Raw genomic sequence first — 72,089 nt, 5'->3', positions numbered from 1 at the left:
TTATCAGCACCATAGACTCTATCTACAAAAATTAAAATTTCAGATTTATTATTTTATCGATTCCACAACTATACCTAATCGATAAAGATCAATAGATAAGCGATAAAGAAAATCATACGTTGAGCCTATAGCCAATTACCTACAGAGGTCAGATTCTCCCTACCTAAAAGTCAAATTCTAAGTATTGCTTTCGTTTTTGTTATATGTATATTATTAGCTCTTTGTATTGTGTGGTATTAATGTCATCGCTTGCCTCATCATACATATGGTTTTATCCATTAACTACCATGTTTGATTTGTTTTTGCTCTATGACTTGCAATATTTAGGGTTTGTTTTTAGGTTATGCTTTTGTTACATGTTTTACTGCTAGTATAAATGCGTAAAACTCAGTTTCAGTTTTTATTGATGAGTCAAGCGTGAACGCCTCAAACCGCTATTGAACGATGTCATTAGAAAATTTAGATTCATTGATATTGACATGATATAAGGTTCTGTTTCTTTAATTTTGGTATGAAGAATACCATATCTATAACCTTAATTTGGATTTTAATTATCAAAATCCAGTTGTATAACACCATATTGGTCTTATAATTGTTCGTCTCAGGAAGTTTAGTTTTTCCGTTAATTGATTACTATGTTTATTTATGCTATTTATCATGTTATTATTGATGACGCTAAGCTAATCATTTGGAGATTATGGTTTCCGCAAGACGTGGGTTAGATTTTCCTTATTTTTTATGCTTGACATCTCAAAGACGGGGTATGATTTATTTACAATAGCATATTGTGTTATTTTAGAATTATTGCAACTTGATGCCATAAATATTGCACATCAATCACATCCTATGTTCTTTGTCCATTCCCTCAAGTGAATGAAACATAATTATAATAAAGATATGTGTCTTAAATTTTAAATAATAGTCTTGTATGACCTTGATATAACTGGAAAAAAAAAAAGTTGTCTTGGATGTTATATAATTAAATTCACCTAGATGTAAAAGACACGAGGGTCTTAAAATTGACTATTTGACTGTAAAATATCCGCAAGTCCTTTATAATAATCTAAAGGAGAGGTATGACCACCAGAAAATGTAACATTACCTATTGTTCGATATGACTGATTAAATTTAAGACTAGAAGACTTTAAGTCTGTAACTGAATATAACTCAGTTATGTTCAGAATCACTTCACAGTTGAATTTATGTGGAGAGAAAATCATTGATGCCAAAATGATGGAGAAAACCTACTCTACCTTTCACGCAAATAATGTTGTCCTGCAGACACAATACCGTGAAAAGGGATTTAAGAAATATTTTGAACTTATATCTTGTCTCCTTGTGGCTGAAAATAATTACGAGCTACTGATGAAAAATTAAGAATCACGTCCAACTGGTCCTGCTCCATTCCTTGAAGCGATGTGACATCCCATATACCACACAATAAAAGTGGTCGAAGGCGTGGTCATGGACGTGGGCGTGGATACGAATATGGTCGAGTTCGAGGCCGAGGTGGTTCTTTCAATAACTCAAATCCCCACCAGAAGTGGGACAAAGATGGTAACAAACAAGAGAAAGATAAAAATGATATCTGACCAATGTATATTATCGCAACGGAGAAAAATGCCATTGGTCTACTAAAACAAGTAGAATTTATAATAGAATTTACTAGATAGTATTGAAGAACTTAAATATGTGGTCTTGCTCTTCCCTGAAGAAAATTATTTATCAAGGGTGTTATAGGTTGAAATGTTAAACCCTTGATTATTGTTTACAAGTTGAAATAGGTTCACGACTTAAGTCTTGACATTTGACCATTAAAGGCCCGCAGACCTTTTGGAGAAATACAAGAAAACATGACCTAGAAAACTATAATAGTTATTAAATCTTGTTGTAAAGATACCCTATATATCTCTCATGAAACTAATTTGGTCTTGCAAACACGATAAGTTTGAGAAAGATTTAAGAATTTTTTTTTAAGTCCATGTATTGTCTTTTTGGTGGATGGACAAAATAATGAAATCCTGAAGAAAAATATTATGATCACATTCAACTAGGTAAATCATTCCCATAAGTGAATGAGAAATTGTAAGACCAGAGATAGTGAAGATAATGTCATGAGTGAAATTTTTTTTCGAAATACATAAATACACACCAGAAGTGAGATTGTAAATGATGAAAATCAGGTAAAAGTTAATGATGAGAAAACTCAATCTTTATATTTTTGGTTGGTTGCGGAGAAAATGTTAAATAAAAGTTGGGCCCATTACACCAAAACATCTTGTTGAGCTTTATTAGTACTCATCACAAGGGAATAATTTATAATAAGCATGGTGTATAAAGATATGAAAACATATGTCTAATAGACAATGTAGCACGCCCTCCGAACCAAATTTACATACATGCAAGGATAAGGGGGAGATAGCTCTCAACATAACAAAATTAGTAGTATGAGATTAAGAATATAATTCAATAATGTTGAATTTGGTACAAATATTTGTTCATATGTTATTGACTCGCTCTATGAGCATGAGTAATATACGACATTCTGAAGATGTATACTTTTGTGATATGTACCAAAGTTGTAATGGATACTTAAAGAGTACAAGCTATTTTCCATAAGTTTTGTTTAGACTGTCTTGCCGTTATGATTGAGACACCAGTTTGTGTCGTTATATCACATCACAATATGTTCAAATTATAGTATTTTATAATTACAGTGATCCCACTTTGAGTAGATAACCAGCAGTTATCGAATGAAATATTTTATATGATATTATATACGCATGATGTGATAATCCAGGCCATCCGGGTTTAAGAACACCCGTTATGAGAATTTGAAAATTCTTATCAAATAAAATTTTATGTGCTGACACCCCCTCATATGTTGTATATTCAAAGGCAAGACAAAATGATGAGGTTGAGTTGTATTTCAATCGAATAGTTATAATGAATCGATTGAGAAAATAAATACAAGAGATATTAATGATTTTGAAAAATTGTATAATGATAGGTGATTTGAAGTTCACCATGATAGTAAGTGACCTGGAGTTCACCAGAATGATAGTAGGTGACTTAAAGATCACCAATAAGTTTACAAGTATTTTGTGATTGATTTAAGTATCATAAATAAGCATCATAAATCTCTTGATCGGGGCAATTATACGTCAGCACGAAAAGAGAAAATATGAAGAAAACAACTGCATATTATATCTACTCCCCATAATCAATGTTGATCTCCAGAAGAGAACAAAATTATGTAATATTTATCAAAATACACGTTGAAAAGTGTATTATTTAGTTGGTGAATTTTTTTATGCCCCATAACATATTGAAAATATTTTCCCAACTTAGGGGGAGACGAGCAAGAATAAGTTGGCAAAATTGAAAGATAATACATTGATCCTCATATGAGTAAGTGTACATGCCAGCTTTATGTCCTCGAAGTATGTTTGGACATAAATATTTATGACTTGATTGTGTTAAATTGTTACATGTTCAAAGGCATAAAGGTGTATGATAGTCATAATGCTCGATGTTACATATAGTAAGTGTTGAGAAATATATATCTTGCCAATATTTATTTAAATCTCTACACCTGAAGTGTAGATTATATATACGGTTCCAACATAATGATTATATGATAAGGATGGCAAGATAATGCAGTTGATGATATTTTTGAAAATAAAGATAACACTATTAATTATATAGTGTATGAAATACCCTTGAAGTGGTATAGATATCTGAACAATAATAGATGGCCCGTGAGAAAAAATGAATGGTACCTATTGAATAAATATTCAGATATCATTGATGAATAGCATGCAAAATATATGTTGAAGAATTTTGATGATACCGGTAGATGATGGAACCGAAATATAATGCATATGCGAGAAATAATGGATTTTGAATAGGGGATCGTAAATCTATGTCTGTTTCAATATAGACATAACTATAATGATCAAATGAGCTCATGGGCCTGAAGTCCAACAAGTTATGGATTTGAAATATCCACACTGTACAGTGTTTTGCATTTGAGTCATACATTCATATACATATGTAGTTAATAGGTAAATGCATCATTCATCATACATTTAGTTTGTTTTATGTTTTATCATGGTATGATATAGAATTATCTAGTTATAATTTCATATAACATGTTTCAAAACTATTATGATGTCGTATATGAAATATGAATCCAAATAATGGTAAGACGGATGTGCAACTTTATGAAAATTTATAAGATGAGAGTCCTGCTTCATTGGGCTAGTAGTTGCAAAAGAAATATAATATTGATTTAATAGTATGTTTTGAATCATGCAAATAAGAAAAGTTCCTGAAGAACTTATTCATGATGTTCATAAATATCAAATCCTTTAAGTTTTGCATATGAATGTCACAATATTGATGAGATATTATCAAAACTCTAAAAGAGTGTTTTTGGAATGTCGTCTCAACCTGTAGTTTGAGTACTTGAGAGTTTTAAAATATACATATTAATTTATTCATGAAAGAATTCTTGTACAAATATGAATCATCTTAAAATATAAGATAAAGTATGTAATATTCTCCCAATGGATATTATGTTATGGTCCCGAAGAACCATAAATAACATTATTAGCTATATTATACCTCCAAGTTGGACGATGGTATTGTTATTTATCAGGTATTGCCATGAAAGTGTGACCAAAGAAAGTTTGATCAATATTGACCGAAAACTACCATTTATGACCTCCGGAAGAAGGTATATATGTCCAATATGTATGGATAAGTTTTGTAATATCATGTACAAGAAAATGTATTTATCTCAGGTGAAGCTAAAGAATTATTATATTATTCATCGGGAAAATCGAAAACAAATGTATCGAATGATATAGAGAAAAGCACATAATCTTACATGTATTATTTTCAAAACATTGGAGATAGAAATATTCACCTCATCTGTTCAAGTGGAGAATTGAAGATTCAAGTTAAGTTTTGGAGAATCAATTTTCTAGGAACTTCATGCTGCTACATTTGAGAAGCTACTCAACAATATTGGATAGATCGCACAAGAAAATCTCAATTGATGTATTCATCAGGGAGAGAAATACGCGTTGCACTCTTTTTCCCTTAACCAAGGTTTTGTCCCACTGGGTTTTTCTGGTAAGGTTTTTAATGAGGCAACATCTCAAGCGTATTATGAAGAACGATGTACTCTTTTTCCTTCACTAAGTTTTTATCCCACAGGGTTTTCCTAGTAAGGTTTTAACGAGGCATAATCTTCAACAATGGACATCCAAGGGGGAGTGTTATGAAATATTATGTGGATGTCCATTATACCCCTAGTATCTTTCTGGAACATTCTAGATCTAGGGCTTATTGTTCTCCAAGCAAACTCTATTCTATTGTATGTATATATACCTTATTGTTCATGGAATAAAACACACAGTTGTTCTCTCCCAATTTCACCTCACGTTTCAATGTATTTCACAACACTATTTTAATTTTAATTTTAAAAAATTCAGTGAAACGATAACTCCTTAATAAAAATACATCCCCCAAATATTTTGATGTATAATTTTTCTATAGAGATACTATGCGGATAATTTTTTTTTACATAACATAATTTTATTTTTTAAATATATTTTCGCACGCATCGCTTGCATATAAGACTAGTCTTCTAGATTTTAGCTATAGAGAATAACCATGGTTGATTAATTCTTAGTAATTGATAACAATTAATTACAATCCTTCATTATAGTAATACTCGTAAATACTAGAACATATTAAGTTCACCTTCTCACATTTTCCCTTTACATGTGAGAGGAAAATATAAGGGGGACCATTAATGGACAATAAAATACCCTTATGTACATAGTAAACTCGGATGCACCTAATAATTTTCATGTAAATGCACCTTATAAGCTTAGAAATTGAAACAAATATGTTAATCAAAGTTGTTTAGAACATGATCCACTGAGTCTTATTGATTGTCTCTTCTGAGTATTACAAATTGAAACAAAAAGTTAAATATTTTAATTGCAAATAAGTAGTCCAATAGTAGGCTTGTTAGATGGGGAAAAAAAAGGTTATCATATTATTGTTGATCTCCCATATATATACTTGAATTTCAAATATTAGATGTACTTCAGTCATGTAGAAAAATTCACCATATGTCCAATTAATTAATTGTCTTTAACAAATGAAGTGACTCTCTGTTTTCAATTGGGGTGTCTTGGCCAATAGTTACCTCCATGAAAATTAAGTTACTCAAGAGCCTTAATATTGGCCAAACAATAATTTTTATTGGAGAGTTACTTGAAAAGCTACTTTGAAAGTCAGTTCAAGAGCCCCATTGTACATGCTAATAAAGCTGCATCATCAATTGTTTCATTTCATACGATAAGGAAACCGTTAAAAAACAACTTTTTTAAGGGAAAACTTCAGGTAGGGATTTTATTGTAAATCAAGATCCACCATACTTTGTTCGGAAGTATTGGGCATTTGGGTGTCCCATCTCGCTACAAGATGTACACTTGTATTCCCTCTCTGCCCTCTTAACGTGAGAAATAACAAAAGTTTTAAACAATTTACATAGAACACCTATATCATCGTAAATCAGAAAAATCGGAGAGAATCCAACATACTTTTGTCAATAGTATTTGTACCCTAAATTATTCTCTATAAAGTAGTCCGTAACTCAATAGGCATTATGGGCAATAGTAGGCAAGTCATGAAAATAGAAAACAAAAAATGTGCCAAAGAATAGAGGATGTCCCGCCTTTTTGAGCATTACCAGTTCACTTTCCTCTCGGAACGAGAAAGTCTTAGATTATGATAAGTAGTGTCCACAAAGACAATAACAAGGTTAAAATAATAACTTCGTCTCATTTAATCAGTTTGTCCCACCAAAAAAATAATTATCTTTGACTTGTGAATATCAAACTACTCTGTATGTTATTTGGTACCAAATGATAAAAGGATTATTTGCTTTTAATAATCCAACCTTTGAGCGATTTTCCAACATTAGTCCAACCTTTTGAAATTTTGATTATTATCTATTAATATTACCTTTATACCCCCTTTAACTTATATTACACCCTACTTGTTATGAAGCAGGTAAAGCCGGTCATATTGATGACGTGGCTTATGGCTATTATAAAAAGTATGAGAGAGCCTCCCAATCCCCTATTATTTTCCCCCTTTTCTATTTATCCCTCCTCTTCTTCTTCCCCAAAGCACCAGAAATCGCCATTGAAGGCTAAGCTTCAATTCTTTTTTTTAATTCAACGAATTGAATAATAGCGCGTGTACTCGAAGTGCTTACTGCTCCATATTTTACTGGGTCTTTCTCGCTATCTCGCATGCGCGAAACATTTCAACCATTTATGTTCTCGATTCTCTCTCCGCGATTTCTCTTTCCTAAATGTCAAAAACTATGGCCATGAACAATGGGTTGCGATCTTGTGCATCAAATCTCATGAATTTTTCTGGGTCAATCTTATCTAAGTCAGGTTTGTGGGTCTTACAAATCTAGAGTCCATCCCTTCGTTTAATTATCCCTTCCGAAGCGAATTTTACTATGAATTTTATGAATTTCTTTAGATCTGTTTAATGGGTATCTCTTATCTTTCATATATTTCACTCCCCTCATTGAATTTCTGGAAATTTAGTACAGATTTAGGTTGGGGATGTTGATTGAAGTAATGGTGTGGAGAGAGAATGAGAGTGAATGAAGAAGCGTGCTGAAAAAGGTAGTTGGAAGAAATTAATGCCTTCGGTTTTTTTTTTGGGGTTTTGGAGGGGAAAAAAAACAAAGGTAAACAGAAACCATACGCTTTGGTTGACTTGTGCAGCCGGTTTCCAGTTTTTTGGAGCAATATAAGTAAAAAGGGTATAAAGGTTAGATTAATAGATAATAATCAAAAGGTTGGATTAATGTTGGAAAATCGCTCAAATGTTGAATTATTAAAAGTAAATAATCCATGATAAAATGCAACTACCCTATTTTTACTAAACTATGTTATTTTGCACCAAATAAAAACATATATTGTAGAAAATATTATTTTATTGTATTATAGTCATAAAAAAACCTCTCTCTCATAGCACTATATCCCCTGCATGGGGGCTTTATTGACTGTCCTTTATTCCCGACTAGATTTGATGCCCGTGCGATGCACGATTTATTTTAATATTTAATTTTTTTTCTATTGTGTTTGATATTATTATATATATTTTTGTCGATGATTGTTTTTTTTCATAATAAGGATATGTATGATTGGTGATTTATAATTTAGATGATTGTTTATGTTCAATTTATAACATGCATTATTATTCATTATCTAGACTATATTTTAATATATTTATCTTTGAACATATACTATCTTTTTACCCATAACTACAGTTTATGAGATTCCAGTAAATCATGATGCTTAAATAAAATTGTTATTTAATTACCTAATAATACATTTAGGAAATAACAAAATTAATGAGTACCAATAAAAGTCATTTGCGTCTAATTTGGACTTACCGAGACTTGTTTCAAACAAAATAAATTGGTCATAAATAGACGCAAATAACGAAATATTGCTATTTAATAAGCACAAACAGGAAGGATTTATCCATGCTTGAGAAAGAAGACCCGGTCTTTGATGGTATCAAGAGCTTTGCCATTTTCATGTTCAATTCACTAATATCACTTGAGTATGATATAGATGCCAATGCATATCAATAAAGCATAATAATTGTACGAATTAGGTGCGAGAGGAAAATTTGAATTTGCATATTGGTTAGCATTATATAGAGTATGGTATTTGACTCCTAGTAATAATAATAAGGGAAATTCTCTATGGTAGCATTATACTTTTGCAAATTCTCATTGGTAAGAAAATTTCTGCTACTTTATCTAAAATAGCAATAGGAATCTAATTTGTCTCTAATATAACATTATTTCACTAATTTCAACCTAATTAACCAAATTAAAGTTAATCATGGTTAACTCATTTCCTCCGAAAGTTCTAGACTATAAACCAACATAACCTCTTTTTTTATACGGCAAACTAACAGACCCCATTTCCCCTTTATGTTCTTCGTGTTAACTGGTGTCCGGTGGTAACTGGTTACTAATAAGTTACGAACTACGGTGTCCTACCAATTCATAAAGTCCAAGTCTGAACTCTGAAAATTGAAATATATATATATATATATATATATATATATATATATATATATATATATATATATATATATATATATATATTATACTGTAGTACTTAAATGTCATAGATGGAATCAGATTTTAACAATACCTAAGTCTCCATTAATAAACTCCCTGGTTCAAGTATCTTGGCAAGACCAAAATCTCCGATTTTAATTATGCATTTCACAATATTCTCATGATTTAAATATTCCCTCCTTTCCTGTAACTTATTATACAAACTTTTAGGAAAGACGGTCTAACCGTTAGACCAATATCCATCAAAGGTATCTCGCGGGTCAAATGTTTTTCGCGGGTCGAAATTAGTCCGTGGGTTGTATCCGCAGGTCGCGTATGTATGTTTCTTTTCAGGTCATTTTCCTCATTTTAAAATTCAGTGTTCACTTGAAGAGAGAGAAAACGGTTTCCATTTGAGGAGAGAGAAACCACTTCGTTGCCCAATCTTCTTCAATTTTCGCCAAATTTCTGTAAGCTCTTTCTTATTTCTTTTTGTTTTTGTTGATATTAATGTTGTGCTTTAATCTCGATTCCAATTTGATATGGAAAATAATGCGATTTTGTTTTTGTTTCGGATTAGGTTTTTGTGCGGCGCTGGTTGTGTTGAACTTGCGGTACTTTGTTGTAGCTCCTTCTTCTGTACTTGACAGCGTGCGAGGAATAGATCTTGAGGTGGTTGTTCCTTGAAGTGGTTGACTGCTGGATTTCTATCGTCTCCGGCGTGATCGTTGAGGAGATACGAAGGAATAGAGGCGGCGATCGAAGTGATGATCGGCTATTACTTGCTTTTCATATCGAAGTGATTCACCTCCATGCGTTGGTGTTGGAATTGTTGGACCTTTGGTGGTGGCGGATGGTTGTGAGGTGCTCCTGTTGCTGTGGCGAGATGTCGGGTAGAGTAGTTTGGTGCTTACAAGGCTCTAATGTGATTTTGGGTTTTGATTGTAAATGTAAATCAATTTTGTTTTGTTTAGTTTAGTTATGAATTATTCTATTTTAGTTATATTTAGTTATGAAATAAAATGGTTTAGTTACATTTTTTTTAGTTATACCTCTATTGTGTATAGTTAAAAATATTCTCATTTTAGTTAAGAATAGTACCGTTTTAGTTATGCAAAAACTTTGTTAGTTTGGAATAATTTTATATTAGTTAAGATTAAATTTAATTAGTTAAGCAATGAAACTAATTAGTTAAGTTTGAAATTCAATTAGTTAAGAAATGAAATCAATTAGTAAGCTTAAATCATTCGATACAGATGGAAAGAATAGTTAGGAGAATTATAGGTCATAACTAATTAGTTAAGAAATTGAACCAATTAGTTAAGCAATTGAACCAATTAGTTAAACACTCAAACTAATTAGTTAACCAATGAAACTAATAAGTTTACAGATATAAAGGAAGTATTCGCTAAGCCTTAATTTCAATTAGTTAAGCTTAAAATTCAATTAGTTAAACAATGAAAACAATAAGTTAAGTACAAAGTTTTAATTTAAGATTTCCGAGTTTTAGTTATTATTTTAGAAGTTTTAGTTGAAAATAATTATGTTTTAGTAAAGATTATATTTGTTTTAGTTGAAAATCATTTTGTTTTAGTTAAGAATAATTTCGTTCTCATTTTATTTAATAATAAATTAAAAAATGACTTAAATGCATAAAAAAGTATAACTAAACCATTTTATATTATAACTAAATATAACAAAAGTTTAACTAAAAAGAATTTATTAAAAAATTTACACTTAATCATAAGTTTAATATAACAAAATTGAGATTTGTCGATGTACGTCTCAATAACGATGGCGCTGCATTTATATGCAGTTCAGAAGAACGGGATGCAACGATACAAGATAAGCAATCATTAACAACGTCAAATTACATAAATTTAATAATTAACCTTAATTAAAACGAAATAATTTTTTACTAACGAATTAGTTAAGCAATGCAACTAATTAGTTAAGCAATGAAACCAATTAGTTATGCACTGGAACCAATTATTTAAGCAACGAATCCAATTTGTTAAGCACTGAATCCAATTAGTTAAGCAATGGAACTAATTTGTTTAGCAATGAAACTAATGAATTTACAATTATAAATATATTAGTTGTTAAGCCTGAAATGCAATTAATTAAGCAAATGAACCAATTAGTTAAACAATTGATCAACTAGTTAAGCATTTAGACCAATTAGTTAAACGATGAAACCAATTAGTTAATAAACCGAACAAATTAGTTAAGCACTGAAACCAATTAGTTAATCATTAGAACTAATTAGTTAAGATTTTCTGAGTTTTAGTTATGATTTTAGAAGTTTTAGTTAAGCTTTTCGGAGTTTTAGTTATGATTTTAGAAGTTTTAGTTATATGTTTCTAAGTTTAGTTAAGATTTTATAAGTTTTAGTTAAGATTTTCTTAGATTTAGTTAATAATAATCGTGTTTTAGTTAAGATTAAATCGTTAATGAAAATTCTTTACTAGTGACCCTAAAGTGATACTATAATGGGCTAGGTGTAATATTTTTGGGCTTTGACCCATCCTTTCCTTGGCCTTGACTCATGTTGTTCCTATTTTCGTTATAGTGATTTTTATAAGTATTTGTTAAGCGTGAAATTCAATTAGTTAAGCATTGAAACTAATTAGTTAAACAATGAAACTAATTAGTAAGCACTGGAACTAATTTGTTAATACTGAAATTCAATTAGTTAAGAAATAAAACCAATTAGTTAAGCAACGAAACCAATTAGTTAAGCAACGGAACCAATAAGTTTACAGATATAAAAAAGTATTTGTTAAGCCTTAAATTCGAATAGTTAAATATGAAATTCAATTAGTTAAACATTAGAACCAATTAGTTAAGCAATGAAACCAATTAGTTAAGCAACGAAAGCAATAAGTTTACAGATATAAAAAAAAGTATTTGTTAAGCCTTAAAAACGATTTAACTAAACCATTTTATTTCATAACTATATACAATTAAAGGGTAACTAAAATAAAATTATTTTTAACTAAAACCAATAATCATTACACATAAATCAATTACGAAGTATACACTATTGCTCCTTCAAAATGGCCGGAAAAGGAATGTCTGCTTCGGGCTTCATCTGCCGGACTTCGGATTTCAGTCAAGGAAGAAACTGGGATGAGAATTAAACTCCTTAAACTCCCTTTAATCTGTGATTTGTCGAGCCTAATTGTTAAACAAGATTTTGCTAGCCATCGCAGTAACAAATTCAAGAAGAACAAGATCGAGTTACCGCAAAGCCTAACCCTAATTCTCCGCCACCAATAGCGCAGCCACCAGCGAAGCTGCTTTTGCCGCCTCGTCCGACCAACCTCGACGAACCGAAACACACCGCCCTCCCTAGCAACACCCAACCGCACCTCCACTACCGCCAACTCCCGTTATAAAAGCGAAAATCACCAAAAAATAACCAACTCCCGATCTGTCTCTTCCCTCGCCGCCGCAAGATCTTGCCTCAACACCATCTCAGTTACATTTTGCCGGTGTAAAATGGGGTTGAGGAGAAGAGAGGAGAGCGAATCCACGGTTTGCTGGAGGAGAGAAGGGGAGAGAGTTTATGGTTTCTGGGTTTCACGGGAGTGAGAGAATGGAATTGGAGGAGAGAGATTTTTTTTTATATACTTGCGCGTGAGTTCACGCGCGCGTGGGGGAAATCGTCCATCTGACAGGCGCGTCACTGTTAGTCCGTCTGACACAAAAGCTTTTGAACTTATTATCTGTTATCTTTTCCTTAGACCATGCAATCTCCATCACAGAAGCCCCATCAAACCCCTTGTAAACTGTTTTCCAACCGCCTATTCCTATGATCTCATCGTACCTCATGTATCGCCTTCTCAAATCTGTCTCGACAATCTCTAAATTACGACTAAAAAAATATAGTATTACTAATTAGCAGAAAAACAAAATCAAAAAGGAATTTGGTCGAATAAGGATGATGCAGGTTGGTATGTGATGAACTTTACTACATTGTGATTGTGCGACTTCGTCCAATTGGTCCCACGTTCGTTTGAATTTTGGGAAAAGAACGTGGAAACGTCATTGGCTTGAATCGATATAACGTGAAAATCATCAAATTGAATCGATTTAATGAACAAACAAACAAATAATTGACCAATTGAAAATAGAAAAACTCAGGTCTTCGTGCTTTTCTCAATTACGACCTTTAGATTTCTACCCAAAAAAATTGATCCGAAAATAGAATTCAACACAGAAATTGAAGTGGAAAAAATCGATGGAGGAGGATTAGAATTGATTAATTGAAGGAACTTGAATATAAAAATAAATTAGTAAAACTCACGAAGAAATCCAAGGAGATAGAAGAGGATGACAGGAAAACATGAAAAATATAAAGGGGAAATGGGGTATGTTGGTTTACCGTGAATAAAATAAAAAGGTCTGTTAATTTATAATCTAGAACGGTTGGAGTTAATTTGGTTAATTTGGTCGAAATTAGTGAAATAATGTTATGTTAGAGAAAAAATAAATTCCTATTGCTATTTTAGAGAAAGTGGCAGAATTTTTGTTACCAACGAGAATTTGCAAAAGTAAAGTGGGTGATGATAAAGGTCACAAGTTGCGACAACATTTAGTTGTCCCAATCATACGTGTCGTAGTTTAATTGGTACATATAGGCGCCACGTAAGCTATGTGTCATCAAAATATTTTTACTATCAATTTAATATTTTTACTATGAAAATATGTAAATAAAGTAGTCCATATAAAAAAATAAACAAGTTAAAATATTAAGATTTTCCTACCTTTTGTGAAATATATATAATAGATTATATAAGTTAAATATTTTAGTTTCCATTTTAAATCATGATACATAAGCATGACATGCATCATTGTGACATAACTTAAAGGTACCATGTTACGACCTTTATCATTTTCCAAAGTACCTACCATACAAAATTTCCCTAATATATGATCTGATCTTATTTTAGGTCCTAAAACAAGGTGAACTGAACCGGACCTAACTAATTCATAATCAGACGTCGTTGCTGAAATCGCCGCAACACCACTTGGAGCACTAGCAAAGTACGAAGTGAAAAAGCATCAAATTCTCTCTCCAGACATCAATGGCTTCTTCTTCTTCATCACTTCTTCATCAATCTTCAATCTTCACTTCTATACCCGCAAACCCAAACATTTCCCAATCTCACCAAATTCAACTTCCGCATCCATTTTTTCAAATACCCAGAAAACCCCATTTCCAAAAATTGCTTCCTTTCCTTCGTTGTGCCTCTTCTGGAACTGCAATGAATTCCTCTCAAAATGACCTGAAAAACTCAGAAAAAGAGGTCAAATTGTGGGGTGGAAGATTCGAAGAGAGTGTCACTGAAATTGTTGAGAAGTTCACTGAGTCAATTTCCTTCGACAAAGCACTTTACAAGCATGATATCATGGGCAGTCGCGCGCATGCTTCAATGCTTGCTCATCAGGTCCTAAAATTGATTTCTTGTTTAGGGCTTGTTAATGCTTCATATTGTGTATTTTCTTTTAGTTATTTTGAGATTCTCGCATGTGAAGTAGCTTCTTAATTGAAGATTGAGTTTATTTGTGGTGGTCTGGTGGGTATTCTAAAGTATTAGTAGCCTTTTCATATTCGTTCCGGAATGTGATTTGGGATGATTAAGCGTGTTGTATATGATACAATAACCAGTACATCCGTTGGTTGCATACAAGACCTATTGCAACTTCATATCGTGTTTGGAACCTATGTTCTGTTTATCCATGATTAACTAAAGTGATGTTGGAATACCCATTTATGCAAATTCCAGAGGTATTATCATAATGTTGATGATTAAAAGCTATTGCAATAATTATTATTTTTTATGTTGGACTTGATATTGTGTGAAATAGGGTAAATGGGAATCTGAATGCTGGAGTATTGATTATGTTATAGGGATTAATCAATGTTGAAGATAGAGATAGTATAATCCACGGGCTCGATGAGATAGAGAAGCGTATAGAGGCGGGTGAGTTTGTATGGAGGAGTGACAGGGAAGATGTTCACATGAACATTGAAGCGGCACTTACTGATCTTATTGGTGAGCCTGCAAAGAAGCTTCACACTGCACGAAGCCGAAATGATCAAGTTTCAACAGATTTTCGCTTGTGGTGTCGAGATGCTGTAGATGAGATCCTTAAGAAGATTAAAAAGCTTCAGGTTATCAACTTTTCCTTTGATTGATTTGCACGAGGAAAAGCATGTATCTTCATGATAACAGCTGCTATTGTAATTTATTGATGCTTACAAGGTTCTGTATCTTGGATATGTTAACAGAGCTTAGCATGCATTCTTTTATTGCATGTAGATTTTTCTTGCAGAATCTAACAACTCCCTGTGACATTGACGGCCCTTTTAATAGCTGGTAATATTTGGCGGCAATGGGAGTCAATTTAAGTGTAATTTGGCTTGGAAAGTAACACCATAATTTCCGTGGTAATGTAATCTCACCCCAAGAATTGTGTTCATTCTTCATAACTTTCGTTCCCACCCAGTACCAACTCCCAAGTTACAATGGATGGTAATGAAGATTTATGAAGATAATTAGATACTTGAGGGAATTAGCATTACCATGGGCAAATGCTAATTTTTCACCACCTATAAAACGGGCTGTGAGGGTCAGACAGTAGACACAAAATTCGAGTCTAAAACGTTTTATAAATTGATATCCTTGTCGAGTCTAAAACATATGTGATTATTTTGTCATTGTGTTTTCGTTCTATTGCATTGCCTATGTGTACAAAGTCTTGCTGTTACTGTGTTGCATATAAGGCCTTGCATAAAAATCCCAATGGTTTTCACATAACTAAAATTTCTTATGATGAACCTGCAGGCTTCACTAGTTACATTGGCCCTGAAGAATGAAGGCTTGATTGTTCCCGGCTACACACATTTGCAGAGGGCACAGCCTGTTTTATTGGAACATCTTCTTTTAGCATATGTTGAACAGGTTTACATTGAATTTTGAATTTTATGCATCTATTGAGTATTCATGGAGAGGCAATTTCGTTTTTATTGTATCTCAATGTTATTTAAGTTTCTTCTTTTCCATGTATGATGACTGCAACCTCAAATTGAATTTAATCATGCTATGTCTGTGTTTTCTTTCTCTTAATAAAACAAATATTTATTTCTGAAAATTTTCCCTGGTCTTTGTCTGTAGCTCGAGCGTGATGCTGGTCGACTGACAGATTGCAGAGCTAGGTTGAATTACTGTCCACTGGGTGCGTGTGCATTGGCTGGCACTGGCCTACCAATAGATAGGTTTATGACTTCTGATGCCTTGGGATTTACTGCTCCCTTGAGAAACAGGTAATTTTTTAGAATTTTATAGCAATTAAACATGACCCTTGAGATTTTCTCTGCATTAGATCTACTAAACATAAAATCCGCTCTCCCTGTTCCTGAGTTGCTCATCAGTCATCAGTATAATTTTATCTTCTGTTCCACTATGCCGCAAAACTATTTTTTTCTAGTAAACCAGGTGATGACTTGAGTGGGGCTGTTTTATATAATGCTTCTTGCTACACAGATTGAGCGTTTCTTAGATATATCTTCTGCCAATATGAATTAGGAACTTAGGACTTCATAACTTGTGCTTCTAAAGTCTAAACCAATTTGGTATCATGTTGAGCGTTTCAGTAGTAACAACTTCCATTTTCGTATGTGAAACAGCATCGATGCAGTTTCAGATAGAGACTTTGTGTTGGAGTTCCTTTCTGCTAATTCTATCACAGCCATTCATCTCTCTCGGCTGGGTGAAGAGTGGGTGTTATGGGCCTCCGAGGAATTTGGATTTTTGACTCCTAATGATTCAGTTTCTACTGGAAGTAGTATAATGCCTCAGAAGAAAAACCCAGATCCCATGGAACTTGTGCGTGGAAAATCTGCACGAGTTGTAGGTGACCTGGTTACTCTTCTTGTACTATGCAAGGGACTTCCACATGCTTATAACCGTGATCTACAGGTACATTTCATTCTAAAAGACTAATTTTCTCATTTCTGGCTCTTCTGAGATTTCTGACCGGATGTTTCTGAAATGCCATCTAAACAGGAAGACAAGGAGCCTGTATTTGACAGTGTGAAGACTATTGTAGGAATGCTGGAAGTAAGTTCCGAGTTTGCACAAAATGTTACCTTCAACCGAAACAAAATTCAAAACTCTCTGCCTGCTGGCCATCTTGATGCCACAACAGTTGCAGATTATCTCGTGAAGAAGGTGAAAGTTGTCTATAAGTATACTTATAAGATTTTGGTTATTTTCTTCCATTTTCACTGTGCTGCTCAAGTGATTATTTCAAGTAGATTGTGTAAATATTTTTCTATATTTTTTTTGCTTTCTGACTTGTCTTCCTCTGGCTTTGCATATTCAATAGGGAGTACCCTTCAGAACTGGTCATGATATTGTGGGAAGAGCCGTTGCGTTCTGTGTCTCTAAAGGTTGCCAGCTTCAAGACCTAACCCTCGACGAGCTTAAGAGTATTAGTCCCGTATTTAGCGAGGATGTGTACGATTATCTTGGTGTGGAGAATTCTGTCAGGAAGTTCTCTTCATACGGTTCAACAGGTTCAGAGTGTGTATCAAGTCAGCTTGATTTTTGGGCCGCCCAACTTGAGATAGACAGGAGTGCATACAACCACCAGTAATCGTTCTTACTTGACTGACGAGTTAAGATTGTTTACAAATTAAAAATTTCTCCATCTTATTAAATGTCCAGAATATGCTGAATTTTGCTCTTTCTCATAATGCATCATTTTTTGGGGGGTGATTTTGCATTAGTAAGAACTTTGGGCATCCCAAGCTTGATTGTTGACAATTTACCTGTACTCACCAGCCAGTATTAGTTGAGAATGTATGAAGTGTGATGGTCTCAGACTAACTTGTCGCGGGACGTCAATGTTTTTTTTAAAAAATTAAATCAAACAAATCCCCTTGAATTGTTAAGGGTATTTGAGTCTCGCAAAAAGTTACTCCCTCCGTCCCAGATTAGTTATTACACTTTCCTTTTTCATCCGTTTCAGATTAGTTGTTACACTTCTAAATTAGGAATGACCCCATAATTATTATATTGTCTCTCCCTTCCCACCAACTTTTTTTTGTCCCCACACCTTTTGGGACGGAGAGAGTATTATAAGACTACCTCAGGGCTAGAGAAGATTGTCATTTCTTACTTTTAGGCTACAAACTCCATTTACACAAAACATGGATATAGAGTTGCGCTATGTCTAGTCGAGTTTTTTTTTTGGTTGGATTATATTTGGATCTTTATTAACTAATGATAAGAAAAGTCGATCGATCTTGGTCATTATTTTTTTTGTTGGTTATTAATTTCAACTCAAAATCGAGTTTTATATACTTTTGTCGTTCATATCTGGATTGAGAACTTGGGGACAAGTCAACGTATTTAGATTTAAGTAGGGGTTCTCAAACCAAATTGTAAAAATACGATTGCAAACTACTCCGTAAACCGTGTTACGGAGTTCATGTCAAACTGGACGAAACAAAACCACGATAAAACAGTTTGATGTGTTTTGGTTTGAGGAAATCGATATAATAGCAACATAAATCACATACAACATATATAATTCTCTAAATAAATAAAAATAATATCTTATGCATAAAACGATTTATTACGGTTTAATTTGTTCGGTTACAAATTTCCGGGAACCACACAAAATCATAAATTGCGGCTTTAAAAAGTTCTGAAACTAAACCATAATTTTGAAACCCCTAAACCAAATTAAACCGCTAAAATACAGTTTGGTTTGCGGTTCGAAACACTCCAAAAACCCCTAGCGTTTATCAAAATCATCAAACATATAGGCATACAGGTTGAAAATATCATAATGAAGTCAACAGAAGAAAACAAAATTAGATCTTTCGCTCTTTCAGTGACATAATATGTATCTCGAATATTAATTGCTTTCCAATCAATGAAAATGTTGTCAATAACAAGTATACATCTTTACAACATTGTGAGGGATGACAGAAAACAATATGGCAAATTTCTATAGTACATGCACTGTTAGATTTATTCAGCCTGAAGCTTTTCATTTTCTCTTTATTGGTTTAGTTTTATGATGGCTGAGTGCTTTATTCAGCCTCATAAATTTTAAAATAATTATAACCTTCATATTTGATCAAATAGATAACAGAAAAAAAAATGCAACGGGCCAAACTGACTGTAACCAATAGGTTTAACGGCAATGCTACCTTTTCTTCCCTCTCTCATCTTTTATACACCCTCCCCTCTCTGTCATCCCTTTCTTTTCCTGCAATGGATGTTAGCAGTTTCCGTTTCCAGCATACAGGTCAATACTACCAATTTGTAGCCTTGGGGTCGACTCATCTCGGACTGACAAAAAGGTGAACCTGCAGAACTCAGCAATTTAATAGCTACTCAAAGGTACTTCTCTGCCAAGGAGGGAGGGTGTTTGAAGAGAGTGCTTTAGAGATACCTTAAAGCATTTGATTGTGTATGGCATGATGCTATCCTGTAAAGTTTGCGCTGGAATCGGCTATCAAATTTCTGACAAGTTTGTCTATCTATAACATACCACTTCATCCCTCCGTCACTACTTCCTTCAACAATCCTAAACAAAGTTCACAAAACATTAGAACATACAAAAATTCAGCAATACACATAAATTCGAAGCTCCAATAAATGGATAGGAGCTGAGGACTTGGTGAGTTTTCCACCTCCGGAAGATGGTTACTTGTTGAACAACTATAAGTGCGCCACAAGTTGCCCTAACATATTACAAAATCTTCAGTGAGCAACACAACCAGTCAACCACCCTTATCGCTATTTATAAGTTACTCATATCTCTTTTCTATAAGGTAACTCATGAGGTTTTTGACTTTTTTGTGTCCCCCTTATGAATAGTCTATAACACCATCACTCACTTAATAATTAAATAACTGATTGAGTTAACTAAAAAATCATCCAAACAATATTTAATCAAGGGATTCCACTATATGCACACGATTATTTAATGTCATATACTACGTATTCAAGTAGGAATGTTTGAGGCAAAAATTATGCATAGGGAATCACGCACGCAACTAACCAAAATCAATTATGCGTCCATGATTCTATTTCCTTTCGCATGCATATAAAACTAGTAAGTAACTAATGTTTTGTTCTGATAAGATAAGTTCGGGAAAATAAGGTTATCCAAGTATAATTTATAATTAAAATAAGTTTTGATGATTTCCAATAAGTTCAGAAAAAATAAGTGAAAATCAGATGAATATAATGCACCATAACTACGAGCAAAATCATACTTCCTCCGTTCCACAATAATGTTCCAATTTAAAATTTTGACACTATTTACATTTGAAGAGAATCTTCTAAATTATTTCCAGTACGTAAGAAAAAACGTACTCATATAGTATCTTGTTTGGTTTGTCTCGATAGGTACTTTGATAATATCAAAATTTTACATTTTTTGTTAACGTATAATTAGAGATGTAAATGATACAAAATGTGCATTGACAAACGTGAAAAGTGAAAATTTGAACATAATTATAGAACGGAGAGAGTAGTATATTCTCCATATTTATTCTACTTCTCACTTGTTGGAAAATATTTATTTTAGAAGAAATCTCTGTCAAATGTGGCTTGACCAAATTATTCACAAGCCATCCAATACAACTTTTTCTAGCACAAAAAATACCAACCAATACACTTTTAAATTGTACCAATAAGAATTTAGCCCTATTGGTATCAAATATAAGTGTATTGGTACATTTGGTATTTTTTGTATTACAGAGTAGAAAATACTATATAGGGTGACTAGTGTCCAATTTTATCAAAAGCCACTTTATGTTTAGATTCCTCATTTTTATTGGGTGGGTAGGAGCCTGGAGGATGTCGCAAGTAAGTATACCTTCTATATCGCATTACTACGATGGGAGGGTGACATGTCTTCTATTAGTATGTCCACAACGAACAAACTAGAAGGACACAAACTAGATAGCTCATAAATGGAAATAGCAATTTCAAGGACTGCAGAATAAAATTGCTCTTGAATGTAGAAAAAACTCATTGAATGTACAAATACATTGACAGCCTAAACATGCAACTAAAGGAAGCCTCGTTTGCTCAAAAAGTTGCTCCGGAGTTTTTCAGGACTCAGGAGAGTTCTCTTGATAGGGAACTTATGGACTGTGCATGGGGCTCAAAAAGTTGAGTTTATCAGGACTCAGGAGAGTTCTCTTGATAGGGAACTTATGGACTGTGCATGGGGCCAAACTACGAATATGCTAGCTTAGCTCTGTTCTTTTCTTTCATTCTCAAGATCAAGTTATTTGTTCTTATCTGTAGTTATTACTCACTCAGGAACTGGTGTTGAATTATCATTTTGAGTTTGTGTATTATTTTGCAATAATGCATGGGGCAGGCGCCCCGAGGGAATGGGGAGGGGGAAATTGACCACTTGAATAGTATTGTTCTCTACTGATCATACCAATCCTTTGGATCTCTTTCTGGAGCATCGTTGGCAGACATTAGCTCATATGCCACGAGTTGGCACATCTGCTCCTCTTTCAGTTTATATGCAATCCAACCACCTGCAATGCCAACATTCAGAAGGTAAAATTAAAACAGATTTACAAATGGTGTGAAGTATATATTATTAAAATAAAATAAGATTACGCTCTCGCAAAAACCAGGAAGAATCTATGGCTTATCTCGGTGATATTTACAAATAACTAGATTAGGTCCCGTGCATGCACGTATATTCTAATATTTCTCTTCCTAAATTTACTGCATAATTAATAAATCTTGAACATACTCATTTAATCATCTAATACGGAGTATGCAATTTCCGTACTACTACGTATTACATATTTTACATGCTTGATATGTTAACTTGACCAACATATTTGATATATTAATATGCTAATTTGACCAAAATATTTAGTAAATATATTTTTCATTATTAATATAACGATCTGCCTAAACAATTACCAAAAAATATTTTTAGCAAAGTATTATTATGTGGCATATATTATTTCCACAATCTATAAACAATATTTTTTTTCATACATAAGCCGTAAATAAAAAAGGACAGAAAATAAAATAATAAATTGAGTATGAGATTTTTTAGGGAAAACGTTTAAGGCAGAAAAATTTTGCACCACGAAGTGACACGTGTTACTCCTAGTGTTTGTTTGAGTATAATGTAATAGATAGTAAAAGCAAACCTTTTGCTCCAGTTGGCTCTTCCCATTTTGACGACTTTATCCCATCAAAAGCTGATGTAGCCTGCACAAACAGTTTATATTTATATCAGTGTAAAAGATCTTAAAGAGACAATCAGAGCACCAGACAAATGTCAAACACGAAGAACTCATCAGTTAGACTCACAATCCCAAAAGGAAGCTCTTCTCCACTTGCAAGGACTGAACCTGAATGCATTCTATTAAACCTCAGAAGCGGCAAAGAGAGTAAGTCTTTCGAAATGCTGGGATATTTAGCAAGGCTCTGTATCATATCATCCAGAGCATCTAATGCAACAGGCAAAGCTAATAAGGCTTTTACAGAATGGCCAACCAAATGCACAAGCACTTCATTTTCATTGCCCGGCTCAAACTTTAGTTGGAGGCTTTTTAGTAGCTTGCCAAAAACAGGCAGCAGATGACGCATAGAAGGTTGTGGACCATGTGAAAATTTAGTTGTCCCTCTAGACCTTATAGGACACTTCTGAAAATCTGTCAGGATTCTTCTTAGGGTCTTTAGGGCATCAACCCCACTGGCGATTGGAAGAGAACTTTCCATAAACTGGGAAAAGACAAGTCCCAGTGCATTATAAATGTCAGACACATGCTCATCCACACAAAAACGAACAGGACAAGAGCTGCAACTCAAACCATCCTTGCCAGAGCCATATTCTGATCTTGAGATGCGCCATTGCTCGTCCCCACTTAGTCTCCCAGGTAATGAAACAGCAGCATCAACCTTTGAATGAAGATCCCTTTCAATACCTTCTTTCTCAAGTTTAGTACGTTCTTCAAGCAAAAATATCTCTTCTGGTTTTAAACCTTTTCGGCATTGTTTTGTTAGGTTCTCCAGATTTACGCATAAATTTTGCTCTGTTGTAATATTTCGGCGGGTCAGAACCTGTAAGACATAAAAGGGGGATGGAAATATAAGCTGTAATGGAATTTTATAAGATTCAGGAACCATGACTAATGTTGGCAACAAATATGATACTTCTACTATAAATTACCTCATGCCACTTTCTTGTGTAACGTTTTGTGACATCATATACCCCATCTTTTGAAATAGCAACCACATAATTCAATTTTTTATTCCACCTACACAATATAGGTAGAACAAACATTTACATAAAAAGAACATATTAGTTACTTCATTAAGCACTGTAAATCAGCTTTACATAATCCCTCGTTTTTTTATGTACCCAAACTGTAAACTCTTGTTTAAGGAGAGGTGAGTGAGTGTAAGAAAAATGTGAAAAAGGTAAGAGAGGTGTTGTAAAACAATGGGTAATAGTGGGTGGGTGTAAGAAAAAGGGGTGTAAATTAGGAGAGAGATGATGGAAAAGTGTAATTATTGTAAGGAAAAGGGGTAAGATGGTAAAATATGTTTGCCGAAATAGAATAAAGTGGAAGTGGGTAAAACAAAAAACACCTCTTTCAAAAAATATATTAAAAAAATAAAAACAACAAAACAGAGGGAGTATAAAACTAGGAAAGGTAAATAGCATAAAAAGATAAAACTGGAAGTACCCTTTCTCATACAACAACGGGTTGTCATAAATTCCTTCACAAGGATCAAGATGCATCCACCTAAATACAAGTCCACTCAAGGGATCAGACATTCAGACCTCCAAAACCTATGAAAAACACATAGGAACGGGGGGGAAATATAATAGTCAAGGGAAATTTCAAACAATTATTCATGAATATTCAACCGTATGCATTTAGATTACCTGATTATCATGTCCAGTACTATCACCTACATAAATTTAGACCAGTACTCCGACTCGAAATGATAGATAATAACGACGCAATCAAACTTAAGCATAAATATGTGATTTTTTCAATGACTAAAAAACGGAGAAATACTTCTTAAAGTGAAATAGTTGTCGTTTGAGCAATCTTGCTCCTTCTTACATGAATAGGGGTAAAGCAATAGATTTCAAAAACGACATACAAACTTAAATGGACATCAATATAGGCACTGAGGTAACTGTTTGAGATTACATAATGCTGACGTCACTAGACATGATGACTAAAAAGCCTGAGGCAGCTGTATGATTTTTTTTTACCTCACACCTCATCACACTGGTTGAAAATATTCCACAAGACAATCCGTGGACTATGGACCATGGTGCACATAGAGCATGGTGCACCATGTGCACCAAAAGAAGACATGTGCATAAACAAAAGAACATGATACTACGGAAAAAGAACATGCAATATCATGTTTTACTTTTTTTATTATAAAAAATCACAATTTATTAAAAATAAAAAAAATATATGTCCATGTTCTTTTTACGTAACCAGATGTTCTTTTAATTATATACTAATGTTCTTAAGGTGCACCATGCTCTATGTGCACCATGGTCCACCTTCTAAATTGCGTCCACAAGAACAAGGACCACAAACATCAAACATGCATACATGTATATAAAGAGGTACAAATAATTATTTTACCTCCCTAAATGATGTGAAAAGCACTCTGTCCAGACATGATCCGTGAAATCCAAAATCTGGAATAGCACACATGTAAGTTGACATTCTCTCTAAAAAAATCCCCTATAAGACACTGCCATCTCCAAGACGACATTTTCCATAAAAGTTGAAGTCTTTAGACAAATAGCTAGAAAATGTTGCAAATCAATTGGCTGGTTTAAATGATAATGGTTTATACCAATTTGAAGTTCAGACATATAGCTAAGAAATGCTGCAAAACTGTAAGGTAATGTCGATTTGAAGCAGAAGTTGTGATTGAAATGGAAGAGAAGGATTGAAGGAGCAAATAACAAAACAACAGCCATGCAACCGGAATGATAATGGTCTATACCAATTTTTAAATTTCTTTTCCTTCCCCCTCTTTCCTATTCTCTTTTCTTTTGGGCCCTGGGGATGAGCAAGGAGTAACATTGAGCAGTTATTTATATAGCTATGTAACCTACTGCTAGGATTGCAAGCCCAAAAGTCCAACATGAGAGTGAGTTCAGGACATATGACGGATCATGAGTTGGATTGTGAAGGAAACACAAAGTAATGAAACCGCGCAGAGTGCTCAGTGCGTTGATTGTAGTTTTCTTATTTTAGTAGTATAGGACTCTAGAGGGTGTTTGTTTTGCGGGAGTTTGCGGGTGGGAATGGGAGGTTTAATCCCATGTTTGTTCCTGGGGATTGGCAATATATCCCTTCTACTCCCAAGGACTTAATACCGGGGGGGGGGGGGTATTAGGGAGGTGGGAATATAATTGGAACTAAAGAAAAGAGTATATTTCTTATTTATTCAAGGGTAACTTTCTTATTTATTCTCAATATATTCCTATCACTTACCAAACAAGGCATAAGACATGTTTTGGAAAAATTCGCAACAACCAATTCCTAAGTCCCCATCCCACCCATGGTGTAAAAAATTGCCCGAGTTAACTAGGTTTTGGAAGCTAGCTATACGAGATATCCCGAGTTGTAAAGGTGTTTTTAAAAACGGCGAGTTCTTGACCGGTTCAACCGATCCGAACCAATTTTGCCCGCATTAAACGTTATTAGCCTCACATCTACTCGATTTTCAGCCGAATTCCCCATGTTTTCAACAAAAAGAAAGGGTAAAGTGAAAGAAATGGAGAAAGTCCACTGAAATAGAGTAGAGAACTCCATTTTCAGATCGGGGAGGGGGACTAGGGTAGGTAGTGAGTGGGATGACATGGGGCTCCTTTTTCAAATTTAAAATTCCTACGCGACAACCGTGACACGGTCCGCGACTAACGCATCATTTCCGTTACCGAAACTCCGCGAACGATCACCCGACCGCGACCGATACCGCATTTTTGATCTATGATCCCACCCCTTAAACCCCAAACTCTCATTCCCACATACCAAATTCCCCGTTAGTGTTTCCTTTACTTGGGAATTTCTATTGTTCAAGATAGATTATCAATTTCTTCAATAATGTACTCCATAATATTCTAGGTCTAGGAAGAGTCTAGAATATTTCCTACTTCCTACTTGGAGTAGAAGTAGAATTTCATCCTCTACTTAATATAGGAATGGCTCCCTATTCTTCCATAACCTTGTGGGAGATTACAAATACCAAGGGATTTTTTTTAACTATTCTTCAGAGTCCGTTGTCGCTTTTTGGTCAATTGGAAACAACCTCTCTACAAATTGCAGGGATAAGATTGCGTACAACCGACCCCCCCCCCCCCCTACCCCGCTTTTTGCGGGAGCCTCTTGAGGCAATGGGGTAATGATGATTCTCTTAATGATGATTCTCATTCTTCAGAAAAGGGCTTTGTAATACACAATCCAGGGAAAATGATGGACTGTTGGGTGTGTGATTATTAATATTAGTCAAACTGATTTGCGTACAAGGTGGGTGTTTTCCCTAATTTTTAAGTTGGTTTTCCAAGAATCATCAGTGTTTGCTACTATCTTGAACACATTACATTTCTTCCATCGTTTGTCTTGTTTTCATCATTCAAGGTATTACAGTAAAATCATTGATGCTATTCGCTCGATTACGCAAGCACAACATCGTCATATGATGATATACAGGAAATTGAGGTAAGCAGCTATGTATTAACAACTAACAACTAAATATGCAGCAACAATGTCATTCAAACTAAGAACTGGATGACAATTGACAGCAATAAGTAGCATTAGGTAAACATTCAGCTGAAGGTGGATTTGGTAAAGTGAGATGTAGCATACATAACCACACCATTACTATTGACAAAGCACCAAGGGTAACATACATCTGAGCAATTTCTATCTGCTGCAAATAAAAGAAACCGATATTCCTAAATTTTCCTCAAGTTAAAATCAGATAATAGTATGGTTGTGTGAAAAGTATCTTTAATTGAGACTTTCAAAGGAAAAATGGTTCAAGTGCAATATTGAGTGTTTTCGTGTCGATGTACAAAGCCTGAACTGTTTATAAGAATCATGTGACTTTCCCAGCACTTTAGTAATTCAGCTAGATTTAAGAGATTAGTTGCGGAAAATGAAAAGGCAAAGAAGAGTTTAGGGGAACGCTAGATAGAGTTTTTATTAATTGATCAGTGTAATCAAAGAAATTACAAACTTACCGCACTTCATGGGGTAGATTTTCTCCAAAAGATTATAATTATCACAACTTCCAGAATGATTTTCCTGAAAAGCCTTTTCCCTATTTATTACATCACCCAGAACTCACTCCCAATAAGCCTGGAAACTAACTTCTTGGTGAATCCCCTTTTTTCCTTCACTCTTCTGACACATCTGACACAAGCTAACTAAGCTATCATTCTTCATTTAACCCCTAGTTTCCTTCTAAAATAAGTGAGCGCAACAGGAGCCCTAGGCTGATGCTTAGCATCTGAATAAATATTGGGAAAAACAACATTGTGAATTAAACAAGCCTTTTTACCCCTATCAGCAATACAAGGTAGCTAACTGGTATATCTAATAGAACTAGTTCCCAATTATAAATAAAAATAAAAAGTTGTAAAACCACCCTCATTCTAAGGTAAGTATATATCATACGTACATAGGGAGACAGATAGAAAAAGTGGCAGACAAATTAATGAAATGGAATTGAAGCTCATAGATGACTATATAACTTTCAATATGGACGACAATACGACATCAATAACCTAGGGTGTAAGGCTAATTTATGTTTTTCTTTATTATCTTTAGGTTTCTATTTAATAAGAGCAACTTTTTCTGCTATGCCCTATTTACGGGTGAAAAATATTTATACTGTCTTGTGTTGGAATATAATCCCTCCAGTTTGTTTTAATATATAAATTGCCTTTTTCACACGATTCAGATACTCCACTTTGACAAAAGTTGGTAATTTATATACAAGGAAAAACGTGGGATCTAGTTAGATGCGTCTCAATATAGGCAACTAGATATCAACTTCTTTTAACTTTTACGTAATGATAGTTCAGATTAATGGTCAAAGTTCCACGTGAAAGTCAAACTGTGTAGAATTTGTAGATTAATAAAATGGAGGAAGAAGTAGTTTGTCGTATTCAGGTTAGATTGAGCCACACCATCTGCAAACATAGGGCACTCCATATTCTAAACACTAAAGTCATCTTCCACAGAGTAAACTTTTTCTTCTTTAGAAGGAATAACACAAATAAACTTGATTTGGAATAGTCTACTGAGCGAGCCAGTGTGACAGATGTAAGACACTTCTGGAGACTGGAAGTAGTTGTCTTTCTTTGGGTTATTCAATCATTTCAATGTGCATGCTGATAAACAATCCTGTACGGCCCACTAACGGTAAAAAGCTTCAGCTAGCAGATTCTTTGTCTCCATTGCAGCTTTAGATGTCTTCTGCCTGAAAGCTACATGCACATTTTCACGTTGTTTCCGCATCATGTCACCATCTATATTCCCAGGGAACTAAATGACAGTACTTTATGGCTTGTATGTAACATAATTATGATAATGGTTTATGTTTTCTTTTCCCAATAAGATAAGAAGGCCCTTTCCAACTCGATAAGGCCTGGGCTAGAGAAGACTGTCATAGAGTCTCTGGTTCTGGGACCGAAACATCAAAAGTTTCCTACAAAACTCAACCCTGCTAGAAAGTTAAATTCAATAATTATTGTTTCTGCGGTTGTTGGGGACTTAATTCCCACATAGGAAGACTAACTTGACGTCATAGATGTGATCTCCTATAGTGTCTATTGCTTACAATACATGGTAAACGTTGGTTCAACTTGCAATAACCTTCCATCGTATAGTAGATGTAGTCCGACGCACTAAACCAGGACCCACAACTCAACAATTATGAGAGGCTTGTAACATAACTCCGATTGTAGCGATAACAACATATTGCAACAGATACATCGTAGATGGAAACTAGAATTTTATTGAATGCGATCATTAGGTAAGTAATAATTGGTAGAACCTTGATTTCCAGTAGATCAAATGACAGAGGAAAGCTAAGCGGTAAAGACACTTACAAGACGTGATTCATAGCCAAATGCTCGGCAATACAGAGTAAAGCAATTAGCCCACTCCCCACATCGCCCTTTTCTAGTTTCCAGAAGCTGCATGGACAAAGGGTACAAATTGAACAAACAAAAGCTAAGCACAAGCTAATATGACCAGAAACAAAAAAGAAGGAAAAGCACCTTGCGTGGGTCATTGTAGCGTGGGAAACGAGTTATCCTTGAGCAGAAGCTGCAGCTGCAGGTTGAAAGCAGAAGTTCTAAGTGAAGCCAAATAGCCAATACAGCATGTATTAAGTCAGAAAAAAAAACTGCGTAGGCTTATAAGTCAGAAATTTAATTGTGTGGCTGCTCTGAAAAATTTGCCTACCAAAGGATCCCCTGCTTACGTTCTTTTGGTACTGGTTGAGACATACATGAGCTCATATTGGTCAAAGCTTATGATATTAAAGTACTAATCACTACCTTCTTCCCTACGTTTGAACAAATATCACCTTCATCTGCAAAGGTGGCTGAAGGAAAGTCTTGCTTTTGACAAATGAATGTGGACAAAAGAGGATCTTATTATTATTATTCACAATGGTAAGTAGGTAACCTACTATCTGCGCCCAAAATTTCACAATTTCATTTTGGGTGTCCCAAAAGCTCTTCACACTTTCTTTTTTCTTTCTCTATCCCGTAAATCTTTTTCACTCTTTACCAACAGTATCTCTTACTTTATCTTTCTCTCTTCCCACTTCCAACTTTTTATTTTAGAATTGACAAGTATTCTTAATCTGCATACCAATCCAAAACATGAATTTCATTTAGAGACAGAGGGAGTAAAAACATCACTTAAGAAATTAACATTTAAAATATAGACTATAAGTACATCATATCAGGGTTCCATTTTGCTTATCTAAAATTCGACCTAAATGGTGGATTTCCTGTTGAAGTTTGACAAAATTAATAGCTAGAGACTAGCAACTTAACAAGTTTGACAAAATTAATAGCTAGAGTCTAACAACTTAACAAACTTGAAAAAATTAATAGCTAGAGACTAACAACTTAACAAGTGTGAAGCCACTATATACCTCCAATAAATTAATTTTTCTCCTTTTGTATTGTCTACATGCATTCAGAAAGGTATCAATCACTTGGGGAATGATTCTCAGGAAGCCAAGTAAAATACATAACCTTCTAAAGCTCACATGCACCAAATTCTCACATAAATGGCTTTACAATTCACATAGGAAGTTTCAAACAGTTCAACATGATAGCAAGAGGATCATGTATAAGATGGAAGATTCTTTAGACATGTGCAACCAGGAGGAAGGAAGTCGACATAATTATGGTACACAATAACCCCGTAATATAAGAAGGATTGGAAAGCACTTGAAGCAGTATAAATATGGTACGCAAGAACTGAACAAAACAAAAGGATTCAGAAACACCTATATATACACATTTTATTTCATTCATACCGATATAGCTCAACTCGTGAACCTCCATATTGCAGTTCTGCGGGCAGCGGTACACCCATGCCCTGACTTATAGTCTGATTCCCACAGCTATCACAAGGAGGTGCATGAACCCAACTGCAGAAGCAATAGTCCCTTGTTTAAAAACACATATTTGAAAACACCAAATTCATTTTGGTATGCCATTAGAGTGAGGGTGCATATGTTGGGTAGTACAAGAATCAATTGTATGAGTTCTCCCTTGGTCCTAGATTCGTAACGAAATAAAGTATCACCAATTCCTAACATACAATCCATCAGAGCCTCAAGCACTAAGCAAGTAAACTACCTCGAATCAAAAAATGGATTTTCGGATCGCCTAATTCAATAGCTCAAAAATAGGTGAAGTTCGCCCTGTGAAGCATAGTAAAGTGTTGCAAAGCCGAATAAAAGCCCTCACCCTCGCTTGAAAGTCTGGCAAAGCTTCTAGAAGGCCGACCACTACATAGGAGCGATAGCGAAGCCAAGCCAGTACGGTACAATGCTTTATTTCTAATAAGAACCATACCCTGTAACTAAACCATTCAAGTGTATAAACACTAGCCCTCCATGAACCATGGCTAACGAATTCCAATTGGACAATATACTTCAATGAGAAACATCACAATAAATTGTCTTCGTATATTTTCCTTTCATTCATGTTGATTTTCTTTGCTTGCAGGAAAGAAACATACCGCACATTTCCAAGAAACATAGTTAGTATGTCAAAAAAAAAAAGTCTAGATACCTTTTTTATCAATTGTTTTCACCAACTATAGTCATTAATTTAACAAGAACTCCCTCTGTTTCAAAGAGATTATCCTCCATTCCTCCTATCCATTTTAGGATATTTGATTTGACTGTCCTGAATATTTACTTTCTCTCAATGCATATAATCCATTACTCTACAAGTCTACAAGACTTATTCTATGATGCTTTTCTCCTTTTCCTCCAAAATATGATTGATTTCAACTAGAACAAACAAATCTATGGAAAAAATTGGATCCTTTTTAGAATACAACCATACATTGGTAAGATACTGATGATGTTTTCGACTCGAGTCCAAAATAATAAAACCTGAAATATGGAAACGGAGATCAAAGAAGAGTCGTGCCCATTTTACCTATCCAAGTCTGACGCATATCCCGTGTCGGGTGGGACCCGGAGTCTATTATGTCAATACAAGACCAGATATAGTAGCAGGGAAGCTCTGACCGCCAAGTCCAAGCATCTCAGTTTGACTATAAATTGCGAATTTATTCATTGTAATCTTGAGTTAAAGTTTTCAATATAACCCGCAAGATTTTGTTTTAAAATCCAAAATAACATTAATGTTGATAGTAAATCAACAGTTTTAGACATCTCCCAATAAATCGTTTTCTCTCCTCCTCTTCCTATCTCTCCCTCTGTTCATCTTCCTTTTCCCATGTGGAAGAGTGTTAACATTATTACATCATTACCTTTAAGGTTATTTAATTACTTTATATTAAAAGAAAAGAACCTGAACAGTACCATGAATAATTTAAGCGTGAAGATTATATTGAGATAAAAGATAGACCTCAATCTTACCATCGATAAGCTCAGAACGCCAGAAAGCCAGGATTTATATCTACTTCACATTGTGATTCAAAGTGCCCCCCCCCCCCCCCCCCCACCTGATGTTTTGTTCTAGCTTTGTCCTTCAGGGAGAAGACTTCACTCATTTGGCGTCTTAAATAAGCATAAAATCTAATCTAAATAGCTCGAGTTTCCAGGAAATGGCTAAATGACAAAATATGTCTCACATGTTACAATGGTGTAATGAAGCGAAGATGGCATCACAAAAATTTTATCAGAACACCTGAATGATTGTTTGAACCAACTCAGCAACTCCAGCAAGAAAGCATGGTCTTGTTCAACTTTTGTTGGTTCAAAGTTCCCGCCCTACAAAACATAAAGATAACCCTATAATATCCGAATATGTTCATAGAAAGTATGTGGCTCATTACAGTTGGAGCATTAAAAACACTTCAGCCCACATATTTGGGTAACGGTACATTAAAGCCATGGCAAAGAAACACAAACAATAATCAAATGACTGATGATTTCAGATTCTGTTCAGTAATTCTACCGATTCGGATAGATAATAAACCAACCCCTCCAATCCCGCATAACACATTTTTCTTGCCGGTATGCAATGCGGAACAAGGAGATGTGAAGGCTAAAACCAATAGACCTGGAGATAAAATGGAAAAAAGGTGACAATCGAGGATGAATCTAGTCATGTTTTTATTTACTACTCCCTCCGTCCCATAATTATAGTCCCGTTTGACCAAAAACACGGATTTTAAGAAAAATGGAATATAGTACATGAAAATGTGGAATAAAGTACAAATGATGATTGAGTTGTATGGAAAAGTGGAATAAAGCACATGTGAAAGAGAATATAGTACATAGGAAAGTGAAATATAGTACATGGGTGGGGTTTTCAATACATTTTTAATTAATATAGCACATGAGAAAGTGGGGACCTTAGTAGACAAAATTAGAAACAGGACTATAATTTTGGGACGCCCGATTTAGAAAACAGGACAATAATTCCGGGACGGAGGGAGTAATAGATAAACAGCCCCCTCCCTGGAAAGAAAATATAACTATATGGTATAAAAGCATAAGAAAACAAAATTTCCTTGTTAGTGAGAATCAAATGAGCTTAAGAAAATATTTACAAAGGTAAAATTAATACTCTCTCCGTCCGCAATATAACTTTCTATCCTTTTTAGGTTGTCCAAACGACTCCCGAATACATTTCTTAGTGAATTTTGGATATGGGTCCACTATCACCAGTCACATTTACTCTTTTCTCTTGCCCAATAATAAATTACCTATTCTTTCCACACGCATCTCTTTTTTCTGTCATCAACATAAAGCTCTCCATTATTTCCAATTACACCTACTTTTATTTGTCCTCGCTATAAATTTACTCACCGTCTCTAATCACATGATTCACGTATTCTTTTTCCTACTCCTATCAATATAATAACCCACTATTACACCCCTCCAAAGACCATGGCCCAATTACTCTATGTTATCTCTTGCGGGAAGGAGGGAGTAGATATAAGAAGTCCATGAGAACTGTAATACGAATTATGGCTTAAAATCCACGAATGGAGTAAAATGCAGACAAACATAAATCAGGCATTTGAAGAATACAACCGTCTATTTTCTCTTGGTATAGCAGAAGATAAAGTCGCTACATCCAGCTCATAGAGGGCGCAGTAACTCAGATTAACTACTTATATCTTTCTTTTCTACATGAGGTAGCAAGATAAGAGAAGAGGAGAAGGCTATGTCCCAGCCTATTCCACAAAACAAATTTTCTTTAGGCTTTTTGCTAATCATGATAAAAACCTTGCTTATCCATTTTTAGATAACTCGATCAATGTCTTCCGTCTTTTTGCGCTATACTCCCTCCGTATTTTAAAAAGAGATACACTTTCCTTAAAAGGCCTTATTTTAAAAAGAGATACACTTTCCTTTTTTGACATGTTTTGGTCCCCACTTCCAATTATATTAATATTTCTCTCTTTTTTGTGGTCCCCACACTTACTCACATCATCTTTTTACTATAATAAATAATTCACCCACTACCCCACTTTCATCTTTATTTTAATAAATTCAACTCACCCTCCTAAAACTTCGTGTTGGTCAAAGTGTATCTCTTTTTAAAATACGGAGGGAGTAACCTTCAAGGGAGACAAGAGACAGATGATTAGATTATGCATCTTTGCGTCCTTTTATCTGGACCCATACACAGAAATAGAAGCTCGAATTATAGCTCCTGCTCCTTTTATCCTAGCGCTCTCAAGCTAAGGTAGGTGGATCCCACTCTTATAGCTCTAACTAAATGAAATACATGCATTAAGATGGAAAGACTTCTTATTCCACAACAACGAAAGCACTTTTTCAGATACTAGGTAAATCGAGTCCATAACAATGGGTCCCGATGTACGAGATTTTGTTGCACTTACCAACGAGGCCCTGTCGATTAGTATTACACAACTTAAATCAATTATAGACACTAATACAATTTGATCCGCTCTTCAAAGACAAACTTGATTCATGATCCTATTTCTATCTATATGAAGAATATGTAATCGCTAAAGCTTGCTTTTGGTTGTTTAATCCTAAGTGAAGCTCAAGGAAAGGATTCGTATTTTGATAAATGTTCGAACCTAGAACAAGCATGAAGAAATTAATGATACTTCTTTGTCTTTTGAGTTGTGATGTCGAATCAGTCGCTCAAGATATTTGGTCTTTACCAGAACCTAATGAAAAGAATGGGTGGAACTTCGTTAAGAGATCAATCGATAGCAGAACGGATTTTGAAGATTAAGAGTGTTTGATTGAGTTTAGATCAAATCCATCAACTGACCTGGGGATCTGTCACATTCCTCTCCTTCCAACTTCGTGGAGTTTCCTTGACTCTTTATCGATTCGATTGGTCCCTTGAATGAAGGAGGGGGATGGTAGCATTCCGTTATTTTATGCTTTTCCCGGAAGTTAAGAGAAAGCTCAATCAATAGGAATTTTTGAATCTTCCCATCCCGAAAGGAAGAGTGCGAAATTGATTTTCTTTTTCAAAAGCGAAGCTAAGTAAGTAAACAAAACCTTCGCTTTAGCAACTTCATACGTTTGGGTTTGCTTGTGAGAAAGAAAAGAAAAAAATATCGAGTGTCCTAATAACAAGAATCTTCAAGTCCTCCACTACGTTTAAGACATATTGTGCCTATGACTCTTTAGTGGACTTCCTATTTGGTTTTCTTGTGATTTTTGTGAGATGGACAATGTCTTGTGTGAAGTTTGTCAACTACACAGTTCTCATCAAAGGGGTAATTTCTCCTTCTTTTCTTGCTGAAAAAGGATTGAGATAAGGGTTACCGCGCCTTGCCTTTCCTTTTCTCTATAGGCATAGAATATTTATCAAGGTGTCTTAAGCAGTTGGCTAGCGTTCCGGATTTCAACTTTTACCCAAAGTGTGAACGGTCCGACATCACACACCTCATGTTTGCAGACGATTTATTGCTCTTTGCTAGGGATGACGAGGCATCTGCTTCTTTGTTATTTCAAGCCTTTATGAAATTTTCAACTGGAAAACAAAAGCTTGCATGATTGCTTGGTACCCTTTGCACTCTTTGCAAGCAATCACATCACGTCAGAACCACAGATAGGGTTGGGTTCATGTAAAATATACTCAAATAACGGGTTTATCAAGTCTTCCACAAGAGCAACCTTCTCAGTGAACCCTTTTTTCTTCCATGTCATGAATCTCTTATCAGAACCACGATATTTTGCGAGTCAAACGAGATTATCATTGATAAAAGAATTAATGTATCGGAGGGGCGGGCCTAGCTGTCTCAATAAAGTCAGGTACGTCAACGGACAAGAGTTGAAAATTTCCTTGCAAAATATCCTATAACTAGAGTGGGAAGGGGGGACTAGGTTATACTTTAGGAAGACCCGTTGATTGTTCACTGTTCCCTTACCCCCTCAATGTCGAGACCCCATATGAGAAAGCACTACTTCTTTCATTGCTGATTGGTTTTGGGATGAAACCTCCCCTTACGCTTAAACTGGATAGCTCTTCTCCTCAATGGGTGCCATTTTACAAAGTCAACCCCCAGAACAAGAATTATAAGATAACAACATAGGAACATTTAAAGCACTCTTTTCCATCAGAGTAGCCCATACGAAGTCACGGCTGAACACAATGTAAACATCAAACTCATCATCCAAAATCAAGCAACAAACAATCCTTAAAAAGTGAAGAAATGACCAACCTTTTTTGCTATAGCCACCAATGCTTTCTCCTCCAACTTATCAATGGGTACTGTCTTACGAGCAGCTTCTTGGCGAACCGGGTCCTCATACTACAATGTTACAAAAAAAAAAGAGAATACAGTTACATAATTGAATAGGGGAACCAGGAGCAGAATTACAAAATGGTAGGTCTTAATCACCATTAATATTTGATCAATATAACTCCCTAATCGCTCCTCCATTTGTCCATGATCCTCAGGAGCAACATACTGTTGGAAAAGCAACGCTTCCTCCTCAGCCTATAAATTTTCAACTTCATTAGCCAGATGAAAATTTCACCAGAAAGCCCCAATATCTAATCACTAATAAACTAAAAAGAACTTTGATTATCAGAGGCCATTATATATGTTGTAATTCAGTTAATCCCTACAATTTCCCGCAATTGTGTATTTGTTATTGGTAAATCAGATTTCCGACGAGGTCTATCGATCAAAGCTAACATTTTAAGGCAATTGTTTCGGAATTAAAAGACGAAATCTAAGTAAAACAGATAGAAAATTACCTGAAGCAATCGAGCGAATTCTTCATCAGACTTGAGCAATTCTTCATTGACATGAGATTCACCTGTCGACGACGACTCGGCTGGAGCATCTTTATCGATTGAAATCAGTTAGATTTATGATGTTTTAATTTCTGTTTAGATTTATGTTCTCCGGCGAAATTGACCACAAAATATTTATTAGGTGTTAATTACACGTTGGAAAAAAGATATGGGGCTAATTTGCTTCAATAAAAAGGTATGGGGCTAACTTACACATCCCACTAAAGTGTTGTGGCTTATTTGTCATTTTTCCCAAAATTCACCAAATGTCCTTAACTTTCCATAATACATAAAAAAAAACTCTTATTTCAATACTTAATACACCAACTACCTCTACTGACGTCATCAGCCACATAATCAACCAATTAATGTGTAATTAACGGCTTAATCTCTAATTAACCCTCTAATCAACCCACCTAATCCCTAATCAACCCACTCGTTAACAAACCTAATTAACCTATCAATTAACCCACTAACCGGTCTCATTTATTTTTCCTTTCTCTCTCCCCTTCCTTCTTCCATTAACCCACAACTGTGCTGCTTCGTTTTTGTTCTCCGAAAAAGACCAGCAACCTCCACCACCATTAAATCTAAGCTCAAGATTTCTCACTCCTCCATGCTTCAACCTCCGTAATTCCTCAATTCTCCAATTAGACTCCCCAATTGCATCCCCCCAATTTCTATAATTCAATTCTCTGACCCCCAAAAAATAATTCGATCACCAATTTTCTTATTGCTCAATTTCTACAATTCAATTCACAACTCTAATCACTCACCAAAAATGACCTAGAAATTCAACCCATCATCGCCGAAGAAGATGAAAGTGCAGCAATCTCTCTTCACGCAGAAGTGTTGTGGAATTCTTCTCGTTAGAAAACTCGTCGGTGCTCTAGCAAAAGCCTCGAGAAGGTCTGAGTCAGAGAGAGAGAATGAGGGGGCTGGCAGCATGCCCGAGTCAGCGAGAATGAGAGAAAAATACTCAATTTTGATTTTGAACTGTTGGCACAAATTTCAATTTTGAACCGTTGGCACCACCTATGCAATCACCTCACCACTCTCCCTCAAACTCTCTGAAGAAGAAGCAGTAGGAGCAAAAACATAAGAGGAAGAAGAACAAGGCTCAATTTTGATTTCAATTTCAACTTTGTGTTTATTGTAGAAGTGGTTTCGCTGGTGAGGATGATTTTGTGTCAATCGGGTGGTAGGGGTGGTGCTGACCAGGGGAACGAGAGAGATGTGGGAAGGAAAAAGAAAGTAAGGCAGTGGTGGAGGTGTGGAGGTGGAGGACTGAAGACACTAGCGATGGCCGAACTGTGGTTGAACGGTGTTGAAGGTAGCTTCCATGGCAACCATGGAGGAAAGAGAAGAGGGAAGAGGAGAGAGAAAAAAGAAAATAGAAAAGGAAATTAAAGAAAAAAAAGGAAAAAGGCATGGGTGGGTTAATGAGTTAAAAGATGGGTTAATGGGTTAATTAGATGTTAATTGGATTGATTAAGGGTTGAAGACGTCATCAAGGATATTTGGGGTATTAAGCTTTATTTTAGGGGTATTTTATGTATTATCGAAAGTCGAGGGGCTTTTGGTGAATTACGCCAAAAATCAGGGGTATTTCATGAAAAAATAGATTATTTTATTGGTGGATTGAAGCATGTATTGTCATAATCAGTGGTCGGTCCCTGAAAATTTGTAGTAAGGGTTCGAACAATTTAAACATAAGCATCTTTTTTACAAAACATTAAATGATATATTGGTATAAAATATACATTAATAATTTCGCGACACAAAAAAAAAATCCCAGTCCAAAATCCTATTAAAATTGGGGAGTAATATTGAAATTACTAAAATTAAAGGAAAACATTGTTATAGTCTTTAAAGAATTTTCATATTGTTCAAGTGATTTGGTATATACACTACAAGAAAATTTAGATACAGAGGTAACACCTTGAGTCAATTCATTTTTTATGACCTCAAAAAGTGTCTTTTAGCATTAGTTAATTATGGTAGCCTCTAAAAGTTATTTTTAGGGTCGATGAAATTTAGCCTGCCCCTAAAAGTACTTTTTAGCATTAATAAAATAATGGTTGCCCCTAAAAAGTTTCTTTAGCATCAAAAAAAATTAAGTTGCCCCTAAAAAGGTATCTTTTAACATTAATGAAATAACAGTTGCCTCTAAAACTATTTATTAGCGTCAATGAAATTTACGTTGCCCCTAAAATGTACTTTTTAACATTAATGAAATAATGGTTGCCTCTAAAACCTTTTTTTAGCATCAGAAAATAATGGTTGCCTCTATAACTTTTTTTTTAGCATCAGTTCAACTTTAGTTGTCCCTAAAAAGTACATTTTAGCATCATTAAAATAATGTTTGCCTCAAAATCCTTTTTTTTTTAACATCAGTGGAATTTAAGTTACCCCTAAAAAGTACTTTTTAGCATTAATGACGTAATGGTTGCCTCTAAAATATTTTTTAGCATCAGTGAAAAATAAATTGCCCCTAAGAAAGTATTTTTTAGCATTAATGAAGTAACGGTTGCCTCTAAAAAAAATAAAATATTTAGCATCAGTGAAACTTTAGTTGCCCTTATTTTTTTGTTGCTTGCCTCTAAAACTTTTTTTTAACATCAATGAAATTTACGATGCCCCTAAAAAGTACTTTTTAGCATTAAAGAAATTTTAGGTGAGGTCTTTGATATTTTTTTTTTCTTTTTTTCTTTTTATCCATTTTTTGTGCTCGTAACCGTGTTTTTCATATTCTTCTGTTCATTCTCCGGCTTATTTTTTATGAATAAGGTTTCTGATTTTTTTTTTTCTTGGATTAATAAGGGTATCATAGACTAAAGTAAACAATCAACCAATAGAAGAATAATATTATAAACTAATAGTAGCCTATGTAAGATTTGAATTTGTTGTTTCTCAAGTGTGCTGCCAATTTAGGAAAATGAGATGCACTTAACAAGTCTGTTTCAAGTGTTGTTTGTTTTGGAAGATGAGCAACGCTTAGAAATGGGCAGCACTTGATATAAAAACGAGTAGCACTTGATATAAAAACGAGCAACACTTAACCTAAAAATGAGTAGCACTTGACCTAAAAATGAGTAGCACTTGATATATAAATTTGTGCTACATATATTATACAATTCAATCACACCACTAGTTAACCTCCATACATCACTAAAAAAGTATCCAATTAGACATATAATTAAATTAAATAGTATATATTTGTAAATCTAAAAGTTAATTATATTACAATCACCGTAATCTAAGATCCATTATAAAGAGAAAAAATTTCAAAATATCAAAGACAATCATTGGTAATGAAGTTTGTCAACTTGTCTCGAACTTCATTTTTTGCCCAAGTGGTGAAGGGTTGCTCCCTTGTATTGTTTAATACCTTAAAAAGATCGACCATCAAAACAAATATATAATTTAGTTATATTATAAATATTGTATCATATAATAAAGTAAGACATTATTCTTAACATTGAAATAATGAACATTAATAATGAACCGTATAATAATAAAAATTGTTTATTTCGCTCCTAACTTTCAACTAATGAACCTAAATAATTATTTTTAACCTCTTACATTTTTATCAGACTTATTTTAATGTTTCTAAGATTCACTCCACCTACTTTGGTGAAGTTATGAACATTTAAGGCTAGTATATTAATTATAATTCCTATTTTGACTAAAATGACTTATTTCGCTCCTAACTTTCAACTAACGAACTTAAATAAGTATTTTTAATACTTACATGTTTAATATACTTGATTTTATGTTTCAAAAACTCACTCTCACATACTTTGGTCAAGTTATGCGCATTTAAAGCTCATTAGGTCATTATAGATCACATTTTGACTAAAATGGCTTATTTCGGTCTCAACTTTCATCTAATGAATCTAAATAAGTATTTACATGTTTATTAGACTTATTTTAATGTTTCTAAGACTCAATATAACATACTTTGGTCATGTTATGCACATTTAAGGCTAGTTTGTTTATTATAGGTCATATTTTGACTAAAATGGTTTAATTCACACCCAAGTTTCAACTAATGTACCTAAATGAGTATTTTAAACAATTTACATGTTTATTAGACTTATTTTAATGTTTCTAAGGCTCATTCTCACCTACTTTGGTCAAGAATCATTCTCATTCTCACTCACTCCTTAGTAGACCTGGTTATTGGACAGGGTAGTCCAATGGATATAGGGTTAGGGTCAAGTTAATAGGGCTTTTATTGGGTAGGGCTCTTATTGGACAGGAACTTTATTGGACAGGGTCATTATAGGGTCAAACTTATACTACAATTATTTTGAAAATAAAAATAGTAATGATACAAAAAATTACGTGCATAGCTTCGTATTTAATTGTACTTGCACATGGCTCTTTTGTTTTTCATTTTTCATTGCTTGTTTATTGACCCGCCCACTAATGACCCGCTATTGACCCGCGACCCGCTTTTGACCCGCCTATTATCGACCCTCTAAAAATGACCCTTTCAATACCCGACCCTCTTTTGACCCGCACCGACTCTGACCCGCCCCGCCCGATAACCAGGTCTACTCCTTAGCATGTAGAGCATGCTGTCAAACAAGGCAACCAAAATTTCCTCCTTCACGTAGGTCATGTGATTCACCACCCTATAAATCTGAACTTCGTCATCGTCAAGTTAGAACTACTGGGGCATCTTCGAGGGGATAATAGTAATATATAGAATGTTATCATGTCGTAAAATCTCAGACAATAATTTCAAGAGTGAGCAAGAACGTAAGTAAAAGGCATACCTTCCAGAATGTGCTTCATCAACAACAAACCCCGCGTCCCCCGCCAGCAGTCCCTGGGAATGACATAGATGTTCCCGTGTGTTATTCAGCTAATAATACATGCTACAAGTACATAAATCTATTTGGACAGAGCTCTTACTGTAGAACCAGCAGTCCAACACAAACTCACGTTTTGATGCATATAATATAGTGCATCTAAAAATGATGCATTTGCAGAAATTCTTTCCGAAGTTACTTACAAGAGCTTACATGAGGGTTTTTCACTCCTATCAAGAATTAAGGAAAAACGTCAGTTCCTTCAAGGTAGCAACATTCAGCCAATGCCCGTATTAGACAAATCCATCCTAATCATGCCTCAAAATGACCAACAATTATGTAGCATATATATCAGATTCTTTTTGGTGGGGACAAGCAACACAAAATTGTATCAGCAAGATACTGACGGTGTATTGCTTAGTTTCAAAAGAAGGGCTAGAGACACAATAAATAAACCTTCAACCTCAATGGGGTGCCAAGCATGCAGGGCAATCAGACATAAAATAAATAGGCTTTCAAACTCAATCACTCATGATATTATCAGAAATGCCAACATTTAGTAAATATTAAGTGATTCTCCAACTGACGGACTTGGCTCCAGCTAGCTATACAAATGGTTAGTTCTTTAATTAATTAATTTATCCAACCTTTTTTTAAAAGGTTGGTCATTAAATTTATATATTTGTGAATCTGGGAGTTAAAAAAAACAATTGTTTCACTTATTTCTACCTCACAAGCATAAAAAATGAAGAACATGCATCAGTGATAATGCTATTTCACTAATAAAGATGAAAGATGACCAGGATAAAAAAAATGCAGAGAAGAGTAACCTTTTCGATGAAATCAATGTAACGTGTAGCACCATGCACGAATTGAGTCTCACCACCAGGGCATGTGACATATGAAGGAAATAATACCCTTGGTCCAAGTATGCATTCAATGCTAAGTCTAATTAATGCGGTTCAGTATTAATTAAACAAGTTAATAATTCAGTGAGATCAAGTGAGCTGAATGTCTAGCTAGAGGCCGCTTCAGTTCAAGTGAAATTAATAATATTAATCCACAGCTTACTCTTGACTGAACCCGTAGGGTCACACAAATAGTACGTGAACGGATCAAGTATTTAAGTGAATATATTATTCATTAAATACTCTATTTATGAAGATTCGGAAACGACGGATCTCGGTTCCAGTGGGAGCTGAAATCGTCAAAAGGCAAAATATAGAATGCTCCGGAAATGATGATATTGACGGAAATATGGATCATGACGGAAATATAAATATTATCCAAGTCGTAGATGTTGCCGGAAAAGGAAACATGGTATGTATCGGAAAATATTATCGGAAATAGAAATATTGTCGGAATCGGAAATATTGCTGAAAACGGAAATATTACCGGAGTCGGAAATATTGTCGGAATCGGAAATAAATTCCGAAATCGGAAATATTAACGGAAACGTAAATATTTGTTCGAATCGGAAATGAATTCCGGAATCGAAAAACGAATCAAAAGCGCGACGTGCGAACTCTCGACGAACGAGCTTGCGAGACGCAAGGCCCAACGCAAGCGCCAGGCCCAGCACCAAGCAAGCCCGCGCACGGAGCAGCGAGGCAAGGGGCCGAGCAGCAGCGCCCAACGAAGTGGGCCGCGTTCTGCTTGCTGCCAACGCCCAGCGCGCATGGGCCAAGCAAAGTAGCAGCGCCCATTCGTGGGCTGCGGGCTACGTGCTGTACGACCAAGCAACGTGGGCTCAAGGCCACATGTGCAAAGCCTTGGCCGGCTAGGATTGCTTGCGAGTCAAGTAATCGTGTTTTCCTAATTCTATTAAAATTAGATGTTTTAGTTAAATCTGAAATACTTATTATTTGATTAAACCTAAAATTCTAATGTTATTAATTAACTAGAATCTTAATGGATTTTGTTAATCGATTCCTAGTAGAATTCAAACTCCTTTATTTTCACCCTATAAATATGTGGTTCATGATCACAATTTATAATGCAATTCAATATACTATTCTAACATATTAGATTCAAGAGACAATTTAATACTTGCCTAATATTATTGTGAGTTTCCCGAGTGCACAAAAAGCCTTAGAGAATATTCTAGTTGGTTGAATCTAAGGCGGATTCTACGTGTTGTGGACTATCTACGGAGGGGCGACATTTGGAGTCCTATACTTGTTCTTGTTTGGTTCTGGAGCAGCTAGGGAAGACACGCATCACATTGTATGTATACTAATTAGAGTTTTGTTAAAGAACATAGAGCAAGTTTTATATCATGAGGAGGTGTGTAGTTATGCTAATTTGCTGGCAGGAGTGCTGCGATTCCTGATTAAGTAGAAATATTAGAGATTTTTAGAAGAAAAAAAAATTTGATTTTGTTTTGGAAGAGAATCCAAAAGTAACATCTTCCTTTTTTTTTTCCTTTCTAAATTTAGCTCCTTTTTGTCTTTTTTCGTTCAACGAGGTGAGAGTTTTGGATGATTAAAACTAAAAAGACAAGAAAAACCCAAACCAAGATTTTGATTCCCCATTTTAATCACACTTTTGTTGTCGTCCAAGGAAGAAGAGCAGGTTTTAGGGTTCTAAGATCATTTACTGTACACATCTCTTCTTTTTTTTCCCCTTTTTAATTTCAAGTTTTAGGCCTTTTGTATCTAAAATCTCCAATTTTGGGTATTGTATTCCACCATATCCCTGAACATCAAGAAGATTAAAAATCCTCTGGTTTGAGGATGAACGTGGGGATCTGATTGGATGAAGGTGGGGGGGAAGATGTTTAAACTAACGGAAGTCATTAAGGGCAAGTCGTGAACTTTTGAAAACCTTAGGGGTATATGGTGAGTTGTTTATAACCTTAGGGGTACATGGTGAATTACTAAAAATACGAGGGTATATGATGAATTAAGTTAAACCTCAGGGGTATTTCGTGAAGAAACCGTTATGGATTTTACTTTTTTATTAAAAATCATGCGATCATGTTTTGATAAGTATGAACCATGCCGCAAAGCGGCCAAACGTTTTGGGTCAGGAATGCGTTGCCTAGAAGTACCCATCAAATAGCTCGAAAGAGATTTGGAAGAAGAGGATCCCATGAAAAAAATGAAGAAACCCTAAAAAATCTCCGATTTAGTTCCCCATAAATTTTTCAAGAGAAAATCGAAAATCGACGACGATGTGGGACGAATTAGGGGACAAAAAAAGAGGGGATATGATCCGAATGTAATTCGGTTTATAATTTGTGAACAAATTTGAACGAAATAAGCAAAGATCTGAGAGATCTGAAGAGAAACAACGAAGAACAGAGCCGGAGAGTTTTAGGGTTTATACCAAGATGCTTCACCTGGATCACAATCGCACAACGTTATGTTCTTTTATTTTTTTGGATGGGGTTTTGAGGGGATAGGTAATAATGAATTATCATTACCCTTAGACGCTTACTTGTCACCAAACTTGAGTTACTGCGGTTTCTTGCAATAAGAACACCTTATACGATTACTTGACTCGCAAGCAATCATACCCGGCCAAGGCTTTGCACTGAAGGACATCGTATGTACATATGATTATTAGTGTTATATGTTTTAAGAAAAACTCACTAAAATGTAAAAACTATAAGGGTTTATATGGAAGAATTAGTTTTGTGGGTGAACCAATGGAGGTGTATTAGCAAACTTCCATGTCTTGGCAATCATGCCTTCATATGTTCTGTCACCAGCAACCTCACAGAGTGGTACAGCATCAGACACTTCTTTGAATACTTCTTCAGTGAGATTAATCTTCAGGGATCCAATGTTCGTATCCAAGTTCTTCATTTTGGTTGTTCCTATGATATTAATACAATACTCAAATGTTTAAGAAAGATATCCATACCATATATCATCTTGTTCTTGTCCAAATTCTTTGATCGATGCCGAGGGTGATTGGCCTATCCAGAACAAGAGAGGACAATTAGAAACTATTCATAATCCAAATATGGACACACAAGACATTGATCAAATTGATTTTACCAAGAAACTATTTTCAGGCACAGCCTCCACAACTCCTTTGCCAGCAAAAAAAACTTCGGCCAAGGGGACTGTATACAACAATACCAATCCCAACTTCTCTGCCAAAACACCACATTCACAAATCTTAATATTCCAGAATTTAGTACTCTCTTTCTTTAGTTTAGTAGTTGATGTATAATCTTTTGGGAGACATGAATATTTCCTTATTGGAATAGTATTACGTTCTTGTGACAAGTTTGGATATAGAAAAAGTTCCTATTGAAGTGTCATTAGAAGTGGCAGGAATCTGGATAGCTATATACTACAAGGAACATGGCTTTTCCATACAAGTAGCAAATGTATTGGCAAATAGTTGAGTTGTTTAGGGAAATGGTTGAGCTGATATTTAGATTGTACATTGTAAGTTTGAGATTTACTTGATTACATTGTCACCTAAGATATTTGTTTTATTTCAAACTTTTTATGAGTCTTTGTATTCCTTCGTTCCCCTGAATCGTATTCTTATTTGGCCTTCATAAGGTGTCTTCTTTAATGTTAATGTTGCAGTATTGAATAATGTGGATTTGGGGTTATTGTGGTGGATAAAAGATGGTTGTAAAATCAAAAAACCATGTAATTAGAGTAGCATATAATAATTGCAAAAAGAATCATGCACTATTTGCTTCTTCTCAAAGACATTTTTGCAAAAAGAATCATGCATTATAATTTACTTTAGGCAGTCATAGTAGACATTTTTGCTATATAATTTCACTCACTTTTACTAAACAAAATTTTCTATATTGGAGACCGCGCAGTCTAATAACTTTGTTATACATAATGTATCAACTACTTTAAACGTCATATAATAGTTTTTTTATGGGCATATAATAGCTATTTATATACGAAGTAATAAAACCTCATACTCCATTCGCTCTTGATTGTTAGTCCATTTTGGAATCTAAAACAATCCAACAAAAGTAGAGTTACGGAAACAAAAGAGATCTAATTAAATTATCACCGTTTGGGGTCTAAGTTTTATTTTTTTCATCCTTTGGGGTCTATCTTCAATTTTCTAGCAAACTAACCCACACTTAACTCACCTTTAACCATACATGGATTTAAAAAATACAATATATATATATATATGTATGGTTTAATTAAAATTTATCTTAATTAATAAAGCAAAGATTTCTATTAATTAATTGCCTAGCCATTGTATATTACTCCCCCCTTTCTTAAATATTAGTCTCATTTTGACTTTTTAGTCTGTTTTAACTCAATGTTTAAACGTAAATATCTCCAAATACGTACGTTAAATAAAAATAAAAATTTGATATTGTTAAACTATACACTGAGAAGAACAAAATAAGATCTCACATGAATATATTTTTAAATACGTATTGGAAATAAATAAGAAAATTCTCTTCAATTGTAAATAGTGACAAGATTACAAAAGGACTAATAATCAAGAACGGAGGGAGTAGTTAATTACCTACCCATTGCAAGCAATGAGAATTGTAAAGCTACTGGGAATACGAAGTAGTACCTTTCAACATTAAAAATAAAATAAAAACTTACCCATTCTCCCGTACGAAAGAAGCCTCCAAAACTTCTTATTTGAGGCGCTCCATTCGTTTCCCTCTTTGAATGGTCAGATTATAGAATTTTCAAGCAAAATTCATTAGATTCTATAGCAAATTTTACTCCAAATTCTAAAGGTATGTCTTTTAATTCTTTAGTTTTTCTTCTTCTTATAATTGAGTTGTGTTGTTGTCGTCGTCATTCTACTATTTATTGGGGTTTAGGGTTCTTAATTTTTTGACAGTAATTTAATAATAGATTTTGGCTACTATTCCTATTAACGTAAATTTGGCTACAAATGAAAGAATTTGTGTATAAAGTTTCCTATTAATTCAAGCTTTGGGCAAAACACATGATACTTTATAGTTAACAATGAATTATGAAAAAGTAATGTTGTATGCTTGATTCCACAATTACAAACTTTTTTATAAGGCGGTCTTACACAAAAGACCACTTTGGTATCATATAAGTTAAGCAATGGAACCAATTAGTTAAGCACTTGAACTAATTAGTTAAGCATTGAAATCAATTAGTTAAGCAAAAGAATTAATTAGTTAAGCAAATGAATTAATTAGTTAAGCAATGTAACCACTTAGTTAAGAAATTGAACCAATTAGTTAAGCAACCAAAGTGGTCTTTCCGGTAAGGCGGTCTTACACAAAAGTTGCCGTTCCACAATTGAGTTTCATACTAATTGTTGTAACTTATGATTTATTAGGCCGCGCGTTCGATTAATTAATATTGCATATATGTACGACTAAGGGAACTTACTAACTATGTATGTGCAATATTTTGATATGAGTTATAGAATAAATCTATATTTTTTAACTGTACACTGGTCAACGTTTCCCCATTTTCTACAAACTCCATAAAATGAATATTGTAGTAGGTTACAGACTTACAGGTGTTTATTATCATAAAGTCGCTACTCATCATAGTATAAACAAAAGAAATTAAGAAGTTGTGACATGAAAGAAACAAGAACACATATAATAACACTAAGAATAATTGCTATGTTTATTGTATAGTAATAAATCAGTAAGCTAATATGCCAAATGATGTTTGATGATTTATTTTAACCCCATTACCCCCCAACGTTTGTTGATGATTGGATTATCATACAATGCATGTAGCAATTGTTCTTTGTGTTACTATATGTGCTTGTTTCTATACAATTGGATTACTATGATGTTTGACGATTTATTTACACTAATATAAACCTGATCCACGCTAACTTAGTGTGGACCAGGGCAACGGAGTAATTTGTATGGACAATATGTGTAACTGTACGTCACGTGACAGTTATTTTGTGATTTTAAATAGTAACTATATGCTTATTATAGTAACTATGTAATTTAAAGAGTTACTGTGTGTTTTGTAGAGTTTCAATGAGATTTGTGTTTAGCCCACTTTATATACGTTTTAAACTTCTTTTTTTTTCAAAATTTCAGATCTGCATTCTGTTCATTTCTCTTTCATTTATCTCTCTTCATTTTCTCTCTATGCTTTTCAAAATCTAGCCCAAATTTCTAGGTTTTGTTCGATTTTCTTCGTAGTTATCTTATAATTCTTATAATTTGATCTATTAGATGAGGAAAAATTGGAGGAAATAGTAGATCAAGAAGGAGGTTTGTCGTTGTCGAAACCGAATCGAAGAATTTGCGCTCGTCTACAAATCTTTGCAAGAATTTTTAGAGATCACATCTCGTTTGTTGTGTTTTTTTAAAGAATTTTAAGTCTATTTTATTTAAAACTGAAAATATTTGTTGCATTTGGAGAAATTAATGTTTGTGTTTTGCCGAAATAACGTTTTCACTTCGCGAATTCGATCAGTGACTTCACCATTTTAAATAGTAACTATATGAGTAATACAATAACTACATGGTTTAAAGAGGTACTCTGTACTATGTAATTTTAATGGTTACTATATGTGTACAATAGTTACTATATTATTTTAATGGTTATATATTATATGTGTATAATAGTTACTATATGTGTACAATAGTTATTATTTTGTTGAGTGATTTGAAATGTTTGTTGTTTTGTTGAAATTAGGGTTAGTGTTTCACATATTTAGTATATAAATGATATAGTTACCTTTAATTTATGTTGCGAAATAGTATTTTTAATAGTCACTGGAATGTTCGTTGTGTTTATGTTAGTAGTAGTTTTTAGAGTAACTATATTTTTTAAAAAGTTACTATAACTTTAAAACAGTAACTATGTGTTTAAAATAATTACTATAATTTTTAGAAAGTTATTATAAGTTTAAAACAGTAACTATTTGTTTAAGATAGTTATTATGTTATGAACAGTTTATAGTGACTTTTTGATAAATAATAGTTATACGATTACATTATGTACTATGTTATTTAGAGTATGTTTTTGTTCGCTTCTTAGATCGATAGTGCCTATATGATTATAATGGTTACTATATGTGTACAATAGTTACTATATTATAATAATAGTCCTTATATGTTTATATAGTTACTATATGTTTTATATAGTTACTATATTTTTGAAATAGGTACTGTTGTGGGATCTTTTACGGTGCTGACGTGGCACGCGCTCCTCGGAGGTATCAAGTATGACTTGGCACGAACTTCTGGCAACCTGCAAAACAAGAATATTCCCGTAGGAATATTCCCTCCGATGCTTAAGTAAGTATAAGCTAGAGAGATAAGTAATTTGTAGAGAGAAGGCAGAGCAAAGATAAGTTTTTTGTTGGTGGGCAAGAATTGAATGCCCTTTTACCTTGGGATCTGAGCTATTTATAGTGCTAGGGTTTCTTGGGGACTGCACCCTCAACCCTAGCTGTGGGATGCGTGCCCCTTGGGGATTTAGGACACGTGGCTTTCGGCCTGCAATGATGGACCTTCCATATTTGGACCGGCCTTCAAAGAGAATGGGCTTTGCCAAATGGGGCTTTGTCTCTATTCTGGTGGAGTAGCAGGATTTTGGGCCTTCTTTCTGGGTATGAGCCCATCTGATCAGTATGAGTCGTAGGCTGCCTCTTTGGGCTTTGTGGGAGATATATTCAAGCCCACATCATTTGCCCCTCATGAGGAGTGAAAACAGACGTTAGTTTTCTCTGCTCTTGGAGTGTCCAACGAGGTGATGACGCGTGGCAGGGGTAATCATTTCTTACCCCTCTATAAATAAGTGGCCAATTTGAGTGATTTTCCCCCTCATTTCCAGTGATCATTTGAGAGCAATAGGAGAAGGCGATTTTCGGCGTCTTATATCCACCGACATCCACCGTAGCACCGCCACGATCTTCAAAGTCGTATTCTTGCAGTTCTTCCTCCAAGTTCTTTCACAAACTCTCTTTTGATTTATCAGGTAAATGCTTTCTTTTGAAAAATGTGTTTGTTGATTTTGATTTCTCCAAATTCTCTTCTTAGTCATGCTTGGGTCTCGTCAAACTGAGGGCGTCATCTTGTCCATTTGACGTCTTCTTTTTTCAAGTTCGTCCTTGCTTTGAGACAAGTCTTGGCTTGTTGCAGGATTTAATGGCACATATAGAAGACGAGGAGCATTTCGATGGAGAATCCTCTTCTCCTATAGAGGACGTCCCCGAAAGCACCGATGCCGCGCCGGCTAGTACGTCAGGTGGGGAGGAAGGTCACCTTCATCCCAGCGCCATCTTGTTAGGTTATGATACATATGACAATTCATAAATCATGCGGAAAAACCATAAAGCCAGGAAAGCATATTATTTACACATAATCATTTAGCATAGTTTAGATGCATACTCTTTGTTGCGTGCCTTCCCTAGCTGCGCCCGAACCGAACAAGAACAAGTCTTTAGGACTCCAAGTGTCGTCCCTCCGTAGATAGTCCACAGCACGTACGGATCCGCCTTAAGCTTGACCAACTAGGATCGCCCTTAAGGTACTTAGAATTTTCGGCACTTATAGGCAATTGGGTGACTGAATTTTTGCTCTCAAAAATCACTTTGAATACTTGAATACTCGATATAAATTGTGAGCATTGATCACCTATTTATAGGGCATGGGTATCGGATATTAGAATCCTACTGGGAAACGATTTAGTGAATCTGAATTAATCTAAAATTCAATCACTTAATTTATCTAGTAGACTTAGGAATCAATCTTATACGAATCCTAACCGATCAAGGTTTCGTACGCAAGCACAAACACACACGCAGGCGCAGCAGCCCACGAGGGGCGCCTTGCGTGCGCGCGCGCTGAGCCCAGGCCCAGCAAGTGCTCGCAGCCCACGAGGGGCGCGCGCCTGCTGGCCTTTCTCTCGCGTTTGGGCTTTGCTTGCTTTGGTCGCGCGCGGGCTTTGCTAGGCGTTGGGCCTAGCTTCGTGCTAGGCCTTGCGTCTAGCAAGCTCGTCCGATGTTTATTCGTACGATACGCTTCCGATTAAATTCCCGGTTCCGGAATTCATTTCCGATACGAACAATATTTAATATTTCCGATTCCGGAATCAATTTCCGTTTCGAACAAATATTTAATATTTCCGTTTCCGGAATTATTTTCCGATTCCGATAATATTCCCGATTCTGACAATATTTCCGTTTCCGGCAATATTTCCGATTCCGGCAATATTTCCATTTCCGATAATATTTTCCGATACGTACCATGTTTCCGTTTCCGGCAACATCTACGACTTGGATAATATTTATATTTCCGATACGATCCATATTTCCGTTTCCGGCAATATCATCGTTTCCGGAGTATTCATTTCTTGCCTGTGACGATCTCAGCTCCCACTGAAACCAAGATCCGTCGATTCCGAATATCCATAGATGGAGTATTTAATGCCATTAAATACTTGATCCGTTTACGTACTATTTGTGTGACCCTACGGGTTCAGTCAAGAGTAAGCTGTGGATTAATATAATTAATTCCACTTGAACTGAAGCGGCCTCTAGTCAGGCATTCAGCTCACTTGATCTCACTGAATTATTAACTTGTTAATTAATACTGAACCGCACTTATTAGACTTAACATTGAATGCATACTTGGACCAAGGGCATTATTTCCTTCAGTCTCCCACTTGTCCTTAGGGACAAGTGTGCATTTCCTAATTCCTTTGTCGCTCGATGCTTGCTCTTGAACATAAGGTAAGAGTTGTCATCCTTATTATGTCCAGAGGTGTTCCTCGGTTTCAGAGTTCAACTGATCAAATAAACAGATAATCATAGCCTATGATTCATCCGAGCACGACCATGCATTTCACAGTTTCTAGCTCTCCGAGTGGCCTTGTACAACTTTTAAGCATCTCATCCCGATTTATGGGAGGACAATCCCAATCTTGCGATCTTGAGATTAGACTTCGTTTGATAGGTGATTACCTGAGCGTTGCCTTTATAGCCTCCTTTTACGGTGCGACGGTTGGTCAACGTCAAAGCAACCAGTTCTCAAACAAGTAATCTCAAATCACTCAGGTATTGAGGATTTAGTGTCTAATAATTTTAATGAAATTTACTTATGACAGATTTTCATCTCTTACAGTAAAGTTTCATAGGTCTTGTCCGATACTAGTCTTCCCAAAGTAAGTATCTATGCAAATGATTATGACATTGTCATGTCCACATAGTTCAAGAAACAGAACTACTAGTCATCTTGCATTCTAATCGTCTAACGTTTTCTATGCGTCCAATTTTATAGAAAACTCCGACTAGGGACCATTTTCAACCTTTGACATTCAAGTTCACTTGATAGACATTTCTTAGTCACAGGACTGGTCCTGACAGTCTATCTTGAATATATCGTCAAATTGAAGGGACTCATCATTTAATACTAAAACAAGATTAAATGGAATATGAAAATACATTTCATATATGATAAATGTTCAACCCCATTGTTTTACAACCATGGGCCTCAAACCCATCTTTAAAATAGTTCATGGAATTCAAAGCTATGCTTGATTTCCAGTGCCACAATGTGAGTGTTGTTTATCACTTGTTGCATAGGTTTAGTTATCATGCTTTGCCAATCTTAACATCCTTTTCATCGAATGTTTTTCGAGATATGATGATAAGATCTTTTGAGTTTGTTTATTATGTGATCTAGTCTTTCTTACTTCGATAGTGGTTCTACGCATTTTGCAATGAAGAACCATCAAGTCAGCAGACATAGGATCTCACCCAAGTTCATTGAAGAACTCTTTAACATAAACAACCCTGTTTTATTGCTTCTTAGGCAATAAGTACTTTTACTTCAACTTTATAGGTTGCTAGTGATGCTTTGTTTGGAATTACTTATCCAAGCAGTTCACAGATATGTGGAAGACTTTCCATCTGTATCTTTGGAACATAGAAATTAATATTTTAATTTCCCACGCAACAACTCATGGTCTCCAATCCATGTTGCCATTTCAAAACACAATGCTCTATAGCTCGTCCTTGTCAATGGTTAACTTCAAAGGGATCTTTCTTGATCCTTTGCCAGTGTTTATGCGTGTAGCATCAATATTTAGCATATCTTTATTTCCTTGAATCAAGAACAAATCCTATGTACCTTTTCAAGTACCATAAGTTTTTCTTGATCTCAATCTAGTTGATCTTTACTTAGATCAATAGAGATTGGTTTATGTTCGTCATGCCTAAAGTCATACGATACGTTTTTGGCGATCCTCATATTATATTATATACATGATAAATTCTTTTGCAGAATAATTCCCAATTGAATTCTATTCATGTAACTTTAGCTCATTCAGTTTCAGTAGATACCGAATCCAACTAAATTCTTTGAGATATAATATAGGTGAAGAATCTCATTAGATTCTTTGATGTTTAACTTAGTAAATGCTTATACATAGTTCAAACATCTTTTACTTAGATTTATTCACATGGGTCGAATATCTCCAATGGAGTCTTTCGTGTTTGATTTAGTAAATGCTATTACTTAATCTAAAACAATATTATAAGATCTTTGCAAATAGATCTTAATACCCAGTATGTACTAAGTTTCGCCATGGTCCATCATTGATAAATAATTTTCAAATCTAAGTCATTAGCATTTGAATGTTATTTCACAATAGAGAGATATGTGTGATACACATAGGACCAAATAAGTTTTACGTACTCCCACTAAATTTCTTATATATCTATAAGAATCATGTATATTTTATGAAACTAAAATGCTTATTAGCTTCACTAAAATACAGTTCCAATTCCCAATTGCTTGCTTAAATCTGTACTTAGATTTCATAAGTTAGCATTCCTTTTCAAGCATTTATTTGGATCCACAAATCCTATGACATGCCATGTACATAGTTTTCTTCCAACATTTGATTGAGGAATACGTTTTGTCATCCAATTGTCATATGTACCAATATGCAATCATTGCTTGAGTTATAGACTTGAGCATTACGATTATGCATGAGGTTTCAACACAATCCATGCCATGAATTTGCTTGTAACCTTTAGCAACTAATCTAGCTTTGTGTGTGAACACAATTCCATGTTTGATGGTTTTTATCCTTAAAACAAACTTGCAACCAATAGGTGTGAAACTATTCTTGCAAATCAACAAAATTTCAATTTTGTCATCAAAATATTGAGTATGTTTTATGGCCTCTAACCATTTAAAACATTTGAGTCTATATATGGCCTCTAACCATTTTAGGGAATCTGGGTTTCGTCATAGCTTTCTTACAGGTCACAAACTCATTAATAGTTTGACTGCAAGTTGTAGGTTTCTTTACTATCTAGTAGAAGAATTGCATAGCTTCAGTGACCTGAACTCCATGTTTCTTCACTATCTAATAGAAGAATCTCATAGTTTCAGTGACATAAACTCTATGCCTACTTGGGTATAGAACATCAAACAATAGAATATCAATAGCCACTTGAAAGTCCTTTGAATATTCTGTTCTCCTTGAAGCACTTGTAAAGTCTTCTAAGAGATGTCTATTCTTTAAAGCCACTTCTAAAGAATACATGTTCGGATTTTCTAAAGAACTTCGAAAAGCCTCCTGAATGTCCGTTTATGTTTGTTGGTCGCCTCGAAGACTTTCGAGGTCTATTTTCTCCCACTTGTCATTTTGGAAACGAATCTCCAAAAGGACATTATTTCGAGCAAACAAACATTATGTTCTCAAAAATTCGTGGTAGAAACAATACCCTTGTATCTCATTTGAATAAATCACAATGAAACATATATCTAAACTTGGGCTTTAGTTTGTCGAATGACAAACACTAAGCTCCCACTGAGTTTTGCAACTCTCTAGATATATTTTATGAAAAGTTATTCTGAAATTACTTTTCAATAGCTTTGACGAATTTGGTTTAGTTTGGTGGTAGTTGAGCATTTTGTTTTAGAAATTATAGGAAAAGTCTTTATGATTCATCATTAATCGAATCAAGTACTAATTGACTTCGATTATTCCCACTAAGATATGCCATATCTTATGGACCTAGATTGTGAAATTACAACACACAATCATTGATGATCATATTTGGTCTCAAGTAATCATCAACATGATCTAACCTAGATCTTTATGATTTCTTGCCAAGTGGATTTTATACTTCTAAATCTTTGAACTAGCCAAACAGATTCAACTTATATCACATTTGAGTAAATAAACCTATATTCACTCAAATCCATAAAGTCATAAAATCTTTCTTTAGCTTTGAACTCTATTGTCTAGGCGTTCTAACAATAGTTCATATCTTTTGTTACTTTCAACAAGTAAGACTAGTTGTCTTAAAATGATCTAGAAATCAATCAACTTTCAAAAGTCCATCAAAATAGAGCTTTTGAATGTTAACTTGTTGATATGGTCTAAGCAACAATGCCAAAGATTAGTGGAACTCAAATCAAGGGGTTGATTTGAACCTAGTAAAGTTCTTATTGTTAAAGAGTTGTTTGTTTTAATCAAGCATATTGACTCAACCCGTAATTGACCATTTCATTCAAATAAACAAACAAACATTGTTTTTGTTTTTCTTGAATGTGAGTCTTTCTGTGTTTGAAAATAGAAATTTAGGTATGCTGCTTATGGAACAAAATAGACATTAAGTTCCAGCCTTTGAAAGGACTTAAAACAAACTTAGATGACCCTACAATTAATGTAGCAATGCCATGCTTCATTTCCCAATTGTAGGCCATTAGTGTAGCCTAGCTTCCATTGTTTGAGTTATTACCGAAGTAAGAACCTCAAGCGGTATATGATACCAAGGAAGTTTGATTGCCAGGTCACTTTCTTTAAACATTAACTTTTAGGTAAAACGGAATTGTAAGTTCCTTTCACTTGTTCCTTGTTTTCCTATTTCTTGTACCCTTTCTTATAGCCTTAAGAATGAATTCTCTAGTGTTGACTTTTATACTTTGTTTAGACATGTCCAATGTTACTCCAACAAAGTTCTTACCATTTTAATTTATGTTGAATATTTTATTTCAACTAGATGATCTTACCAGAGGCTTCTAAAGTTCTCTAAGCATCGATCTATTCGAATGTCTAGGGACTAGACTCATTCGAGAATTAAATGGACAAAGATATTAGGTTGTTAACCATTGGTAAAGCTGAGCGTTTAAACTCAATGCTTTGTGATCTCAAAACTACATTGTAATTTGAATTCACAAGCACCAATTGGTTTGCCATTCGATTTTGATATTCGAAAACAACCATAAAAGTCGCTAAAAGAAACGTACATTTTAAATTGCTCATTTTCTCTCATTTATGTGAATCGTTCTTGGATTCACTACCAATCGAGGAAATTTACTGTTACCTTTCTAAAAGGATTTACTGCAGTGCAAGATATTTAATTATAAACAATAATTAAAACATACATTGAAGCATGCAAAGTCTAAACATTTATCATGAGTAATAACTTGAAAATTAAAGCAATCATGCAATTTAAACAAGTCATTAGCATTTTATTCGAATTATGTGTTCCGGCAGGTGTGAATAAAATGATTCCAAGGTCCTAAAATCATTGAAGAACTAAGCACAGTTTGTCGACTTAATCCTAAAACATCTTAGGTAAGCAAAATCCTTTTGCTAATAGTCTAGAAACTATTCTTGGTTGATAGGTACGTCTAAGAACTTATTAGGTAAACCTATCGATTTTGCCACGACATAAAAGGACTCCTTACTTATATCGTTGAGTTTCACCAAAACTAACATGTACTCACAATTATTTGTGTACATTGCCCCTTTAGGACCAATAAGTAACACCTCGCTGAGCGAAAACTATTACTAGATTGATGTAAAGGATATCCAAGCAAGTGTATATTTTGGCATGGCACCTTTTAACTCAATTTTTAAGTTTGGAACTTAAGGCTCTTACTATGTTGGTTAGATTTTAAGTGAACTAAAATCCTTAATCATGCAACATAATCAAGCTTTTGATCTCATGCATTTTAAGACATATTTAAAAGCAATAAATAACTTAAAACATGCATAAGATAAATGTGATCTAGTATGGCCCGACTTCATCTTGAAGCTTTAACTTCAAAGTCCGTCTTGAAAATCTCCATGGGAGGCACCATTTTCTTCAAATAGAATAAGCTATAATTAAAACTAATTACAACTATTTGATGGTACGCAGACCATATTTGAATTGAAAAACAACTTTGGTACTTTAGACCAATTACATTCAAATTAATGGTGCGCAGACCATATTTTCTATCCTATTTGGGCCATACTAGTCACTTCATAACCTGCAAAACAGTACATATACAATATATACCATTCACCCATTCATTATCATGAATGGCCCACATAGCTGGTTAGTAAAACACATTATGCATCACATAAACATTTGCAGCAATTAATCAAGGGCACCAATAATCTACAAATTATTCAGTCCTTATTAATTCTAATAAGATTGTTTTAACCTTAAGGATTTGTAGACCTAATCAAGAGTTTATGACTAAAAGGGGCTCCCACTTAAACCAATAAATTCATATGCTTTACTAATTTTAAACATAAAAATGTATTTCTAGTCTAACCGGAAACATACAAATTTAATTAAAATTTAAAGCTCATATAAATTTATAATTGAATCCAAAAAGTTTAATTTAATTTCAGTCGTATTTAAATTAATTCATGATTTTAATTTTAGTAAAATAATTAGAATAAATAAAATTTATTATAATTACAATATTCAAAATTAAAATCCAAAAAAAATAATTTAAATTATCAATTTTAAAATTAATTAAAATTACGTAAACTGAAAATTTCAAATTAAAAATTTCAAAACGATCTAATCGCAACGCAACAATCCCACGCATCGCACGCCCATGGGCCACACGCACACAGCCATCGCTGGCCATGTGCGCGCAGCCCATGCGCTGCCTCGCATCGCTGCTGCTCACCATCGCAAGGCATCACGCGAGCTGGTGCTCGCTGCGCGCGCCAGCGCTCGACGCACGAGCATGCTGCCGCAGCCCATCGCTGGGCGCAGCGCTCATCGCACGTCGCAACACGCACCCGCACGCCATCGCTGGGCGCAGCGCTCGTCGCACGCACAACAAGCACTCGCACGCCATCGCTGGGCGCAGCGCTCGTCGCACGCACAACAAGCACTCGTTGCGCGCGAGCGATCAATGCTTGGCGCAGCACTCGTGGCACGCGAGCTTACGCTCGCTGCGCGCGAGGCTCCGCACGCTTGCGCGAGGCAGTGCGCGCTGTGGCGCAGCTCGCTTGCTGCCCACACGCGACTGCTGTGCCTGCTTTCGCCCTCGCCCATTCGTCCATTGCTCACGGCCCACGACACAAGGCAGGGCTGCTGCCTTGTGCTCGTGCACCATGGCCTTGCTCATTGCATTCGTGCCGCATGGGCGACGAGCTCCCTTGCTCGTCGTCACATGCCCGCACTATACAACACCCCTTAAGGGTTACACGTAGCGTCCATTGCTTTGTGCGTGCAAGTTATATAAACGAATCGCATAAAATTTAAAAAATTTATATTTAAAATTAATGACAAATTGATAAATAATATTAATTTCATAATTTTAGGGCGAAAAATCGAAAATTTATTATTCAATTGATTTCCGATTAACATGGATTCAAGTCTAGGTCATAAAAATTTAAAATTTAACATAAATTTACAATTTTTATGGTGGTTTTTAATCATAGGTATCTAATTAAATTATAACTAATTATGAAAATCAAATTAATTCTAAATTATTCCAATTTTCAACAAATTAATCATAATTACAAATTAGATAGCATAATTAACAAGGCTAGGCATTCAAACTTGTTAAACATATACAGTAGGTCAATCAAAAATTCAAGATTTATCAACAAGAATCGCAAATATTTAATTTAACATCTTAAATTTACGAAATTTTGCATTCGAAAAACTAAAACCTCAGAAAAGTCATAGTTAGGCTTCGAATTTGAGAATTCTGGGTTCGGCCGAAGAACACTATTTTTGTCAAAAATTTAAAATGCCTTTTACATGCGGAATTGACACAAAAATCACTCGATTTGGATGAGTAACGAAGAAACTGCCGAAAAACTGCGTACGTATAATTAAATAAACGCAATTTGCAATTAATTAACAATTACGAAAATTAATCACCCCTTTTAATTCTTGCAAATTTGTAATATTTAACCATGTTCATGCAATTTAGATTATGAAAATAATAAGAGGCTCGTGATACCACTGTTAGGTTATGATACATATGACAATTCATAAATCATGCGGAAAAACCATAAAGCCAGGAAAGCATATTATTTACACATAATCATTTAGCATAGTTTAGATGTATACTCTTTGTTGCGTGCCTTCCCTAGCTGCGCCCGAACCGAACAAGAACAAGTCTTTAGGACTCCAAGTGTCGTCCCTCCGTAGATAGTCCACAGCACGTCCGGATCCGCCTTAAGCTTGACCAACTAGGATCGCCCTTAAGGTACTTAGAACTTTCGGCACTTATAGGCAATTGTGTGACTGAATTTTTGCTCTCAAAAATCACTTTGAATACTTGAATACTCGATATAAATTGTGAGCATTGATCACCTATTTATAGGGCATGGGTATCGGATATTAGAATCCTACTAGGAAACGATTTAGTGAATCTGAATTAATCTAAAATTCAATCACTTAATTTATCTAGTAGACTTAGGAATCAATCTTATACGAATCTTAACCGATCAAGGTTTCGTACGCAAGCACAAACACACACGCAGGCGCAGCAGCCCACGAGGGGCGCCTTGCGTGCGCGCGCGCTGAGCCCAGGCCCAGCAAGTGCTCGCAGCCCACGAGGGGCGCGCGCCTGCTGGCCTTGCTCTCGCGTTTGGGCTTTGCTTGCTTTGGTCGCGCGCGGGCTTTGCTAGGCGTTGGGCCTAGCTTCGTGAAATATTTAATATTTCCGTTTCCGGAATTATTTTCCGATTCCGATAATATTTCCGATTCTGACAATATTTTCGTTTCCGGCAATATTTCCGATTCCGGCAATATTTCCATTTCCGATAATATTTTCCGATACGTACCATGTTTCCGTTTCCGGCAACATCTACGACTTGGATAATATTTATATTTTCGATACGATCCATATTTCCGTTTCCGGCAATATCATCGTTTCAGGAGTATTCATTTCTTGCCTGTGACGATCTCAGCTCCCACTGAAACCAAGATCCGTCGATTCCGAATATCCATAGATGGAGTATTTAATGCCATTAAATACTTGATCCGTTTACGTACTATTTGTGTGACCCTACGGGTTCAGTCAAGAGTAAGCTGTGGATTAATATAATTAATTCCACTTGAACTGAAGCGGCCTCTAGTCAGACATTCAGCTCACTTGATCTCACTGAATTATTAACTTGTTAATTAATACTGAACCGCACTTATTAGACTTAACATTGAATGCATACTTGGACCAAGGGCATTATTTCCTTCACATCTTCCCACTTCAGACGTGGCTGAACTTCCTCACCCTCGCGGGGAAGGCCTATGGGGAGTCTCTGAATCTAGGTTCGGAGTACAAATTTCGTATGTCGGCCGGCATGGACTGCACCAGCTTTGGACTGGTGAAAGGAGAGTTCGCCGTTTACGGCTCGTTTATGAAGCTGGGTATGAGATTCCCCCCTCATCCCTTTGTGGTGGAGTTGCTGGACGGCTTCAATATTGGCCTGTGCCAAATGTCCCCGAACTCCTGGGCGGGTGTGTTTGGCTATATTGCTCGCTGTGAGCTTGCAGGCATCACCCCTTCTCTTCCGGCATTCCTAAGAATCGCCTCTATGTCCCAAGTTTCGAGAGCCGCCGCGGGCTGGCTGATTCTTACATACAAGGGGGCCTATCGGACGGTGATGGGGAAGGCATCTAAGTGGCATCACTGGAGGAAGAAGTGGGTGGTTATCAAAACCACCAATCTGGAGATGTGTGAGAGGATGAGACGCTGGAACGTCAAGCCCAACTTGGTTGGGAAAGGTGCTTCTTTACCTCCCGTCTCCGTCGAGCTCTGGGAACGAATCTCGTCGCTGTTCAAGGTCAAGCCGCTCGTCATCAAGGACAAGACGGCCTACATACCCGAGGGATGGTTGCCTCATCTGGATCAATTGAGCAATCCCATTTTCCTCTCGGCTGTGGGCTTGTGTCCGTATATGCCGAGAGGTAATATATCTATACTTCCAACTCTTCACTGTTTAATCAAAACCGCACTAATGTCTTTATCTTGTTTTTTCAGACGAGGCCATGGGTAAGCTGGACGATGCCTCCAAAGGCCAAGTGTATATGCCGTCTTGGTTAAGGAAGGTACTCAACGCCAGTACCTTCAAAGCTTGGAAGCGTCAGCAGGCAGCCGAGCAAGCCATTTCTGAGCAAATGGCTCCCCCTTCTGCTGAGGAGAAGGTATTGATCAAATCTTCCGACGTGATTCCCTTTGTTGTCTACAACTTATGTTTTCATATATTTTTTTTAGAAGACGAGGAAGGCGTCCATGGACGCGGCTCCTACCTCTAAACGCAGGGCTGGCGGCACAGGAAAACCCGTCTTTAAGTCAGTGACGTCGAAGGCTTCTAAGGGGTTTGCCGTCCCTAAGGCTGCATCCGCTTCTCCTAGCTTGGAGAAAATTGGAAGGACAGCTGATCCCCTTGCGGGGATTCCTGAAGTCGTCCGCCGCAACATCCCTCTGAGGACGGCTGAGAGAGCTAGGAATTCTGGGGGTAAGTTTTACTCCAACATCGTATCCACCTGCCGTTCCTCGTCTAGCAGTTCTCTAGTTTCCCCTAGGGATTCTAAGGCCGTTGTTTTTCCCATAGAAATTCCCGATCCTCAGAAAGACATAGATGCTGAATTGGATCAGATCCCTTCTTCAGGCGGGTTCAATTCTCATGACCGTAGGAAGATAATGACGCTGATGCGCAGTGCCATTCCTCCCCAATATGCTGAAACTCTTCCTGAGGCGGCCGAGAATATGCTTGCTGCCATGCAGTCCTCGGCGCTGGACGTAAGTTTCTTTATACCTTTATTTTTACACACTCGTTTCTTTTTGTTTGACTTACTATTTTTGCGCAGATGTTCATTCTGCTGGACTTGCTGAAAAAGTGGCGCACTGCTTTGGTGCATGAAGAAGCTCGTCACCGTCTTCTGGCCAGTCAGTGTGGTGACCAGCATTTTGCTGCACTGGAGAAGCTTCACTTCGACAGGCGGGAACAGATTGACGCTGTGACTACCGCCCTGGACTCTCAAAATGCTGAGAACACAGCTCGTCTCCTGCACATTGATCAGAACTTTTCTGAAATGGAGGATCTTTCCAAGAAGATCAAGGAGAAAGAGGCTGAGTTTTCTCGTCTGAAAACTCAGTTTAAAGAGTTGGAGGTTCAGCTGGAGGCGGCTAGCAAGGAAGTCGCTTCGTCACAGAGCGTTCTCGATCAGTCGGCCATGCTCGGTGAGAAATCGATCCGAAGGGGCATGGAGCTTGCATGGAATGCTGAATTTGCAAGTGAACGTCCCTTCAGCTGGTTTGAGAAGTTTCTCACCTATCAGATTGAGGTGGAGAAGGCTCAAAAGGAAGGACGCACCCCTCTTGAGTTCGTGCCCATCGAGGATGAGGAATGAGCTCCTACGCGTCTTTGTATTTATTAATGTTTTTTTTTTGTGCACATGTTCTTTTGACACCATGCTTGGTGGATTTGTGCATAATTCTTGTAATTATGACTAACTTTTTGGGAATGACATGATGCCCTTTTGAACGTCTTATTGCTTTTTAGCTTTCATCACATTTTTTATGATTACGTCCGACGCCCCCAATTTGAGACGTCAGGTGTCTGCCCTGGTCTTTTTGCCAAGGTCTTTTGCTACTTTATATAGCTGTGTTAGGAATGTGTAACCCCTGTGTTCTAGGTGATCAGCCTAGTAAGGGTGCTAATCTGGGCCACTTCTTAAGCCTTTAAACGACTAGTCTTTTGGGAGAGCATTAGTTTGCATTTCTCCGAGAGATTTGATAACATTCTTTTCATAAGGATTTCCCAGCAAGACCGGCTTGCAGTGAATTTTTCATTTAATGTTCAAAACATGCTACATGGTGCGTCCAGGCTCTAGACGTCTTTACAATGCATATAATCTAGATAAGTGTCTGTCTAGAAAAAGTACTTCTTGAGGTTATCCGCATTCCATGTACGCAAAATCGGACGTCCCTGCATGTCTTGGATCCGGTATGTTCCGTCTCGAACCTCCTCGTAAATCTCATACGGGCCTTCCCAAGTAGGGGTGAGTTTCCCTTGTTCATTGGCGCGTCCGACGGCTTCCATTTTCCTAAGTACAAAATCTCCAACTTTAAGTATTCTTCTAGAAACCCTTTTGTTGTACTCCCTCGTCATTCGGAGTTTGTATAGCTGCTGTCGTAGAGCCGCATTCCCTCTGGTTTCTGGTAAGAAATCCAAGGCCGCCTTCATAATTTCCCAATAGGCATCTTCATTAAACAACATGACGCGCAGGGTGGGTTCGCACATTTCAATGGGTAGGACGGCTTCAGCCCCATAAGCTAACAAGAATGGTGTTTCTCCTGTGGAATTTTTTGCCGTGGTCCGTATAGACCATAAAACATTGGGTAACTCGTCGGTCCATAAACCCTTTGCCTCATCAAGCTTCTTCTTCATCCCTTCATAGATAATCTTGTTGAATGCCTCTACTTGTCCGTTAGCTTGGGGGCGTCCTACTGATGCAAAACATGCTGTGATACCATGGTCGGCCAACCAATCTTCTAATTTGGGCGTCTTGAATTGCGGCCCATTGTCGAAGACTATAGACTGAGGCACGCCAAATCTTGTGATTATGTTTTTCCAGATGAATGCTCTCACATCCTGTGCTTTAGTGTTCTTTAAAGCCTCAGCTTCTACCCATTTAGTGAAGTAGTCGATGACTACTATTACGTAACGCAGTCCTCCTGGTGCCGTCGTATAGGGGCCTAATAAGTCCATCCCCCATTTGGCAAAAGGTATAGGGCTGGTGATTGGCGTCAGTTTCTGTGCTGGTCGTCGAATTAGGTGAGCAAATCGTTGGCATTTATCACAACGTTTGACCATATTGAGGGCGTCTTCTTTGAGAGTGGGCCAATAGTATCCGGTTCTTAAAGTTTTTTCCGGCCAGGGCCCTCCCTCCTATGTGGGAGCTTCATAATCCCTGATGAAGATCTTCCAGTACCTCTTGCCCCTTCTCAGGGGTTATGCAGCGGAGAAGAGGCCGTGAGAAGGCTTTCTTGTATAGTGTTCCATTCCATATCTCAAACCATGTGCATTTCTTTTGTAATCTTTCTGCCTGCTTGGGGTCATCAGGGAGTACTCCATTCATTTTGAAGTTGACAATGTCATCCATCCAGGTGGTTGTTCAATCCAAGATGTCTGTTCTCGAGGCGTCAATGCTTTTGGACTGTTTTACCTCCCAGAATACATGACGTGGCGTGTCGCAGGATGCTGAGCTTGCCAGTTTAGATAAAGCGTCTGCCTTGTTATTTTCAGACCGGGGTATGTGTTTTACTTTGAAATTAGACCACTAGTGGAAAAAGTCTCATTTGCGTCGTTCATTTAAGCCCATTTGCGTCGCAAATTGGTGCGACGCAACTGGCAGCGACACAAATGAAAAAAGTCATTTGCGTCGCACTTTTGTGCGACGCAAATAATAGTTATTTGCGTCACAGTTTTACTAAACAGCGACACAAATGACTTTTTTTTTGACATCCTGAAAAGTCATTTGCGTCGCTGTTTTACTAAACTGCGACGCAAATGACTTTTCATGATGTCAAAAAAAAGTCATTTGTGTCGCTGTTTAGTAAAAATGCGACACAAATGACCTTATCTGCTGTGGTCATTTGCGTCGCTGTTTTACTAAACTGCGACGCAAATTACCTTTTTTCTTTTTTTTTCTTTTTTTTTTCATTTTTTTATTGAGCAACTTCATATTTTATGTATCTGGATCACAGTACTATATATACAGGCATAAAAAAATAGTGGAATATAGTTTAAAATTTCGACATAATCTCCTTTGTAATATATATAACCCTTCCCAATAATCGGTAATTATAATACACACCTGTCAAATATAGTTTTACAACCCCATTAAAAGGCAATCCATCATATCATATCGTTCAACCAACATGTTGATAACGAACCTAACAAACCAATATTACAACAAACTAGCTAGCTAGATTTACATCGGAATTGGTCAAAAAGTAATCAGCCCAAAATTCTTTAACCTCATTAATCTCCTCGAATGAAAAAGGCTCTGTTCTTGAATAATCCTAAAAATACACATGCAAGTATATAAATAATTAGGTCGACAATCAATAGTTATGCCTACTTCAATTTATTAAAGTATATCACATACCGTAGTAAGATCTTGACTATCAAGATGCTTTGTAAATATATCGTACATAAAACGCATGACGTAGTAGCCACACTCTAGTGATCCCGGTTGTTGAGGACACTACATGCATTAAAAAAACAACACAAGTAAAATTTATATGAAATTATACGTAGTAATTTAATTTGAAAAACTTGATCTTTAGGTAATTATACCTGTGCCGCAATCCAATTCAATTTAGTTCCTTTAGATTTTCCATTTTGTGCCTTGTAAGTCCGAAAAGCCCTACACGTTTGACAAAAGGGGACTTATAGCTATATACTTTATTATATTTTTGTATCATGTAAATGCAAAGAATTCATAAAATACTTACAGGTTCAATTGGTTCTTAATCATCAAATTTCTCTTCTTCTGCATAGAATCAAATATGTAGACCTGAGATTTAGCCAAGCAAATAACTAAAAGAATCCAGTGCCTCCTACGTACAAACAATAAAATTATCTCGTTAGAAAAAAAAATATTAACAACAATGATTGATATAATATGAAAAATAAATTTAAAATGTTATTAATTTTCTTAGTATGGACATAAGATGAATGACTTAGAATTGAGTGTTGCCATGGATTGCGACATGTATAATAGAACACGATTTATATCACTATACAACATGGTTTCCGAGATCATCTCCGGACACATGAATCCCAAAGCATTGGTAGGATGATCAAATTCATCCCACGACTCATATAAAGCCCTAGATAGCTCAATAACGTTAAGACAATTGAAAATATAATAATTAGGAGAGAAAATTTAATTTAGGAAACTCACAATATAAGAACTTGCAATATCGATATATTGAGCCATGCTCCCGAGAGAAGTTGATTGATGTCTTCAACGGCGATAACAAGTTCACGGTCGTTGTCAAAATTGAATGCCCCTTTACTAGCTTGCAACTTAACATCCTCCCCTTCTTTTAATTTAGAAACCATAGTTTTCATACAATTGCACTTAACTCCTAAATTTTGCGAGCTAAATTTGGGAAGAAATTGTTTGTTTGCCTTAGTGTTGGACCCTTTTGTCTCGCATCGACTTCCAACCATTACCTCTTTCCCTTTAGGCTCTTTGCTTGTAGCCCTTTTCTCATTAGGCTCTTTTCTTGCAGGCTCATTTACCTGAATTATGAATTTCAAATAACCATATACATATTAGTGAACATAAGTGTATAGATATATTATTTTCGAGTCAAATTTGATGCAATAATGATAAGTTACTGAAGGAAATAATGCCCTTGGTCCAAGTATGCATTCAATGTTAAGTCTAATAAATGCGGTTCAGTATTAATTAACAAGTTAATAATTCAGTGAGATCAAGTGAGCTGAATGCCTAGCTAGAGGCCGCTTCAGTTCAAGTGGAATTAATGATATTAATCCACAGCTTACTCTTGACTGAACCCGTAGGGTCACACAAATAGTACGTAAACGGATCAAGTATTTAATGGCATTAAATACTCCATCTATGGATATTCGGAATCGACGGATCTTGGTTTCAGTGGGAGCTGAGATCGTCACAGGCAAGAAATGAATACTCCGGAAACGATGATATTGCCGGAAACGGAAATATGGATCGTATCGGAAATATAAATATTATCCAAGTCGTAGATGTTGCCGGAAACGGAAACATGGTACGTATCGGAAAATATTATCGGAAATGGAAATATTGCCGGAATCGGAAATATTGCCGGAAACGGAAATATTGTCAGAATCGGAAATATTATCGGAATGGGAAAATAATTCCGGAAACGGAAATATTAAATATTTGTTCGAAACGGAAATTAATTCCGGAATCGGAAATATTAAATATTGTTCGTATCGGAAATGAATTCCGGAATCGAGAATTTAATCGGAAGCGTATCGTACGAATTAGCATCGGCGAGGCCTGCCAGACGAAGGCCCAGCACGAAGCCGGGCCATCGCCCAGCAAGCCAAGCGCAACAACCACACGCCAAGCATACGACCAGGCCCAGCGCAAAAGCCAGGCCCAGCCGAAGCTTGGGCGCGCGCGCGGACAAGGCTGCGACAGTGGGCCTTGCGCTGTGCGCTCGGCGTGGGCCGCAAGGCCTGCGTGCGGGCGTGCGGTGCTTGTGCGCCACTCGTGTGTGTTACTCGGAATCCTAAGGCTACCGGGATTCGTAATATGATTAAATCTAATCCTAATAGATAAACTTTGTTTAATTAGAATCCTAGTAGGGTTATAATTAAATAGATTTGTATTCTAATAGGATTATAATTCCTTCCCATAAACTCTATAAATAAGTGCCTAGGGTCACATATTTACAACGAGAATTCAAGTATTCAAAGTGAGTTTTTGAGAGAAAAATTCAGTCGCACAATTGCCTAAAAGTGCCGAAAGTAATAGTACCTTAAGGGCGATTCTAGTTGGTCAATCTTAAGGCGGATCCGGACGTGCTGTGGACTATCTACGGAGGGACGACACTTGGAGTCCTAAAGACTTGTTCTTGTTCGGTTCGGGCGCAGCTAGGGAAGGCACGCAACAAAGAGTATGCATCTAAACTATGCTAAATGATTATGTGTAAATAATATGTATTCCTGGCTTAATGGTTGTTTCCGCATGATTTATGAATTGTCATATGTATCATAACCTAACAGTGGTATCACGAGCCTCTTATTATTTTCATAATCTAAATTGCATGAACATGGTTAAATATTACAAATTTGCAAGAATTAAAAGGGGTGATTAATTTTCTTAATTGTTAATTAATTGCAAATTGCGTTTATTTAATTATACGTACGCAGTTTTTCGGCAGTTTCTTCGTTACTCATCCAAATCGAGTGATTTTTGTGTCAATTCCGCATGTAAAAGGCATTCTACAATTTTGACAAAAAAGTATTTTTCTGCCGAACCCAGAATTCTCAAATTCGAAGCCTAACTATGACTTTTCGGAGGTTTTAGTTTTTCGAATGTAAAATTTCGTAAATTTAAGATGTTAAATTAAATATTTGCGATTCTTGTTGATAAATCTTGAATTTTTTATTGACCTACTGTATATGTTTAACAAGTTTGAATGCCTAGACTTGTTAATTATGCAATCTAATTTGTAATTATGATTAATTTGTTGAAAATTAGAATAATTTAGAATTAATTTGATTTTCATAATTAATTATGATTTAATTAGATACTTATGATTAAAAACCACCATAAAAATTGTAAATTTATGATAAATTTTAAATTTTTATGACCTAGACTTGAATCCATGTTAATCGGAAATCAATTGAATAATAAATTTTCGATTTTTCGCCCTAAAATTATGAAATTAATATTATTTAGGAAAAATTACTTTAAATAATCCAACCTTTAGACGATTCTCTGTTAATAATCCAACCTTTTGATTATTATCTAATAATCCAACCTTTGTATACCATTATCTTTTATTGCACCCAACCGGTCACCAATTCTATACAATAGGTAACCTGCATACGTGTCATACAACCATTCGTCGCAATTTTATTTTTTTTAAATAATTATTTTCCTTTGCTCCTTTTAATTTTTTTTGTTCTTTCCTTCCTCCTCGCGATGCTCTCTTTTCCCTCCTTCTACCGACCAATATCCCCTCTCCCCTCCTCCTTCCTCCTACTTTCATCAAATGGGATGAATATTTGAACGTTTTTTTCCCAAAATTCACACGCACATAGATAAAACAAAGAGGAGAGAGAGAAGGGGGTTAGCATAGGAGAAGATCGAACCATGGGTAAGGCAATGCAGCGGTGCCAGTATAAACAATAAAGAGGGGATGGGTATTTTCAGAAATAAATAAATGAAACGGGGCTTGTGGGTGTTCTCTACCAGAATTCGTCGAAGAAAATGGTGGGTTAGGGTGGCTGACATTGACAAGCCGAAATTAGAGAAAGGGAAAATTAGTTGAAACCTCCCAAATTTCGTTGGAAATCATTCTTTTACCTCTTAGATAAGATAATTGATAAATTATGACTTGCTACAACTCCAATCCGAACAATTATATCTTGAAGTTTAAGGCTGCAATTTGAAGATTCCTACCATGGCTTAAAGCTTCATGTTCTGCTTCCCCTTCTTTTATTTTAGTTTTTTTTCTTAATTTTCTCTAAATTCAAATTTGTGATATAATTATAAAAACCAGTGAAATTTTGCATGCCATTATTTTAAATCAAACAAATAAATTCTCAAAAAAGGCTAGAAGGGAAGAAATATCAGCTAAGGCTATGGAGGCAGCAGAAAGAAGAGGAAGGCAGAAGAAAAAAAAAAATTAAAAGTTGACCGTCTAAACCGGTACCTAGTCATCTGGGTTCAATAAAAGTTAACGGGGTATAAAGGTTAGATTATTAGATAATAATTCAAAAGTTGGATTATTAACGGAAAATCGTCCAAAGATTGGATTATTTAAAGTAATTTTTCCTATTATTTATTAATTTGTCATTAATTTTAAATATAAATTTTTTAAATTTTATGCGATTCGTTTATATAACTTGCACGCACAAAGCAATGGACGCTACGTGTAACCTTTAAGGGGTGTTGTATAGTGCGGGCATGTGACGACGAGCAAGGGAGCTCGTCGCCCATGCGGCACGAATGCAATGAGCAAGGCCATGGTGCACGAGCACAAGGCAGCAGCCCTGCCTTGTGTCGTGGGCCGTGAGCAATGGACGAATGGGCGAGGGCGAAAGCAGGCACAGCAGTCGCGTGTGGGCAGCAAGCGAGCTGCGCCACAACGCGCACTGCCTCGCGCAAGCGTGCGGAGCCTCGCGCGCAGCGAGCGCAAGCTCGCGTGCCACGAGTGCTCCGCCCAGCGTCGATGCCTCGCGCAGCGAGCGCTGGCTCGCACAAAGCGAGCGCTGGCAAGAGCGTGCAGCGAGCGCTGGCCCGCATAAAGCGAGCGCTGGCGAGCGCGCGCAGCGAGCGCTGGCTCGCATGCAGCGAGCGCTGGCGAGCGCGCGCAGCGAGCGATGGCTCGCATGCAGCGAGCGCTGGCGAGCGAACGCAGCGAGCGATGGCTCGCGTGCATCGAGCGCTGGCGCGCGCGCAGCGAGCACAAGCTTGCGTGATGCATTGCGAAGGAAAGCAGCAGCAGCTATGCGACGTTGCGTGGGGTTGTTGCGTTGCGATTAGATCGTTTTGAAATTTTAATTTGAAATTTTCAGTTTACGTAATTTTAATTAATTTTAAAATTAATAATTTAAATTATTTTCTTGGATTTTAATTTTGAATATTGTAATTATAATAAATTTTATTTATTCTAATTATTTTACTAAAATTAAAATCATGAATTAATTTAAATACGACTGAAATTAAATTAAACTTTTTGGATTCAATTATAAATTTATATGAGCTTTAAATTTTAATTAAATTTGTATGTTTCCGGTTAGACTAGAAATACATTTTTATGTTTAAAATTAGTAAAGCATATGAATTTATTGGTTTAAGTGGGAGCCCTTTTTAGTCATAAACTCTTGATTAGGTCTACAAAACTTTAAGGTTAAAACAACTTGATTAGAATTAATAAGGACTGAATAATTTGTAGATTATTGGTTCCCTTGATTAATTGATGCAAATGTTTATGTGATGCATAATGTGTTTTACTAACCAGCTATGTGGGCCATTCATGTTAATGAATGGATGAATGGTATATATTGTATATGTACTGTTTTGCAGGTTATGAAGTG

At 35.8% G+C, this 72,089-nt stretch overlaps 2 protein-coding genes and 1 long non-coding RNA gene across 3 annotated transcripts; 1 reads left to right on the top strand and 2 right to left on the bottom strand.

Moving 5' to 3' along the window:
* Positions 1-14,126: 14,126 nt before the first annotated feature.
* LOC110796517 (argininosuccinate lyase, chloroplastic) lies at positions 14,127-18,108 on the top strand. The gene is made up of 7 exons (XM_022001578.2): positions 14,127-14,649; positions 15,114-15,377; positions 16,051-16,167; positions 16,381-16,529; positions 16,893-17,184; positions 17,272-17,436; positions 17,594-18,108. Exons 1-7 carry the CDS (start codon positions 14,287-14,289, stop codon positions 17,861-17,863), a joined length of 1,620 nt encoding a protein of 539 aa, XP_021857270.1. The 5' UTR covers positions 14,127-14,286; the 3' UTR covers positions 17,864-18,108.
* Positions 18,109-19,109: 1,001 nt separating this feature from the next.
* Positions 19,110-47,177, bottom strand: LOC110796519 (peptide-N(4)-(N-acetyl-beta-glucosaminyl)asparagine amidase). Its single transcript, XM_056841874.1, has 23 exons — positions 47,168-47,177; positions 46,089-46,186; positions 45,952-46,006; positions 45,732-45,904; positions 42,046-42,098; positions 38,306-38,471; positions 38,058-38,254; positions 37,736-37,953; positions 37,220-37,323; positions 36,858-36,956; positions 36,678-36,767; positions 32,699-32,781; positions 30,844-30,957; positions 29,564-29,618; positions 29,393-29,479; positions 24,903-24,958; positions 23,973-24,032; positions 23,453-23,540; positions 22,591-23,343; positions 22,428-22,488; positions 21,689-21,791; positions 19,676-19,810; positions 19,110-19,589 (listed from the first exon to the last, which is right to left on the bottom strand). Exons 1-23 carry the CDS (start codon positions 47,175-47,177, stop codon positions 19,502-19,504), a joined length of 2,946 nt encoding a protein of 981 aa, XP_056697852.1. The 3' UTR covers positions 19,110-19,501.
* Positions 47,178-66,412: 19,235 nt separating this feature from the next.
* LOC110785076 (uncharacterized) lies at positions 66,413-66,852 on the bottom strand. The gene is made up of 3 exons (XR_002532465.2): positions 66,755-66,852; positions 66,597-66,666; positions 66,413-66,504 (listed from the first exon to the last, which is right to left on the bottom strand). It is a non-coding gene; the product is annotated as an uncharacterized lncRNA (long non-coding RNA).
* Between the last annotated feature and the right edge of the window lie 5,237 nt (positions 66,853-72,089).

The sequence above is a fragment of the Spinacia oleracea genome, chromosome 4 (assembly GCF_020520425.1).
Source record: "Spinacia oleracea cultivar Varoflay chromosome 4, BTI_SOV_V1, whole genome shotgun sequence".
NCBI lineage: Eukaryota > Viridiplantae > Streptophyta > Magnoliopsida > Caryophyllales > Amaranthaceae > Spinacia > Spinacia oleracea.
Note: the sequence above shows the minus strand (reverse complement) of the source record. Positions and strands in the feature narration are given on the sequence as shown.

Bases quoted from the DNA above. Each gene is read 5' to 3' on its own strand.
- LOC110796517 (XM_022001578.2), top strand. From the start codon at position 14,287: ATGGCTTCTTCTTCTTCATCACTTCTTCATCAATCTTCAATCTTCACT. The intron at 16,530-16,892 runs GTAATTTTTTAG...TATGTGAAACAG, and splicing joins ACTGCTCCCTTGAGAAACAG to CATCGATGCAGTTTCAGATA. The intron at 17,437-17,593 runs GTGAAAGTTGTC...CATATTCAATAG, and splicing joins CAGATTATCTCGTGAAGAAG to GGAGTACCCTTCAGAACTGG.
- LOC110796519 (XM_056841874.1), bottom strand. The intron at 38,472-42,045 runs GTATGCCTTTTA...TCCCCTGGTCAG, and splicing joins GATGAAGCACATTCTGGAAG to CACCACCCCTACCACCCGAT. The intron at 36,768-36,857 runs GTGATTAAGACC...GTAACATTGTAG, and splicing joins ATATTGATCAAATATTAATG to TATGAGGACCCGGTTCGCCA.